This window comes from Hordeum vulgare, chromosome 5H (genome assembly GCF_904849725.1).
Source record: "Hordeum vulgare subsp. vulgare chromosome 5H, MorexV3_pseudomolecules_assembly, whole genome shotgun sequence".
Taxonomy (NCBI): domain Eukaryota; kingdom Viridiplantae; phylum Streptophyta; class Magnoliopsida; order Poales; family Poaceae; genus Hordeum; species Hordeum vulgare.
In genome coordinates this window covers 570,117,139-570,189,227 of record NC_058522.1, presented here as the reverse complement: position 1 = coordinate 570,189,227, position 72,089 = coordinate 570,117,139, and the positions used below count along the sequence as shown (strand labels likewise).

At 44.2% G+C, this 72,089-nt stretch overlaps 2 protein-coding genes across 7 annotated transcripts in view; one reads left to right on the top strand and one right to left on the bottom strand.

The window, feature by feature from the left end:
- Positions 1–1,423, bottom strand: part of LOC123399359 (desmethyl-deoxy-podophyllotoxin synthase-like) — a 2,932-nt gene extending 1,509 nt beyond the window's left edge. Inside the window, exon 1 of the mRNA XM_045093777.1 lies at positions 458–1,423. Coding sequence (XP_044949712.1) covers positions 458–1,369 — 912 coding nt within the window. The 5' untranslated portion in view covers positions 1,370–1,423. The remainder of the gene's footprint in view (positions 1–457) is intronic.
- A 65,406-nt stretch (positions 1,424–66,829) lies between these two features.
- LOC123394906 (tRNA:m(4)X modification enzyme TRM13) lies at positions 66,830–70,757 on the top strand. Of its 6 annotated transcripts, none has more exons than XM_045089782.1 (10): positions 66,830–67,059; positions 67,130–67,204; positions 67,290–67,589; positions 67,692–67,929; positions 69,011–69,068; positions 69,246–69,332; positions 69,442–69,573; positions 69,845–69,980; positions 70,159–70,162; positions 70,392–70,496. In XM_045089782.1, exons 1-10 carry the CDS (start codon positions 66,935–66,937, stop codon positions 70,407–70,409), a joined length of 1,173 nt encoding a protein of 390 aa, XP_044945717.1. In that variant the 5' UTR covers positions 66,830–66,934; the 3' UTR covers positions 70,410–70,496. The 6 variants fall into 6 exon arrangements, 5 of the variants coding, with proteins under 5 accessions (XP_044945717.1, XP_044945716.1, XP_044945715.1 ...); XM_045089781.1 differs by having other exon boundaries at positions 70,159–70,216; positions 70,392–70,482; XM_045089780.1 differs by having other exon boundaries at positions 70,159–70,216; positions 70,386–70,476.
- The last annotated feature ends 1,332 nt before the right edge of the window (positions 70,758–72,089 follow it).

Genomic DNA, 72,089 nt, shown 5'->3' with positions numbered 1-72,089 from the left:
GCTAAAAGAGTGACTGCACAAGATACAATATTTTTTTTTCAAATCATCGTGCATGACATATAATGTTCTTAATATTCAGATGTGTCACAATCTATGAGTTGGTGAAGTCAGGAACATTATTAATGCTACTAACTATGATATTGTCAGTATATAGGAGTACTAACTATGATTGTTCATGATACTATAACTACTAAATAAGATTGTTTGCTGAGTCAAGCTTATGGCGATTCAAGGCCAGGTCAGGCAGGGCACCGTGTACATTTGACATGAGGAACTTGGTTTTGGAAACATTTTTCAGACGAAAGAAACATGGATGAAGTGAACATCTTATTAGACAAGAAAAGAGAGGACGGTGTGCAACACAGCACTTACTTGCAGATCATGTAACAAGTCCATATATAACGCTAGAGAAAAGAAAAGACAGAGTTGATCTGTATATAGTAGAGAAGATACTCACAAAGATGACGGTCCCTATAGTCTCTGAGGTTAGAGGGAATGCCAACGAGTCCTCCTCCTTGAGCCGGAGCAGCACACCCAGCAGGTCTTCATCGTCGGTGCTGCTGCTGCAGGCAACGTCCGACTCACGCTCAGCCTTGCGTCCATCGATGATGTTGTCGATGATGCGCTGGATGCCGCCATAGCTCTTCCTCAGGTTGCGCTCCCCTGAGCTCAGCCACCGCACTAGCCGCGACGACGGGTAAAGGTCGGCCGGGCAGAAACCTCCGACGAGCTTAACGATTTCTCCCATTTCGCGGAGGTACTCGCTCTGCTGCGCGCACATGCCACCGAACACCGCTCGCCCGGTGATGTCGTTGGAGAGCACCGCCACCAGGTTGCTGAGGTTGACGATGCTGGAACTGGAGGCAGAGGCAGCGACGGACCGGAGGAGGTTGGCCACCTCCTGTGACCTGATGGACTCCATGCGCTTCACCTGCTTGGCGCTCAGAAGCTCCACCATGCATATCTTCCGCATCTGGCGCCAGTGCTCGCCGTACGGGGCCAACACGATTCCCTTGCCGCCGCCGCTGACGACGTCGATCGTCGCGCTGCGTGGCCGAGTCGCGAACGTGAGGTCGTGCGTCTTCATCACCAGCTCCGCCGCCTCGGCGCTGGAGACCACCACGTTTGGGACCTCTCCGAACCTGAGGAACATGAGAGGCCCGTGCAGGCGAGACAGCTCCATCATCCTACGGTGCGGGAGACCGCCCAAGAGGTGGTGGAGGCTGCCGATGATGGGAAGGGTCCATGGCCCAGGGGGCAGCCGTGGCCTCTTGGATTTGCTTTTGTCGCCAGACCAAGCCGTGAGCTTAAGAAACCAAGCCAAGATTACTGTGGCTAAGGCAACAAGACACAAGCTCAACACCTCCATGGCACATGCAGCTTAATTAGTAAGTCTACCTATGTGTTAACCGAACTGCCTGGCTTGCAGATTTAAGTTGTGTGAAATGTGATGGCATACTTATATTTATATAGCATACATGTATGAAGTTTGCATGGGAGCAGAAGTATTACAAAAGTTTGGACCCGCGCGCATCCTAGATTCCTAGTAGTATGAGAGTATATCCATGGTTACGACTTGCGACCGGCCGGCCTTGACAAACAACGACAGCTAGCGGGCACTACGGGCCAGCAGCTACCGCCGGCCAGTGCGCCAATAAGTGTCTTCAATAGCTTTAATCCTTTTGTCTTTAGTATACTATAAGTAGGAGTACCAATTAAGTACCAACTAGAGACTGGTTTTTATACAAGCTATACTCGGAGCAGATGGAATCTTACACGTAGCTGCCGGCGGCTGAGCCTTAAGAACTCATATATCAAACCATGGACAATCTTCACTTTTTCTATACAGAAAAAGGCACACAAAGGGTGTTTTATAGATAAAAAGGACGACTTGGCACAAATTCATATCTAAAAAGTATAATTACACCCAAAACCATTCAGTTGTCTCCTTCTTTCCATTGTTCATCGCTTGCTGGAGCATAAAACTTCGACCATACAAGTAGTAAGGTAAAGGGACACCTGCAAACGCTCTTATCATACACGATTTCGAAGACCGCAATAACCACTTGTAAATGAATAGATGGGTTAAGGGTATGCGCTATGCAAGGATGCATGCGTCTATGTATCGGAGAGATCAGAAATATCGGTCTAGGTGAATTTAAGAGATGTTCCTTGATATGCAAGATAGCTTTATACAAGGCAAGTATCAAGAATATTGTGACACCCTGATTTTTGCCACTTACATTTTTTCCTTCGATTTTATATGGATTTTCATTTAGAATTTGAATTTGAATCTTTCATGGAAAGGCTATTTGGACTTAAACTCAACTCTTTTTTCTTTCAACCTTTCCTAAGCGAATTCCAACCTCTCTTGACTTTCTTAAGGCATGGCCTATGCATAGCCCCACGGTGATGCCCCGCATGCCATATAAGATCGGATGTCAGGAGAAATGGGTTCGGATGATGTAGTGGGATATCCTCAGCAGGAGGCGGGTGTTTGAGAAGAAAAAGTGTGGTCCGATGTAAAAAGTTGAAAAGGTTTAAGTAAAAAATAGAGATGCCTGACATGCATGTGTACTGGAGTGTCTATATTCTTTTCTTTGATGGGGCCTACTAGTGATAGCTTGCATTGGGGAGAAAAGATCAACGTAGATGCCTCAAACTACTTTTACTCATGGGGCATTTATATCCATATGTCACTACTGTACATACCCTAGGACACCTCATTATTGCCTCAACCCTCTCATATATTTTTCTTTTTCATCTATCATTCCTTTCTCTAGAGAATAATGCTTCATGTGTAGGGTATGAAGGAAATTCCGTTTCTATTCATCTCCATGCTCCCCATTTTTTTCCCAAAGCTTCTCTTACCCTGTCAAACCACATAGGAACATGAATAAGGAATTCACATGTGTAAAATATGAGCACATGATCAAACCCTAGTTTGTGGTAGCCATGCATCCATGAACTATAACTGCCACTTGCGTTGTTCCTAATACTCTGAAAATTGGCCACTGCAGTCACCCTAGTGAATGTACTTCACCTACCCAAAACCAATCATATCTACCCAGACAAGCACAAGCAGAAACCGAACAAAAACCCCTCTAGTGACCTACCACTTACCTCACTCACTCATTTCACCTAAGATTGTTCCAATACATTGTTGCAATATGTATGTTCACTTGTGACATGGTGTGAGGACCAACGACTAGCTATAACACAAGTTCATGTGGTGATCACGCAGTCTACCGGTCATGACCCTTGCCCCCCCCCCTCCATGGTCCATCCAATAATTTGATGGTAGCCAAGGAGGCAAGGAGGGCACTTACCCCCTCCCCACCCACATGGCGAGTATGTTAACCATGTTTGTCTATTTATTCAATGTTAGGCACCAAAGATCTCTCATGTTATTATAATTACATAGGGACAAACCCCATGTCAGTGCCTAGTACACAGGCCCATGTCAGTGCACCATACACAGGCGGAGGACCCGGTAGGGCATGGTCGGCAGCCGCCTACACTAGTGCTGAAAAGCCTAGTGGTGGTGTTGCAAAATCTACCTTGATGGCGTTGACACCCAAAGCCACTAATATGGTGCTAACAAAAAAATTTAGTGGTGGTGTTGCCCTCCAACGTAAGCAGCAATGTAGGTAATAATGACGTGTCATGTGTCCCACACCAACCCTGTACTTCCTCAACTAGCGGCGTTTCATGTTATATGCATGCCACCAACATGTCTTGCAACCATTTCTTGTGGGAACACCATAGCATTTTTGCATCCCGCATGGTAGCGGCTCCTACTCCTGGAGGAGGTGTTGGATTTACCTAAAGGTGAAGGGTGATGTAGTACAACAGTAAAAAGTATTTCTCCCAGTTAAGAATTAAGGTTTATCGAACCAGTAGGAGGCTATTAGGGAACGTTGCATGGGAAACAAAAACAAAAGTTCTACGCTTCACCAAGATCACTCTAGGAGATGAACATCTATGAGAGGAGAGATTGCATCTACATACCTTTGTAGATCGCTAAGAGGAAGCGTTAAAGAACGTGGTTGATGTAGTGGAACGTCTTCGCGGTCCAATCACGATCCGTCCTGCGAACTCCCAGTCAAGCGCCGAACGGACGACACACCCGTGTTCAGCACACGTACAGCTCGATGATGCCTTCACCGCCTCGATCTAGCGAGCGATGGTGAAGTAGAGTTTGAGTACTCCGGTAGCACGACGACATGGTGGCGGCGATGGTGGTGCAATCTCAGCAGGGCTTCGCCAAGCGCTGTCGCGATCGCGATGGTGGAGAAATAATACGAGATAGAGAGAGGTATGGCGCCGCCAAGCAATTGTGTGTTGGCTGCCTCCCTCTACCTCTCTATTTATAGGAAGAAGGGGTAGGTAGGGCTCAGCCTTGGTCCCTCCTCCAAGGAGGGTGGGTCGGCCGAACCTAGGGAGGAGTCCGCCTCCCACAATGTAGGTGGACATCCTAGGGAGGACTCCTCCACGAAGGCACCTCCTATATATAAATATTTACCCCCGGACCATTCGGGAGCTCCTCGTAACGTCCGGGATCTCATACAGGACTACGAACAACCTTCGGTCACCAACACAATAACTCAACTATATCTATATCGTCACCGAACGTTAAGTGTACAGACCCTGCCACTGGTATAAAAAACCTTATAGGTAGGAGCCTAGTAGTAGCGCTGGAAAATATCACCCGCTGCTGCTACTTAGCAGTAGCGCTGGCTCTGCCATGCCCTACTGATAATGGCATTAGCAGTAGCGCTTGATATGCAAAAGGCGCTACTGCTAAACACGGCCCGACAAGGCCATCGACGGTAGCAGTAGTAGCAGCGTGTGCACGTAAAAAGCGCTACTGCTAAGTTTAATAGCAATAGCGCTCGTCTGGAAGCAGCGCTACTGCTATTGGGCCCCACTTAAAAGTAGCGTTGCTTTCTAAAAAGCGCTACTGCTACGCATGGTTGTGGGCATCTTTCACCCACACACACACCCCTCTCCCCCTTCCTCCCCCCTTTGCCCTCTCCCCTCTTTTCTCCTCTCCTCTCTCTAAGTTGCTTCTCCACCATTGTTGCCCTTCTTCTCTCTTCTTTCTACATCTCTTCTCTCCCCATTAAGGCCCCCTCCACACTAATTATCCTCCATAAATGGCCTCTTCTAACTCTACCTTCCACATTTATTTGGCTCTCCCTCCTTCCATACATATAGATCTAGGTAGCTGGGTCATCTCTCTCCCTCTCCACTAGTTAGCTAGAGTCATCTCTCCTCACAAAATGCATGCATTATTTGGCCAACCATTCTTCCTTTGCTGTGTGAACTAACAATAAGCATTGTAGTAATGTGTTGTTTATGTGAGTTTCAGATTCTTGAATCGACAGTCTGATCTTGTCGCCCAATGACCGAGAGTTCCATACTGAGGCGTGGCGCTCCTCGGGAGACATAGGTGAGCTAATGTTGGCACTGGTTTTTTCATTACGTTTTCCCTGTAGTCTTCTATGTGCAATATTGGCACTGCTAGGTTAATGTGATTTCTATTGCATTCATGTTGTAAAGAATGGCTTCAGTATCACGGGATGTGCAATAATAATAACAAAATTTCTCATCCACTTTACACAGAAAATTCAATATCTAATGTACTTAAACACACTATATATGTTCAAATTTAGGACCCAAGAATTGTCATAGAAAAGCTAGGTTGTCAATGTATTTCTTGTTTTGCTTGTTCTAGTCCTTTTTAATCACCGTATTTGTCCATTAGCTGTCCCTTCTCTTCCATGTGCTTCCTTCTTTTCTCTGGTCTTCTTTTGCAAATCTCTGAAATTACAGTAAGAACCTTATTCCTGATGCCTTAGAACAAATCTGATTGCTTAACAATGAGTGCATAATTTTTATAGTACGTCATGTGATATGCTAGGAGCTAGCAAGACTTTGGTGATGTTCTGATATAAGATATCTTACGTAACCAAAATGTTTGCAATACATCTTCAAGATCTTTGGGATCAAGGGCAACTCGCAAGTTTGAACAAAATCTCATGTCAAGGACATATGGCAGAAAGAAGGAAGTCCTTTTTGTTCATGTCGAAGTTGATGTTGGCTCGGTGATTCAAGAATTAGTCTCCTTCTTAATTTTTTGTAATAGTCAAGTGATCGAGCAATTGGACTCTTTGGAGCTTGGCCCTCATATTTTGCAGCAGGACAAGTCTTGTATGTCACCCTATGTACTTCCTTAATTATTGTACCTAATTTGAGTGAACAAACTAGTGAATCTTCAATATATGTTGAATAAATTTATTGGGCAATGGTATCTTGTGATGAATTGGAGAGTGTAATTGTTTGTGTATATTGTGTACTGGACATGAATTGTATATTATGGATGAAATTTCATTAAAAATATGGTGCATTTTCATTTTGTGTTGAAATGTAGAATGATACGTCTCAATCGTATCTACTTTTCCAAACTCTTTTGCCCTTGTTTTGGACTCTAATTTGCATGATTTGAATGAAACTAACCTGGACTAACGCTATTTTGAGCAGAATTGCCTTGGTGTTATTTTTGTGCAGAATTCAAAGTTCTCAGAACGTCCTAAAAATTTACGGGGAACATTTTTGGAAAATCTGAAAAATATCTGCGCAAAGATTCACCTGAGGGGGTGGACCAGTGGGCCACAAGCCCTATCACCGCCACCCCCCTGGTGGCGGATGGCAAGCTTGTGGGGCCCACATAGCCCTGCCGTCCCCAATCTCAGCTCTATAAGTTCACTTTCGTCCCAGAAAAAATCAAGAGAGAAGATTTCGTCGCGTTTGCGATACGGAGGCGCCGCCACAACCTGTTCTTCATCTGGAGGGCAGATCTGGAGTCCGTTTTGGGCTCCAGAGAGGGGAAATCGTCGCCATCGTCATCATCAACCTTCTTCCCTCTCCAATTCCATGAAGCTCTTCTTCGTTCGTGAGTAATCTATTCGTAGGCTCGCTGGGCGGTGATGAGTAGGATGAGATCTATCATGTAATCGAGTTAGTTTTGACGGGGATTGATCCCTAGTATCTACTATGTTCTGAGATTGATGTTGGTACTACTTTGTCATGCTTAATGCTTGTCACTAGGGCGCGAGTGCCATGATTTCAGATCTGAAATTACTATGTTGTCACCAATATATGTGTGTTTTAGATCCGATCTTGCAAGTTGTAGTTACCTACTATGTGTTATCATCCGGCAACCCCGGAGTGACAATAACCGGAACCACTCCCAGTGATGACCATAGTTTGAGGAGTTCATGTGTTCAGCAAGTGCCAATGCGTTGGTCCGGTTCTTTATTAAAAGGAGAACCTTAATATCCCCTAGTTTCCTTTTGGACCCCGCTGCCACGGGAGGGATGGACAATAGATGTCATGCAAGTTCTTTTCCCTAAGCACGTATGACGACACACGGAATGCATGCCTACATCACATTGACGAACGGGAGCTAGCCACATATCTCTCCGTGTTATAGCTATTGCATGATGAATATCATCCAAACAAATCACCGACCCATTGCCTACGAGTTTGTCCTACTGCTGCTGTTACTTGTCTTGCTCTGCTGCTGTTACTTGTCTTGCTCTGCTGCTACTTTTACTACTACTGTCGCTTGCTACTGTTGCTACTTTCTACTGCTGTCACTAATGTTGTTCCTTGCCGCTGCTATTACTCGTTACACTTCTGCTACCTGCTACAATCTTGATTCGCTGGTCTTTGACGGGAACAGACAATTTCCGTCAACGAGGCAACTTGGCGCCATTGATACAATCGTTAGGAATAGTCTGTCGTCAACACATCATTTCTGACACCGTTGTTATCATACTACTTTGCTGTTACTACTTTTCTTGCAGACACTAATCTTTCAGGTGTGGTTGAATCTGATAAATTCAACTACTAATACTCGAGAGTATCCTCTCACCTCCTGTCTGGCTAACTAACAAATTTGGGTCGAATACTCTACCCTCGAAAACTGCTGTGATCCCACGCGCTGGTGGGCCGTCAACAACATTCTTCTAGTTTCAATTGTCGGAGAGTGCTAGCAGCATTCTTCTGGTGCCGTTGCAGGGGAAGGTCTGCTGTCACGGAATCAGCATTTTTCTGGCGCCGTTGCCGGGGAGGTATTGCTATATTCTCTGAGTCACTTGGGATTTATATCTGTTGATCACTATGAAGAATCTGAAGGATCCGAAAACCAAAGTCTTGCCCTCAATTATGATGGGAGGTAAGGAATTGCCATCTAGCTCTGCACTTGATTCACCTTCAGTTATGAGTAAGTTTGCGACATCACCTCCTGCTAGAAATCTTGATATGTCTCCTGTGCTTGATGATGCTTATGATGCTACTACTAGAGATGCTATGCTTGATACTATGCCTGACACTTCTTTGCCTAATACTGCCAGAGATACTATGCTTGATACTGCTAGAGATGCTATGCTTGATACTGCTAGAGATGCTATGCCTGATGATACTATGCTTGATACTGCTAGAGATGCTATGCCTGATGATACTATGCTTGATACTGCTAGAGATACTACTTTGCCTGATGTTCCACTAGGGTATTCCTTGATGCTCATATTGCTAGAGTTACTGCCAATGCTCGTGATGCTTCTGAAACTGCCGATACTATTGAGATAGAACCTGCTTTTGCTCCTGCTAGATCTAGCTCTCCTAGATATGAATTGCCTGATATACCTGAGGGTTACGTTATGGAGGGAGAAATATCTGAGGATTTTCTTGCGTGTAAGGATGCCTATGACACTGAGAAATTACTTCTCAAGTGGAAGGAAAAATCTCTGAAAGCTAGGATGAAATACGACCCGAAGTTTGCCACTTCACCTTTCTTTATCACCGATAAGGATTATGAATTCTCTGTCGATCCTGAGATAATCTCTCTAGTCGAATCTGATACTTTTCACGGTTATGAGTCTGAGACGGTCGTAGCCCATCTTGCCAAAATACACGATATAGCCACCCTTTTTCACTAATGAGGAGAAGATCCGCCACTACTATATCCTTAAGCTGTTTCCTTTCTCTCTAAAGGATGACGCTAAAGCCTGGTTCACCTCTCTTGCTCCTGGATGTGTGAGTAGTCCCCAGGATATGGTCTATTACTTCTGTGAGAAATATTTCTCTGCCCATAAGAAGCAAGCTGCCTTGCAGGAAATATACAACTTTGCTCAACTCCAAGAAGAGAGTCTCCCACAAGCTTGGGGGAGGCTCGTCCAGCTACAAAATGCTTTGCCTGATCACCCTCTTAAGAAGAACGAGATACTTGATATCCTCTATAACGGATTTACCGATGCCTCTAGAGACCACCTAGATGGTTGTGTCGGTTGTGTTTTTAGGGAACGAACTGTAGAACAAGCTGAGACCATACTGAATAACATCTTGATCAACGATAATGCTTGGACTATTCCCAAACCACCTCCTAAGCCAACTCCTAAGAAAAGAGGTATTCTATTCCTCAGTCCCGAAGATATGCAAGAAGCCAAGAAATCTATGCAAGAGAAAGGCATTAGATCTAAAGATGTCAAAAATCTACCACCTATCGAAGAGATCCATGGTCTCGATAACCCGATACACGTAGTAGAAGTGAATTCTCTGCGTAGGTTTCAATGGTTATGTTAGCCTATGCTTTGATGGTTATGTTAGCCTATGCTTCGATAACCCAATATTACTTTTGACAAAACTGCTAGCCTATGCTTTGATGAATTTGACAACTTTGTTGCCAAACAACAGAGTTTCAATGGTTATGTTAGCAGACACTTGGAACAAAGTACTCGTATGCTTAGCCATTTAAGTGCTTGTGTAGACAAAAATGCCAATGATCTGAAGCTTCTGAGTAAACATGCCTCTATGATTACTACTCAGGTAGAACAAGTACTTAAAGCTCAGAATGACCTGCTCAATGAATTAAATGACAACTCTGTCAGAGTCATTACTAGAGGAGGCAAAATGACTCAGGAACCTTTGTATCCTGAAGGTCATCCTAAGAGAATTGATCAAGATTCTCAAGGAATCAATGCTGATACACCCAGTCATCCTAAGGAGAAGAAGAAGGATGATAGAAACCTACATGCCAGTTCACCAAATACTGTCCCACCTGAAGAACCTAATGATATTTCTGCGTCTGATGCAGAAACACAATCTGGTGATGAACATGAACCTGGTGACAATATGGACAGTGATATTCATAATAATGCTCAACCTAGCAATGATGAGGATGTGGAGATTGAACCTGTGGTTAATCCTGATAACCCACACCCTAAGAGATATGATAAGAATGACTTCACTGCTAGGAAGAATGATAAAGAAAGGAAGCCATGGGTTCAGAGATCTATGCCCTTTCCTCCTAAGCCATCCAAGAAAAAGGATGATGAGGATTTTGAGCGCTTCGTTGAGATTATAAGACCCATCTTTCTGCAGATGCGGTTAACTGATATGCTCAAGATGTCTCCGTATTCCAAGTACATGAAAGATATCATGACTAATAAACGGAAGATACCAGATCTTGAGATCTCCACCATGCTTGCCAACTACACTTTCAAAGGTGGAACTCCTAAGAAACTTGGTGATCCCAGAGTGCCCACTATACCTTGCTCCATTAAAGGAAACTACGTAAGAACTGCCTTATGTGACCTTGGAGCCGGTGTTAGTGTTATGCCGCTCTCTCTTTATCGTGGACTTGAATTGGATAAGTTGACACCCACTAAAATTTCTCTGCAAATGGCCGACAAATCAACTGCTTTCCCTATCGGCATTTTCGAGGATGTGCCTGTTGTGGTTGCTAACACCACTATCTTAACATACTTTGTTATCTTGCATATTCCAGAGGACAATGCCATGGCTGTCATCCTTGGAAGACCCTTTTTAAACACTGCAGGGGCTATTATAGATTGCAACAAAGGCAATGTCACTTTCCATGTCAACGGTAATGAGCACACAGTGCACTTTCCGAAGAAACGATATCAAGTACATTGCATCAATGCTATCGAAAAGACTTCATCGATTCTTATTGGGAGCTTTGAATGCCCTATTCCTCGTGTCAAGATGAAGTATGATTTGCTTATTGGGGAGATACATATCCCCATTGAGGTGACTTAGTGGCTATTCGGAAATTCTCCGTTCTCTCTTGCGATTCGAGAAGGTTTTGTCATGAGGACTTGATCAACCCCATTGACGGATTTCTTTCAATGACCATGAAATGGATGAATCAAAAGAGTCACCTACCTCTGTTTTGAGCTTTCATTTTCTGTTGCTTTGAAGAAAAATGATAGATTTAGCTTAGCTTTTCCTGTTTTTGATGGTCCTGAAAATTTAGTATGATTTTTTCTGGAATATTTGAAAATTACTGGGCCTGAGAGCTGGCCTGGGGGCCAGACCAGTGGACCACAAGCCCTGCCACCACCACCCTCCCCCTGGTGGCGGCCCCTCCACTCATTCCAGCTCCCAGCCTCTTCTTCCACCTCCAGAAAAAATTGTTTCGCAGCTCAAACCTGTGTTCTTGCTCATTTGGCTGTGATTATCGATCTCCTTGCTCAAAGCACCATTCTCCGAACCGTTTTGGGGAAAGTACTCCTTGGTAAGTGACTCCTCCATTGGTCCCATTAGTTTTTGCTCTCGTGCTTTATACTTCGTGTATTCTTGCTACCTTGGTGACCCTGTTCTTGAGCTAGAAATGTTGATTTTAGCTGGTCCCAAGTAGTTTTAGCGCGTGATACGGTCTCTAGGCACTAGTAGGAGTAGTTGCAACAAGTTGGGTTAATCTTTATTCACTTTTCTTTCGAAGTCTCTAAAAATTTCAGAATTTTTTAGAGCTAGAAAAAGGAAAAGGTGAGGAGGTTCTTGAGGGGCTCTTCAAGCCGTAACCCCAAGGAGGATGAGAAGAACCACCCCAAGTACGTAGTCCCTCGAGTCACAGAAGTTCGAGCGTGCGAGTGGCCAAGTGATGAATTTTTACGCACCGCAGGGCTTTATGAAGACTTTTATTACTTGGTGGAGAACGCAGGTCTTACTGCGTTCGTTGAATATAAGTGCTCACAATACCTCCTCCTCACCAATATTTTTGTTCAAAGCTTCAACTTTTATCCGAGGAAGAATCCTCCCATGGTTGAGTTCATGATATACGATGTTCCCCAGTGCATGACACTATAGGATTTTTGCAATGTATGAAAATTACCTTATGTTGGGGATATCCGTGACCCTCGTCCATGGGACTTGGAGGATTTCATTGGTACTATTGCTGTTGGAGAGGAGAGAGGAGTGTCTCGCGCTAGAATTGCTAGCATACATTTTCCTGTGCTTCGGTACTTCTCACTATTTGTGGGAAAATGTTTGATTGGCCGTGGGGAGGCTAGATCACTTAGTTCTCCAGACCTTGCGGTTTTGCGCGAAGGCCTTTATAACGATAAGGCTTATAGCCTAGGTGCTATAGTGGCCCAACGGTTGAACACCAACCGTTCCAAGGGTGTCGTCTATGGAGGTATCTATGCTACCCGTCTGGCCAGACACTTTGAGATACCCATTAGACTGGGAGAGGAAGGAGAGATGCTTCTCCCCGAGAAATATCTGGATTATGACAGCATGGTTCGCCATGATTTTCTGGATAGAGATGCTAGTAGACGGATGATTTATAACCTGGTATTTAGTCAGGGTACTCGAGAGACTATTACTTTGCCTGCTCCTTCTTTGTTCGATCTTCATGCAGGTAGGTACACTATTATGCCCTCGGACATCTACGCATATTGGGGCTTGGCCCAACCACAGGTGCCCGTGCCCGAGCCGCCAGTCGAGTACCAGACTCGAGTTTATCAGTGGGAGCCAGAGGAGCTCACATAGCAGTGGCATCCACAGTCTGCTCCGGAGTATCCCGGAGCTGGTGATTTCCCACCATGGGAGTAGACCAAGCTAGGCCAAAAGCCTAAGCTTGGGGGAGTACATGTTCTCACCGACTTTACATTCATGCTTATGCTTTCACTTTGTTAGCCGGTGTTTACACTTTGCCACTGTATTATCCATGCTAGTTTATTTTAGTTTTCTTGTTTTGTGTCCTTTTGAGAAAACCCAAAAAGATTTTAATTTCTTCTTTTTCTTGTTGGGAGCTTTCCCGTGTAAATAGTTTTCTTTTTCTTTGGGTCAAGGTAGAAGATATTGGTTACAATGTTTAGTGGTTCTTGCATGCATACTTGTTTAGCTTTCAAAAGAGCCATATTACTTTGTCTTCTCCTTTGTGTTTGCCTGCAGATTCAGCTTAGTCCAATGCACGAGCACTCTTATTATTGTTCACATCGTCCGATCGTGCAAGTGAAAGGCAATAATGATGATATATGATGAAGTGACTGAGACTGAAAAGATGGTCTGAACTCTATCTATTTTGTTTTTGTAAATATGACTAGCTTGTCGACCCAGATTCAGCTTTGTTGTGAGAGAACCATGTTTGCAATGACAACTTAGAGATCATATTTTCTGATGCCATGCTTATTTAGCTGAGAATTTATAATGGTTTGTCTTGAATGCCAACATAGATTTTGAGATGACTATGATGTAGTATGATAGGAGGGTATTCTCCTTTGAAGGATTCAAGTGGCTTGACTTGGCGCATGTTCATGCATGTAGTTGAAACAAAATAAACATAGCCTCTATGACGTTCGTGTTCATGGTGATTTATATCCTGTTCGTGCTTGCATTCAATGTTAGTCAAACTCATTGCATCTTGATGACTGTTGTCGCTCTCTAGTTGGTCGCTTCCCAGTCTTTTGCTAGCCTTCACTTGTACTAAGAGGAATACTGCTTGGGCTTCCACCTCCATAAACCCAAAAAAAATCCATGACAGTCCACCATACCTACCTATTTGCGGTATCTACCTGCCGTTCCAAGTAAATTTGCATGTGCCACTCTCTAAACCTTCAAGAAATAATCTGTTTTGCATCCCCGAACCGCTCATGTGGTGACAGGGGGCTATTGGTATCTTCCATGCTAGGACTGTTATCCTCGACATGTGTTTATTCACTGTCATTCACGAGAAAGGGGCCGGTAATTGGAATGCCCAGTTCCACGCTTAAATCGAAAACATAACTGTAAAACAAGACTCCCCCCCGGATTGATGTTAGTATGGACGGTACCCGAGGATTCGGCTAGCTGTGGAGTGTGATTGATTGGTGGTGGGGGAGTTAAAACTTTACTTTTCTGTTTGGGAACCGCCTATAGCATGAGTAGCATGGAAGATATTGAGAACTCTTGGTCATTGCGTTGACAATGAAAGCATGATGATACGTCCATTTTGCATCATGCTTTCATGTTGATTTTTATTCCTTTTGGGGCTGTTATATTACTTGTGGTACCATATTTATGTCTTTTCTCTCTTATTTTCCAAGGTTTATTTGAAGAGGGAGAATTCAGGCAGCTGGAATTCTGGACTGGAAAAGGAGCAAATCTTAGTCCACTATTCTGCACATCTCCAAATGCCCTGAAAAGTTACGTGGATTTTTTTGGGATTATATAAAAAATACTGGGCAAAAGAACTACCGGAGGGGGGTTGCATGGGAGCCACAAGCCCTGACACCGCCACCCCCCTGGTGGCGGAGTGGGGGCTTGTGAGCTCCCTGACGGCCCACTAGCCCCCCCTCTTTTTCTATATGAAGAGTCTTGGTCTAAAAAAAATCAGGAGGGAGCCTTTTCGTGGTTTCGCCGCCGCCACGAGGCGGAACTTGAGCAGATCCAATCTAGAGCTCCGGCAGGACGATCCTGCCGGGGAAACTTCCCTCCCGGAGGGGGAAATCATCGCCATCATCATCACCAACACTCCTCTCGTCGGAGGGGAGGCATCTTCATTAACATCTTCATTAGCACCATCTCCTCTCCAATCCCTAGTTCATCTCTTGTAACCAATCTCCGTCTCACGACTCCGATTGGTACTTGTAAGGTTACTAGTAGTGTTGATTACTCTTTGTAGTTGATGCTAGTTGGATTACTTAGTGGAAGAGTTTATGTTCAGATCCTTGATGCTATTCATTACACCTCTGATCATAATTACGATTATGCTTTGTGAGTAGTTACTTTTGTACCTGAGGACATGGGATAAGTCATGCTAATAATAGTCATGTGAATTTGATATTCGTTCAGTATTTTGATATGATGTATGTTGTCTTTTCCTCTAGTGGTATTATGTGAACGTCGACTACATAACACTTCACCATATTTGGGCCTAGAGGAAGGCATTGGGAAGTAGTAAGTAGATGATGGGTTGCTGGAGTGAAGAAGCTTAAACCCTAGTCTATGCGTTGCTTCGTAAGGGGCTGATTTGGATCCACTAGTTTAATGCTATGGTTAGACATTGTCTTAATTCTTCTTTTGTAGTTGCGGATGATTGCGAGAGAGGTTAATCATAAGTGGTATGCTTGTCCAAGTAAGGGCAGTACCCAAACGCCAGTTCACCCACATATCAAACTATCAAAGTAACGAACGCGAATCATATGAACATGATGAAACTAGCATGACAGAAATTCCCGTGTGTCCTCAGGAGCATTTTTCCTCCTATAAGACTTTGTTCACGCTTGTCCCTTGATACAAAAGGGATTGGGCCACTTGCTGTACCGTTGCTACTACTTGTTACTTGTTACTCTTTGCTTGCTATGTTTCACCTCACTACACAATCACTTGTTACCGCTACTTTCAGTGCTTGCAGTTATTACCTTGCTGAAATCCGTTTATCAGAGCCTTCTGCTCCTCGTTGGGTTCGACACTCTTACTTATCGAAAGGACTACGATTGATCCCCTATACTTGTGGGTCATCAAGACTCTTTTCTGGCGCCGTTGCCGGGGAGTGAAGCGCCTTTGGTAAGTGGAAATTGGTAAGGAAACATTTTTATACTGTGCTGAAATTTATTGTCACTTGTCACTATGGAAACTGTTCCATTGAGGAGTTTGTTCGGGGTATCTTCACCACGAACGGAAGCACAAGGAGTTGTTCCTCAACCTGAGGTACCTACTGAAAATATCTTTTATGAAATTCCTTCGGGTATGCTTGAGAAACTGCTGGCTAATCCTTTCACAAGAGATGGATCTTCACATCCAGACTTGCATCTAATCTATGTAGATGAAGTTTGTGGTTTATTTAAGCTTGCAGGTTTGCCCGAGGATGAGGTAAAGAAGAAAGTATTTCCTTTATCTTTGAAGGATAAGGCGTTGACATGGTATAGGCTATGTGATGATACTGGATCATGGGGCTACAATCGGTTGAAATTGGAATTTCATCAAAAGTTCTATCCTATGCATTTAGTACATCGTGATCGGAACTTTATTTATAACTTTTGTCCTCATGACAGGGAAAGCATAGCTCAAGCTTGGGGGAGGCTTAAATCAATGCTATATTCATGCCCCAATCATGAGCTCTCGAGAGAAATCATCACTCAAAACGTTTATGCTCGGCTTTCTCATGAAGATCGTACCATGCTTGACACTTCTTGTATCGGTTCTTTTATGAAGAAGGATATTGATCACAAGTGGAATTTATTGGAAAGAATCAAACACAACTCTGAAGATTGGGAGCTGGAGGAAGGTAAGGAGTCAGGTATGAATTTCCAGTTTGATTGCGTTAAATCTTTTGTTTAGACAAACACTTCTAGAGATTTTAGCGCTAAGTATGGACTTGACTCTGAGATAGTAGCTTCTCTATGTGAATATTTTGCTCCTCATGTTGATCTTCCCAAAGAGAAGTGGTTTAAATATCATCCTCCTGTAGAAAGCAACATAGCCAAAACCAATCTAGTTGAGGAGAAAGTCATTGCTTTTAGTGATCCTGTTGTTCCTTGTGCTTACACTGAGAAACCACCATACCCTGCTAGGATAAAGGATTATTCTAAAGCTCCAACTGTGATACGTAGGGGTTACATTAGACCACTTGCACCCCCTGAAGAGATTAGAGTTGAACCTAGTGTTGCTATTATCAAAGATCTCTTAGCCTAAGACATAGATGGGCATGTTATCAAATTCTGTGAGGACTCCGCTAGAATTGCTAAACCTCACGCGAAAGACAAACACGGACCTGTAGTTGGCCTGCCCGTTGTTTCTGTCAAGATAGGAGATCACTGTTACCATGGTTTATGTGATATGGGAGCTAGTATTAGTGCAATACCCCGTTCTCTATATGATGAAATCAAAGATGAGATTGCACCTGCTGAGTTAGAACCCATTTATGTCACTATTACGCTAGCTAATAGAGACACTATCTGCCCTCTGGGAATTGTGAGAGACGTAGAAGTCCTATGTGGTAAGACGAAGTATCCTATTGATTTCCTCGTCCTTGGTACTGCACAAGATAGCTTTTATCCCATCATATTTGGTAGACCCTTTCTCAACACTCTCAATGCTCACATTGATTGCATTAAGCACACTGTCACAATTAGTTTCGAGGGTGTGTCTCATGAATTTAACTTCTCCAAGTTTGGAAGACAACCCCATGAAAGAGAGTCGTCTGGTAGAGATGAAATTATTGCTCTTGCCTCTATTGCCGTACCTCCTACGGATCCTTTAGAGCAATATCTGCTTGAGCATGAAAATGATATGCATATGGAGGAGAGAGATGAGATAGATAAAATTGTCTTAGAGCAATATCCTATTCTCAAGAATAATCTGCCTGTTGAACTGCTTGGGGATCCTCCCCCACCAAAGGGTGATCCTATGTTCGAGCTTAAACAGTTGCCTGATACTCTTAAGTATGCCTATCTTGATGAGAAGGAGATATATCCTGTCATAATTATTGCTCTCCTCTCACAGCATGAAGAGAGGAAGTTACTAAGGACTCTGAGGAAGCACCGCGCTGCTATTGGATATACTCTTGATGATCTTAAGGGTATTAGTCCTACTCTATGTCAGCACAAGATTAAAACCGATCCTGACTTTAAACCAGTTGTTGATCATCAAAGGAGATTAAATCCTAAGATGAAAGAGGTCGTTAGAAAAGAAATATTAAAGCTTCTGGAAGCAGGAATCATTTATCCTGTTGCTCATAGTGATTGGGTAAGTCCAGTACATTGTGTACCTAAGAAGGGAGGTATCACCGTCGTTCCTAATGATAAGGATGAACTAATCCCACAAAAGGTTATTACGGGCTCTAGGATGGCGATAGACTTCCGGAAACTGAACAAGGCAACCAGGAAAGATCATTATCCTTTGTCGTTTATCGACCAAATGCTAGAAAGGCTATCAAAACACACACACTTCTGCTTTCTAGACGGTTATTCATGTTTCTCACATATACCTGTTGCACAATCTGATCAAGAGAAAACCACTTTCACCTGCCCTTTCGGTACCTTTGCCTATAGACGTATGCCTTTTGGCTTATGTAATGCACCTGCCACCTTCCAAAGATGTATGATGGCTATATTCTCTGACTTTTGTGAAAAGATTGTCGAGGTTTTCATGGATGACTTCTCCGTTTACGGGTCTTCCTTTGATGATTGCCTCAGCAACCTTGATCGAGTCTTACAGAGATGCGAAGATACCAATCTCGTCTTGAATTGGGAGAAGTGTCACTTTATGGTTAATGAAGGCATCGTCTTAGGACACAAAATTTCTGAAAGAGGCATTGAAGTTGATAAGTCTAAGGTTGATGTAATTGAGAAAATGCCTTGCCCCACAGATATCAGAGGTATACGAAGTTTCCTAGGTCATGTTGGTTTCTATAGAAGGTTCATTAAAGACTTCTCTAAGATTTCTAGGCCTCTTACCAACCTCTTGCAGAAGGATGTTCCTTTTGTTTTTAACGAGGATTGTGAGGAAGCCTTCGAAATACTTAAGAAGGCTTTGGTAACCGCACCTATTGTTCAACCACCTGACTGGAACTTGCCCTTTGAAATCATGTGTGATGCTAGTGATTATGCTGTTGGTGTTGTTCTAGGACAAAGAGTTGAGAAGAAGTTGAATGTTATTCACTACGCTAGTAAAACTCTAGATAGTGCCCAAAGAAACTATGCCACTACGGAGAAGGAATTTTTAGCAGTCGTGTTTGCATGTGAAAATTTCAGATCTTATATAGTTGACTCCAAAGTCACTATTCACTCTGATCATCCTGCTATTAAGTACCTTATGGAGAAGAAGGAGGCTAAGCCTAGGCTGATCAGATGGGTTCTCCTGCTACAGGAATTTGATTTGCATGTTGTTGACCGAGAGGGTGCTGATAACCCTATTGCAGATAACTTGTCTAGGCTAGAGAATGTCCTTGATGACCCACTACCTATTGATGACAGCTTTCCTGGTGAGCAATTAAATGTCATCCGCACTTCACACAGTGCACTGTGGTATGCTGATTACGCAAATTATATCGTAGCCAAATACATACCACCGAGTTTCACCTATCAGCAAAAGAAGAAATTCTTCTTTGATTTAAGACACTACTTTTGGGATGATCCTCACCTTTATAAGGAAGGAGTAGATGGTGTTATTAGACGTTGTGTGCGTGAACATGAACAGGGACAGATCTTGCAGAAGTGTCATTCCGAAGCCTACGGAGGACACCACACTGGAGAAAGAACTGCCCATAAGGTATTGCAATCAGGTTTCTATTGGCCCACTCTCTTCAAGGATGCCCGTAAGTTTGTCTTGTCCTGTGACGAATGCCAAAGAATAGGGAACATTAGTAAGCGTCAGGAGATGCCTATAAACTATTCACTTGTCATTGAACCATTTGATGTCTGGGACATTGATTATATGGGACCCTTCCCGAGTTCCAATGGGTACACTCACATCTTACTTGCTGTGGATTACGTTACTAATGTTGGAATTATGCCCTAGAGGCAATAATAAATATAGTTATTATTATAATTCCTGTAACAAGATAATCGTTTATTATCCATGCTATAATTGTATTGAATGAAGACTCATTTACATGTGTGGATGCATAGACAAAACACTGTCCCTAGCAAGCCTCTAGTTGGCTAGCCAGTTGATCAAAGATAGTCAGTGTCTTCTGATTATGAACAAGGTGTTGTTGCTTGATAACTGGATCACGTCATTAGGAGAATCACGTGATGGACTAGACCCAAACTAATAGACGTAGCATGTTGATCGTGTCATTTTGTTGCTACTGTTTTCTGCGTGTCAAGTATTTGTTCCTATGACCATGAGATCATATAACTCACTAACACCGGAGGAATACTTTGTGTGTATCAAACGTCGCAACATAACTGGGTGACTATAAAGATGCTCTACAGGTATCTCCGAAGGTGTTCGTTGAGTTAGTATGGATCAAGACTGGGATTTGTCACTCCGTGTGACGGAGAGGTATCTCGGGGCCCACTCGGTAATACAACATCACACACAAGCCTTGCAAGCAATGTGACTTAGTGTAAGTTGCGGGATCTTGTATTACGGAACGAGTAAAGAGACTTGCCGGTAAACGAGATTGAAATAGGTATACAGATACTGACGATCGAATCTCGGGCAAGTAACATACCGAAGGACAAAGGGAATGACATACGGGATTATATGAATCCTTGGCACTGAGGTTCAAACGATAAGATCTTCGTAGAATATGTAGGATCCAATATGGGCATCCAGGTCCCGCTATTGGATATTGACCGAGGAGTCTCTCGGGTCATGTCTACATAGTTCTCGAACCCGCAGGGTCTGCACACTTAAGGTTCGACGTTGTTTTATGTGTATTTGAGTTATATGGTTGGTTACCGAATGTTGTTCGGAGTCCCGGATGAGATCACGGACGTCACGAGGGTTTCCGGAATGGTCCGAAAACGAAGATTGATATATAGGATGACCTCAATTGATTACCGGAACGTTTTCGGAGTTACCGGGAATGTACCGGGAATGACGAATGGGTTCCGGGAGTTCACCGGGGGGGCAACCCACCCCGAGGGAGACCATAGGCATTGGGGGTGGCGCACCAGCCCTTAGTGGGCTGGTGGGGCAGCCCAAAAGAGCCCTATGCGCCATAAGAAGAAAAATCAAAGAGAAAAGAAAAAAAAAGAGGAGGTGGGAAAAGGGGGAAGGACTCCTCCTTCCAAACCTAGTTGGACTCGGTTTGGAAGGGGAGGGCAGCCCCCCTTAGCTCGGCCGAAACCCTTAGGGGTCCTTGGATCCCAAGGCAAGGCTCCCCCTCTTCCCCCTATATATACGGAGGTTTTAGGGCTGATTTGCATAACTTTGCCACGGCAGCCCGACCACATATCTCCACGGTTTTACCTCTAGATCGCGTTTCTGCGGAGCTCGGGCGGAGCCCTGCTGAGACGAGATCATCACCAACCTCCGGAGCGCCGTCACGCTGCCGGAAAACTCTTCTACCTCTCCGTCTCTCTTGTTGGATCAAGAAGGCCGAGATCATCGTCGAGCTGTACGTGTGCTGAACGCGCAGGTGCCGTCCGTTCGGCACTAGATCGTGGGACTGATTGAGGGACGGTTCGCGGGGCGGGTCGAGGGACGTGAGGACGTTCCACTACATCAACCGCGTTAACTAACGCTTCTGCTGTATGGTCTACAAGGGTACGTAGATCACACATCCCCTCTCGTAGATGGTATCACCATGATAGGTCTTCGTGCGCGTAGGAAAATTTTTGTTTCCCATGCGACGTTCCCCAACAGTGGCATCATGAGCTAGGTTCATGCGTAGATGTCTTCTCGAGTAGAACACAAAAGTTTTTGTGGGCGGTGATGTGCGTTTTGCTGCCCTCCTTAGTCTTTTCTTGATTCCGCGGTATTGTTGGATTGAAGCGGCTTGGACCGACATTACTCGTACGCTTACGAGAGACTGGTTTCATCGCTACGAGTAACCCCGTTGCTCAAAGATGACTGGCAAGTGTCAGTTTCTCCAACTTTAGTTGAATCGGATTTGACCGAGGAGGTCCTTGGATGAGGTTAAATAGCAACTCATATATCTCCGTTGTGGTGTTTGCGTAAGTAAGATGCGATCCTACTAGATACCCATGGTCACCACGTAAAACATGCACCAACAAAATTAGAGGACGTCTAACTTGTTTTTGCAGGGTATGCTTGTGATGTGATATGGCCAACGATGTGATGTCATATATTGGATGTATGAGATGATCATGTTGTAATAGATAATATCGACTTGCACGTCGATGGTACGGCAACCAGCAGGAGCCATAGGGTTGTCTTTATACTAACGTTTGTGCTTGCACATGCGTTTACTATTTTGCTAGGATGTAGCTTTAGTAGTAATAGCATGAGTAGCACGACAACCCCGATGGCGACACGTTGATGGAGATCATGGTGTGGCGCCGGTGACAAGAAGATCGTGCCGGTGCTTTGGTGATGGAGATCAAGGAGCACGTGATGATGGCCATATCATGTCACTTATGAATTGCATGTGATGTTAATCCTTTTATGCACCTTATTTTGCTTAGAACGACGGTAGCATTATGAGGTGATCTCTCACTAAAATTTCAAGACGAAATTGTGTTCTCCCCGACTGTGCACCGTTGCTACAGTTCGTCGTTTCGAGACACCACGTGATGATCGGGTGTGATAGACTCAACGTTCACATACAATGGGTGCAAAACAGTTGCGCACGCGGAACACTCGGGTTAAGCTTGACGAGCCTAGCGTGTGCAGACATGGCCTCGGAACACATGAGACCGAAAGGTCGATCATGAATCATATAGATGATATGATTAGCATGGGGATGCTTACCACTAAAACTATGCTCAACTCACGTGATGATCGGACTTGAGCTAGTGTAAGTGGATCATGAACCACTCAAATGACTAGAGAGATGTACTTTTTGAGTGGGAGTTTAGCGAGTAATTTGATTAAGTTGAACTCTAATTATCTTGAACATAGTCTAACTCCACTTTGAATATATTTGTGTTGTAGATCATGGCTCACGCGACAGTCACCCTGAATTTTAATACGTTCCTAGAGAAAGCTAAGTTGAAAGATGATGGAAGCAACTTTGTAGACTGGGCTCGTAATCTTAAGCTAATCTTACAAGCTGGGAAGAAGGATTATGTCCTTAATGCTGCGCTAGGAGATGAACCACCCGCTACGGCTGATCAGGATGTTAAGAACGCTTGGTTAGCACGTAAGGAGGACTACTCAGTAGTTCAATGTGCAGTCTTGTATGGCTTAGAACCGGGACTTCAACGTCGCTTTGAGCGTCATGGAGCATTTGAGATGTTCCAGGAGTTGAAGTTTATCTTTCAGAAGAACGCCCGAATCGAGAGGTATGAGACCTCCGATAAATTCTATGCTTGCAAGATGGAGGAGAACTCGTCTGTCAGTGAACATGTGCTCAAAATGTCTGGGTACTCAAACCGTCTAGCTGAGCTGGGGATTGAACTCCCGCAAGAAGCTATCACTGACAGAATCCTTCAATCACTGCCGCCAAGCTATAAAGGCTTTGCGTTGAACTACAACATGCAAGGGATGAACAAGTCTCCCGGCGAGTTGTTTGCGATGCTGAAAGTCGCAGAGTCTGAACTCCGTAAAGAGCATCAAGTGTTGATGGTGAATAAGACCACTAGTTTCAAGAGAAACGTCAAAGGCAAGAAGGGTAATGCAAAGAAGAGCGGCAAGCCTGTTGCCAATCCGACGAAGAAACCCAAAGCTGGACCTAAGCCTGAAACAAAGTGTTACTATTGCAAGGGTATGGGTCATTGGAAGCGCAATTGCCCCAAGTATCTGGCTGATAAGAAGGCGGCCAAAGAAAAATCAGGTATATTTGATATACATGTTATTGATGTGTACTTAACCGGCTCTCGTAGTAGTGCCTGGGTATTCGATACCGGTTCTGTTGCTCATATTTGCAACTCGAAACAGGAACTGCGGAATAGACGAAGGCTGGCGAAAGATGAAGTGACGATGCGCGTAGGAAATGGTTCCAAGGTTGATGCAATCGCCGTCGGCACAGTTTCACTTCAGTTACCATCAGGATTAGATATGAACTTAAATCATTGTTATTTAGTGCCTGCGTTGAGCATGAACATTATATCTGGATCTTGTTTATTGCGAGACGGTTACTCTTTTATGTCAGAGAATAATGGTTGTTCTATTTCTATGAGTAACATCTTTTATGGTCATGCACCCAATGTGAGAGGATTGTTCATATTGAATCTTGATAGTGATACACACATACATAACATTGAGACCAAAAGAGATAGAGTTAACAATGATAGCGCCATATTTTTGTGGCACTGCCGCTTAGGTCATATTGGTGTAAAGCGCATGACGAAACTCCATGCCGATGGACTTTTGGAGTCACTTGACTTTGATTCACTTGACACATGCGAACCATGCCTCATGGGCAAGATGACTAAAACTCCATTCTCCGGAACAATGGAGCGTGCAAGTGACTTGTTGGAAATCATACATACCGATATGTGTGGTCCGATGAGCGTAGAGGCACGCGGCGGATATCGTTATTTTCTTACCTTCACTGACGATTTGAGTAGATATGGTTATGTCTACTTAATGAAGCACAAGTCTGAAACATTTGAAAAGTTCCAGCAATTTCAGAGTGAAGTTGAAAATCATCGTAACAAGAAGATCAAGTTCCGACGGTCTGATCGTGGGGGTGAATATCTGAGTTTCGAGTTTGGTGCTCACTTAAGACAATGTGGAATTGTTTCACAGTTGACACCGCCTGGAACACCACAGCGTAATGGTGTGTCCGAACGTCGTAATCGTACTTTATTAGAGATGGTGCGATCTATGATGTCTCTTACCAATTTGCCGTTATCGTTTTGGGGTTATGCATTAGAAACAGCTGCATTCACTTTAAATAGGGCACCATCAAAATCCGTTGAGACGACACCATACGAACTATGGTATGGCAAAAGGCCAAAGTTGTCGTTTCTTAAAGTTTGGGGATGTGATGCTTATGTCAAAAAGCTTCAGCCTGAAAAGCTGGAACCCAAAGCGGAAAAGTGCATCTTCATAGGTTACCCAAAAGAGACAGTTGGGTACACCTTCTATCTCAAATCCGAGGGCAAAGTGTTTGTTGCTAAAAAAGGGAGCTTTTCTCGAGAAGGACTTTCTCTCGAGAGAATTGAGTGGGAGGAAGATAGAACTTGACGAGGTTGTCGAACCTCTCATCCCTCTGGATGGTGGCGCAGGGCAAGGGGAAACCTCTGTCGTTGCGATGCCGGTTGAGGAGGAAGTTAATGATGATGATCATGAAACTCCGGTTCAAGTTTCTGTCGAACCACGCAGGTCGACGAGACCATGTGTTTCTCCAGAGTGGTACGGTAATCCCGTCTTATCAATCATGTTGTTGGACAACAATGAACCTGCAAATTATGAAGAAGCAATGGTGGGCCCAGATTCCAACAAATGGCTAGAAGCCATGAAGTCCGAGATAGGATCCATGTATGAGAACAAAGTATGGACTTTGGAAGTACTGCCTGAGGGTCGCAAGGCTATTCAGAACAAATGGATCTTTAAGAGGAAGACGGACGCTGACGGCAATGTGACCGTTTATAAAGCTCGACTTGTGGCAAAGGGTTTTTCACAAGTTCAAGGAGTTGACTACGATGAGACATTCTCACCCGTAGCGATGCTTAAGTCCGTCAGAATCATGTTAGAAATAGCTGCATTTTTCGATTATGAAATCTGGCAGATGGATGTCAAAACGGCGTTCCTTAACAGTTTCCTTAAGGAAGAGTCATATATGATGCAACCCGAAGGTTTTGTCGATCCTAAGAATGCTAACAAGGTCTGCAAGCTCCAGCGATCCATTTATGGACTGGTGCAAGCATCTCGGAGTTGGAACAAACGCTTTGATGAGGTGATCAAAGCATTTGGGTTTATACAAGTGGTTGGAGAATCTTGTATTTACAAGAAAGTGAGTGGGACTCTGTGGCGTTTCTAATATTATATGTGGATGACATATTGCTGATTGGAAACAACGTAGAGTTTTTGGAGAGCATAAAGGATTACTTGAATAAAAGTTTCTCTATGAAGGACCTAGGAGAAGCTGCTTACATTCTAGGCATTAAGATCTACAGGGATAGATCAAAACGCCTGATAGGACTTTCACAAAGCACATACCTTGATAAAGTTTTGAAGAGGTTCAAAATGGAACAGTCCAAGAAAGGGTTCTTGCCAGTTTTACAAGGTACGAGATTGAGTAAGACTCAGTGCCCAGCAACTGATGAGGATAGAGAGCATCTGCGCACTGTCCCCTATGCTTCAGCCATAGGTTCATTCATGTATGCAATGCTGTGCACTAGACCGGACGTTAGCGTGGCCATAAGTATGGCAGGTAGGTTCCAGAGTAATCCAGGAGTGGATCACTGGATAGCGGTCAAGAATATCCTGAAGTACCTGAAAAGGACTAAGGAGATGTTTCTCGTGTATGGAGGTGACGAAGAGCTCGCCGTAAAAGGTTACGTCGATGGAAGCTTTGACACAGATCCGGACGACTCTAAGTCGCAAACCGGATACGTATTTATTCTTAATGGGGGTGCGGTAAGCTGGTGCAGTTCCAAGCAAAGCGTCGTAGCAGATTCTACATGTGAAGCGGAGTACATGGCTGCCTCGGAGGCGGCTAAGGAGGGTGTCTGGATGAAGCAATTCACGACGGATCTTGGAGTGGTGCCAAGCGCACTGAATCCAATAACCTTGTTCTGTGACAACACGGGTGCCATTGCCTTAGCAAAGGAACCACGGTTTCACAAGAAGTCCACACACATCAAACGACGCTTCAACCTCTTCCGCGACTACGTCGAAGGGGAGGACGTAAATATATGCAAAGTGCACACGGATCTGAATGTAGCAGACCCGCTGACTAAACCTCTTCCACGGGCAAAGCATGATCAACACCAGAACTGTATGGGTGTTAGATTTATTACAATGTAATTCACATGATGATGTGAGGGCTAGATTATTGACTCTAGTGCAAGTGGGAGACTGTTGGAATTATGCCCTAGAGGCAATAATAAATATAGTTATTATTATAATTCCTGTATCAAGATAATCGTTTATTATCCATGCTATAATTGTATTGAATGAAGACTCATTTACATGTGTGGATGCATAGACAAAACACTGTCCCTAGCAAGCCTCTAGTTGGCTAGCCAGTTGATCAAAGATAGTCAGTGTCTTCTGATTATGAACAAGGTGTTGTTGCTTGATAACTGGATCATGTCATTAGGAGAATCACGTGATGGACTAGACCCAAACTAATAGACGTAGCATGTTGATCGTGTCATTTTGTTGCTACTGTTTTCTGCGTGTCAAGTATTTGTTCCTATGACCATGAGATCATATAACTCACTAACACCGGAGGAATACTTTGTGTGTATCAAACATCGCAACGTAACTGGGTGACTATAAAGATGCTCTACAGGTATCTCCGAAGGTGTTCGTTGAGTTAGTATGGATCAAGACTAGGATTTGTCACTCCGTGTGACGGAGAGGTATCTCGGGGCCCACTCGGTAATACAACATCACACACAAGCCTTGCAAGCAATGTGACTTAGTGTAAGTTGTGGGATCTTGTATTACGGAACGAGTAAAGAGACTTGCCGGTAAACGAGATTGAAATAGGTATACGGATACTGACGATCGAATCTCGGGCAAGTAACATACCGAAGGACAAAGGGAATGACATACGGGATTATATGAATCCTTGGCACTGAGGTTCAAACGATAAGATCTTCATAGAATATGTAGGATCCAATATGGGCATCCAGGTCCCGCTATTGGATATTGACCGAGGAGTCTCTCGGGTCATGTCTACATAGTTCTCGAACCCGCAGGGTCTGCACACTTAAGGTTCGACATTGTTTTATGCGTATTTGAGTTATATGGTTGGTTACCGAATGTTGTTCGGAGTCCCGGATGAGATCACGGACGTCACGAGGGTTTCTGGAATGGTCCGGAAACTAAGATTGATATATAGGATGACCTCATTTGATTACCGGAAGGTTTTCGGAGTTACCGGGAATGTACCGGGAATGACGAATGGGTTCCGGGAGTTCACCGGGGGGGCAACCCACCCTGGGGGAGCCCATAGGCATTGTGGGTGGTGCACCAGCCCTTAGTGGGCTGGTGGGACAGCCCAAAAGAGCCCTATGCGCCATAAGAAGAAAAATCAAAGAGAAAAAAAAGAGGAGGTGGGAAAAGGGGGAAGGACTCCTCCTTCCAAACCTAGTTGGACTCGGTTTGGAAGGGGAGGGCAGCCCCCCTTGGCTCGGCCGAAACCCTTAGGGGTCCTTTGACCCCAAGGCAAGGCTCCCCCTCTTCCCCCTATATATACGGAGGTTTTAGGGGTGATTTGACATAACTTTGCCACGGCAGCCCGACCACATATCTCCACGATTTTACCTCTAGATCGCGTTTCTGTGGAGCTCAGGCGGAGCCCTGCTGAGACGAGATCATCACCAACCTCCGGAGCGCCGTCACGCTGCCGGAGAACTCTTCTACCTCTCCGTCTCTCTTGCTGGATCAAGAAGGCCGAGATCATCGTCGAGCTGTACGTGTGCTGAACGCGGAGGTGCCGTCCGTTCGGCACTAGATCGTGGGACAGATCGCGGGACGGTTCGCGGGGCGGATCGAGGGACGTGAGGACGTTCCACTACATCAACCGCGTTCACTAACGCTTCTGCTGTACGGTCTACAAGGGTACATAGATCACACATCCCCTCTCGTAGATGGACATCACCATGATAGGTCTTCGTGCGCGTAGGAATTTTTTTGTTTCCCATGCGACGTTCCTCAACAACTAAGTGGGTAGAGGCTATCCCCACTAAAAATGTTGATCACCACACCTCTATTAAGATGCTTAAAGAAGTCATATTCCCAAGATTTGGAGTCCCTAGATACTTGATGACTGATGGCGGTTCACACTTCATTCATGGTGTTTTCTGCAAGATGCTAGCTAAGTATGATGTCAACCATAGAGTTGCATCTCCTTATCATTCTCAGTCTAGTGGTCAAGTGGTGTTGAGTAATAGGGAGATCAAGTTGATCCTACAAAAGACCGTCAATAGATCTCGAAAGAACTGGTCTAGCAAACTTGACGATGCACTATGGGCTTATAGGACTGCTTATAAGAATCCCATGGGCATGTCACTGTATAAAATGGTTTACGGTAAAGCCTGTCATTTACCTCTTGAGCTGGAACACAAAGCTTATTGGGCAATCAAAGAGCTCAACTTTGATTTCAAACTTGCCGGTGAGAAGCGGTTGTTTGATATCAGCTCGTTAGATGAATGGAGAACCCAGGCATACGAGAATGCCAAGTTGTTCAAGGAAAAAGTTAAGAGATGGCACGACAAACGAATACAGAAACGAGAGTTCAATGTAGGTGATTATGTCTTGCTATACAATTCTCGTTTGAGATTCTTTGCAGGCAAGCTTCTCTCTAAATGGGAAGGTCCCTATGTTATCGAGGAATTATATCGTTCCGGTGCCATCAAAATCAATAGCACGGAAGGAAATTTTCCTAGAGTGGTAAATGGGCAAAGAATCAAGCATTACATCTCTGGAACTCCCATAAATGTTGAGACCAATATCGTCAATGTCATAACTCCACAGGAGTATATAAGGGATGTTTACCAGCCTTTTTCAGACCCTCAAAACGAAGAAGTATCTCTTTTGGTAAGAAATTGGACTTCAATGCTTTTCCAATAGGAAATTTCTTCCGTTTTGGAATTTTTGGAAAATTAGAAAAATAAAAAGCAGTCCGGAGAGCGAACGAGGCGGCCACAAGCCCTGCCACCGCCCCCTACCCCCAGGTGGCGGACGGCAAGCTTGTGGGCACCTCGTGTACCTCCCGGACTCTATTTTCTTGCAGAGGACTCCTTTTGGCCCAGAAAAAATCAATATATAGTCGCCCGAAGGTTTTGATCTCCGTATCGCGCAGTTTTTCCTCTGTTTTTGTTTCGAGCCTGTTTCTGTGACAGATCTAGATCATCATGACTTCCCTAAACGCTCCTAAGGACAAGATCTTCGAGAAGGTCATCAATCCCTACCTCAGGGAAGTGCTAAAACACCCTCAATCTATCAAGATGAGCGAGGGGATGTTGCACATCCATGATGTTGAGGGGCCTAAGAAGACCGGAAGCATGGAGACGAGGCTCGAAGCAATGGAGCAACAAGTCTTCAAGTGCCAAGGGATGGTGGAGCGTGGACTCAACACCAACCACACAATGATCACGGAGTTCACTAGCAATCACAAAATCGATGCCATTGATATTGGGAAACACCTCTCCAGGCTCTATGACAGGGTTGATCAACTTCAGGGCTAGATCTATGACCTGCAGAACCAAAACTGTGAGTATGAGTACAAATTTAAAATAATAAGGTTGGCTACAGATTTGAGGATTCCGACGACTCGTTCATCCTGCCATGATGGAGCACCTATGCCTTGGAAGACGGAGGATCAGACTACTCCAACAACTCCACCACCATCACCACCGAAGGAAGACAACTAAGCATTGGTATGGGCAATCCCCTTGGCTTCTGCCAAGCTTGGGGGAGTTGCCCTGGTATCGTATCACCTTTATATCTTTTGCGTTTACCTTTGTTTTAGTTCTTTCCTTTTCAGTTTTTATTTTCTTCTCTTAGAGGAATAAGTCTTTAGTATTTAGTTTGAGTCTTTTCCTTTTGTATCTCCCCCGATGTATTCGAGCTTACGAGCTATATAATAAAGAGTATCTTAGTCAAGGGCTTTGCTTTGTGCCATGATCAAAAGTATGAAAAGAACGATAGCATGAAAGATCATGAGACGATCTTATGGAAAGTGATAACTTCACTTATGACACGTATGACGATTGAAACTTGTTGAGAACAAATCAACATAGACCTCAGTCATTGTTGCAATTAATAAGAAGTAATAAGGAAAGAGAGGTTCACATATAAATATATCATCTTAGACACTTTTTACAATTGTGAGCACTCACCAAACTATTACATGCTTAGGAGTAGATGTTGGACAAGGAAGACAACATAATGAATTGTGTTTGCTTGGTTCCAAACAATGTTATATGATTAGAGATCCCTTAGCATGTGACGATTGCTTCCACCCCATATTAGCCAAAACTCCTGCACCAAGTAGAGATACTACTTGTGCATCCATAAACCTCCAACCCATTTTTGCCATGAGAGTCCACCATACCTACCTATGGATTGAATAAGATCCTTCAAGTAAGTTGTCATCGGTGCAAGCAATAAAAATTGCTCTCTAATATGTATGATCTATTAGTGTGTGAAAAATAAGCTTTGTACGAACCTGTGATGAGGAAGACATAAAAGCGACAGACTGCATAATAAAGTTCTTTATCACAGGAGGCAATATAAAGTGACGTTCCTCCGCACTAAGAGGACACGCATTCAAACTTCAAAAGCGCATGACAACCTCTGCTTCCCTCTGCGAAGGGCCTATCTTGTACCTTTACTTTTTGCCCTTGTAAGAGTCATGGTGATCTTCACCAATTCCCTATTTTGCCTTTGTCTTGGCTACCTTCACATGCTTGGGAAAGATCTATATTCATATATCAACTTGGAGTTGAGTACTCATGCTTTATTATTGTTGACTTTACCCTTGAGGTAAACCGTTGGGAGGCAAAACTATAAGCCCCTATCTTCCTTTGTGTCCAGCTGAAACTTTGAAACCATGAGTACCACGTGAGTTGTAACAATTGTGGAAAACAAAAGAGATGATTGAGTATGTGGGTTTGCCTTACAAGCTCTTATTTGACTCTTTCTGATGTTGTGATAAATTGCAATTGCTTCAATGACTATGGACTATTGTTGGTTACTTCTCGGTAAGGTTTTTGCTTCATGCTTTGCTTTGTGAAGGAATTGTTACTTTCCCATAAGAGTCTTTATGATGTATTGCTATCCTATATGTGATCATGATGCCCTCATGTCCGTATTATGTTTTATCAACACCTTCGTCCCTCAACATGTGGACATGTTTATGGAACTTGGTTTTCGCTTGAGGACAAGCGAGGTCTAAGCTTTGAGGAGTTGATACGTCCATTTTGCATCATGCTTTCATCTTGATTTTTATTGCTTTTTGGGCTGTTATATTACTTGTGGTGCCATATTTATGCCTTTTCTCTCTTATTTTGCAAGGTTTATTTGAAGACGGAGAATTCAGGCACCTGGAATTCTGGACTAGAAAAGGAGCAAATCTTAGTCCGCTATTCTGCACATCTCCAAATGCCTTAAAAAGTTACGTGGATTTTTTTGGGATTATATAAAAAATACTGGGTGAAAGAACTACCGGAGGGGGGTTACCAGGGAGCCACAAGCCCTGACACCGCCACCCCCTGGTGGCGGAGTGGGGGCTTGTGGGCTCCCTGACGGCCCACTAGCCCCCTCTTTTGCTATATGAAGTGTCTTGGTCCAGAAAAAATCAGGAGGGAGCTTTTTCGTGGTTTCGCCGCCGCCACGAGGCGGAACTTGAGCAGATCCAATCTAGAGCTCTCGCAGTACGATCCTACCGGGGAAACTTCCCTCCCAGAGGGTGAAATCATCGCCATCGTCAGCACCAACACTCCTCTCGTCCGAGGGGAGGCATCTTCATCAACATCTTCATCAGCACCATCTCCTCTCCAATCCCTAGTTCATCTCTTGTAACCAATCTCTGTCTCACGACTCCGATTGGTACTTTCAAGGTTACTAGTAGTGTTGATTACTCTTTGTAGTTGATGCTAGTTGGATTACTTGGTGGAAGAGTTTATGTTCAGATCCTTGATGCTATTCATTACACCTCTGATCATGATTATGACTATGCTTGGTGAGTAGTTACTTTTGTTCCGAAGGACATGGGATAAGTCATGCTGATAATAGTCATGTGAATTTGATATTCGTTCGGTATTTTGATATGGTGTATGTTGTCTTTTCCTCTAGTGGTGTTATGTGAATGTCGACTACATAACACTTCACCATATTTGGGCCTAGAGGATGGCATTGGGAAGTAGTAAGTAGATGATGGGTTGCTGGAGTGACAGAAGCTTAAACCCGAGTCTATGTGTTGCTTTGTAAGGGGCTAATTTGGATCCACTAGTTTAATGTTATGGTTAGACGTTGTCTTAATTCTTCTTTTGTAGTTGCGGATGCTTGCGAGAGAGGTTAATCATAAGTGGGATGCTTGTCCAAGTAAGGGCAGTACCCAAGCGCCGGTCCACCCACATATCAAACTATCAAAGTAACGAACGTGAATCATATGAACATGATGAAACTAGCATGACAGAAATTCCTGTGTGTCCTCGGGAGCGTTTTCCTCTTATAAGACTTTGTTCAGGCTTGTCCCTTGCTACAAAAGGGATTGGGCCATTTGCTGCACCGTTGCTACTACTTGTTACTTGTCACTCTTTGCTTGCTACATTTCACCTCACTACACAATCACTTGTTACCGCTACTTTCAGTGCTTGCAGTTATTACCTTGCTGAAATCCGTTTATCAGAGCCTTCCGCTCCTCGTTGGGTTCGACACTCTTACTTATCGAAAGGACTAAGATTGATCCCCTATACTTGTGGGTCATCAAGACTCTTTTCTGGCGCCGTTGCCGGGGAGTGAAGCGCCTTTGGTAAGTGGAAATTGGTAAGGAAACATTTTTATACTATACTGAAATTTATTGTCACTTGTCACTATGGAAACTGTTCCTTTGAGGAGTTTGTTCGGGGTATCTTCACCATGAACGGAAGCACGAGGAGTTGTTACTCAACCTGAGGTACCTACTGAAAATATCTTGTATGAAATTCCTTCGGGTATGCTTGAGAAACTGCTGGCTAATCCTTTCACAAGAGATGGATCTTCACATCCAGACTTGCATCTAATCTATGTAGATGAAGTTTGTGGTTTATTTAAGCTTGCAGGTTTGCCCGAGGATGAGGTATAGAAGAAAGTCTTTCCTTTATGTTTGAAGGATAAGGCGTTGACATGGTATAGGCTATGTGATGATACTGGATCATGGGGCTACAATCGGTTGAAATTGGAATTTCATCAAAAGTTCTATCCTATGCATTTAGTACATCGTGATCGGAACTTTATTTATAACTTTTGGCCTCATGATAGGGAAAGCATAACTCAAGCTTGGGGGAGGCTTAAATCAATGCTATATTCATGCCCCAATCATGAGCTCTCGAGAGAAATCATCACTCAAAACGTTTATGCTCGGCTTTCTCATGAAGATCGTACCATGCTTGACACTTCTTGTATCGGTTCTTTTATGAAGAAGCATATTGATCACAAGTGGAATTTATTGGAAAGAATCAAACGCAACTCTGAAGATTGGGAGCTGGAGGAAGGTAAGGAGTCAGGTATGAATTTCCAGTTTGATTGCGTTAAATCTTTTGTTGAGACAAACACTTCTAGAGATTTTAGCGCTAAGTATGGACTTGACTCTGAGATAGTAGCTTCTCTATGTGAATCTTTTGCTCCTCATGTTGATCTTCCCAAAGAGAAGTGGTTTAAATATCATCCTCCTGTAGAAAGCAACATAGCCAAAACCAATCTAGTTGAGGAGAAAGTCATTGCTTTTAGTGATCCTGTTGTTCCTTGTGCTTACACTGAGAAACCACCATACCCTGCTAGGATAAAGGATTATTCTAAAGCTCCAACTGTGATACGTAGGGGTTACATTAGACCACTTGCACCCCCTGAAGAGATTAGAGTTGAACCTAGTGTTGCTATTATCAAAGATCTCTTAGCCTAAGACATAGATGGGCATGTTATCAAATTCTATGAGGACTCCGCTAGAATTGCTAAACCTCACGCGGAAGACAAACACGGACCTGTAGTTGGCCTGCCCGTTGTTTCTGTCAAGATAGGAGATCACTGTTACCATGGTTTATGTGATATGGGAGCTAGTGTTAGTGCAATACACCGTTCTCTATATGATGAAATCAAAGATGAGATTGCACCTGCTGAGTTAGAACCCATTGATGTCACTATTACGCTAGCTAATAAAGACATTATTTGCCCTCAGGGAATTGTGAGAGACGTAGAAGTCCTGTGTGGTATGACGAAGTATCCTACTGATTTCCTCGTCCTTGGTACTGCACAATATAGCTTTTGTCCCATCATATTCGGTAGACCCTTTCTCAACACTATCAATGCTCACATTGATTGCATTAAGCAGACTGTCACAATTAGTTTCGAGGGTGTGTCTCATGAATTTAACTTCTCCAAGTTTGGAAGACAACCCCATGAAAGAGAGTCGTCTGGTAGAGATGAAATTATTGCTCTTGCCTCTATTGTCGTACCTCCTACGGATCCTTTAGAGCAATATCTGCTTGAGCATGAAAATGATATGCATATGGAGGAGAGAGATGAGATAGATAAAATTGTCTTAGAGCAATATCCTATTCTCAAGAATAATCTACGTGTTGAACTGCTTGGGGATCCTCCCCCACCAAAGGGTGATCATGTGTTCGAGCTTAAACAGTTGCCTCATACTCTTAAGTATGCCTATCTTGATGAGAAGGAGATATATCCTGTCATAATTAGTGCTCTCCTCTCAGAGCATGAAGAGAAGAAGTTACTAAGGACTCTGAGGAAGCACCGCGCTGCTATTGGATATACTCTTGATGATCTTAAGGGTATTGGTCCTACTCTATGTCAGCACAAGATTAAAACCGATCCTGACTTTAACCCAGTTGCTGATCATCAATGGAGATTAAATCCTAAGATGAAAGAGGTTGTTAGAAAAGAAATATTAAAGCTTCTGGAAGCAGGAATCATTTATCATGTTGCTCATAGTGATTGGGTAAGTCCAGTACATTGCGTACCTAAGAAGGGAGGTATCACCATCGTTCCTAATGATAAGGATGAACTAATCCCACAAAGGTTTATTACCGGCTATAGGATGGTGATAGACTTCCGGAAACTGAACAAGGCAACCATGAAAGATCATTATCCTTTGCCGTTTATCGACCCAATGCTAGAAAGGCTATCAAAACACACACACTTCTGCTTTCTAGACGGTTATTCAGGTTTCTCACAAATTCAAGTTGCACAATTTGATCAAGATAAAACACTTTCACCTGCCCTTTCGGTACCTTTGCCTATAGATGTATGCCTTTTGGCTTATGCAATGCACCTGCCACCTTCCAAAGATGTATGATGGCTATATTCTCTGACTTTTGTGAAAAGATTGTCAAGCTTTTCATGGATGACTTCTCCGTTTACGGGTCTTCCTTTGATGATTGCCTCAGCAACCTTGATCGAGTCTTACAGAGATGCGAAGATACCAATCTCGTCTTGAATTGGGAGAAGTGTCACTTTATGGTTAATGAAGGCATTGTCTTAGGACACAAAATTTCTGAAAGAGGCATTGAAGTTGATAAGGCTAAGGTTGATGCAATTGAGAAAATGCCTTGCCCCACAGATATCAGAGGTATATGAAGTTTCCTAGGTCATGCTGGTTTCTATAGAAGGTTCATTAAAGACTTCTCTAAGATTTCTAGGCCTCTTACCAACCTCTTGCAGAAGGATGTTCCTTTTGTTTTTAATGAGGATTGTGAGGAAGCCTTCGAAATACTTAAGAAGGCTTTGGTAACCGCACCTATTGTTCAACCACCTGACTGGAACTTGCCCTTTGAAATCATGTGTGATGCTAGTGATTATGCTGTTGGTGCTGTTCTAGGACAAAGAGTTGACAAGAAGTTGAATGTTATTCACTATGCTAGTAAAACTCTAGACAGTGCCCAAAGAAACTATGCCACTACGGAGAAGGAATTTTTAGCAGTCGTGTTTGCATGTAAAAAGTTCAGATCTTATATACTTGACTCCAAAGTCACTATTCACTCTGATCATGCTGCTATTAAGTACCTTATGGAGAAGAAGGACGCTAAGCCTAGGCTGATCAGATGGGTTCTCCTGCTACAGGAATTTGATTTGCATGTTGTTGAACGAAAGGGTGCTGATAACCCTGTAGCAGATAACTTGTCTAGGCTAGAGAATGTCCTTGATGACCCACTACCTATTGATGACAGCTTTCCTGATGAGCAACTAAATGTCATCCGCACTTCACATAGTGCATCGTGGTATGCTGATTACGCAAATTATATCATATCCAAATACATACCACCCAGTTTCACCTATCAGCAAAATAAGAAATTCTGATTTGAGACACTACTTTTGGGATGATCCTTACCTTTATAAGGAAGGAGTAGATGGTGTTATTAGACGTTGTGTGCGTGAACATGAACAGGGACAGATCTTGCAGAAGTGTCATTCCGAAGCCTACGGAGGACACCACGTTGGAGAAAGAACTGCCCATAAGGTATTGCAATTAGGTTTCTATTGGCCCACTCTCTTCAAGGATGCCCGTAAGTTTGTCTTGTCCTGTGACGAATGCCAAAGAATAGGGAACATGAGTAAGCGTGAGGAGATGACTATGAACTATTCACTTGTCATTGAACGATTTGATGTCTGGGGCTTTGATTATATGGGACCCTTCCCCAGTTCCAATTGGTTCACTCACATCTTAGTTGCTGTGGATTACGTTACTAAGTGGGTAGAGGCTATCGCCACTAAAAATGCTGATCACCACACCTCTATTAAGATTCTTAAAGAAGTCATATTCCCAAGATTTGGAGTCCCTAGATACTTGATGACTGATGGCGGTTCACACTTCATTCATGGTGTTTTCCGCAAGATGCTAGCTAAGTATGATGTCAACCATAGAGTTGCATCTCCTTACCATCCTCAGTCTAGTGGTCAAGTGGAGTTGAGTAATAGGGAGATCAAGTTGATCCTACAAAAGACCGTCAATAGATCTCGAAAGAACTCGTCTAGCAAACTTGACGATGCACTATGGGCTTATAGGACTGCTTATAAGAATCCCATGGGCATGTCACCGTATAAAATGGTTTACGGTAAAGCCTGTCATTTACCTCTTGAGCTGGAACACAAACCTTATTGGGCAATCAAAGAGCTCAACTTTGATTTCAAACTTGCCGGTGAGAAGCGGTTGTTTGATATCAGCTCGTTAGATGAATGGAGAACCCAGGCATACAAGAATGCCAGGTTGTTCAAGGAAAAAGTTAAGATATGGCACGACAAATGAATACAGAAACGATAGTTCGATGTAGGTGATTATGTCTTGCTATACAATTCTCGTTTGAGATTCTTTGCAGGCAAGCTTCTATGCCATGGAAGACGGAGGATCAGACTATTCCAACAACTCCACCACCATCACCACCGAAGGAAGACAACTAAGCATTGGTATGGGCAATCCCCTTGGCTTCTCCCAAGCTTGGGGGAGTTGCCCTGGTATCGTATCACCTTTATATCTTTTGCGTTTACCTTTGTTTTAGTTCTTTCCTTTTCAGTTTTTATTTTCTTCTCTTAGAGGAATAAGTCTTTAGTATTTAGTTTGAGTCTTTTGCTTTTGTCTCTCCCTCCATGTATTCGATCTTACGACCTATAAAATAAAGAGTATCTTAGTCAAGGGCTTTGCTTTGTGCCATGATCAAAAGTATGAAAAGAACGATAGCATGAAAGATCATGAGACGATCTTATGGAAAGTGATAACTTCACTTATGACACGTATGATGATTGAAACTTGTTGAGAATAAATCAACATAGACCTCGGTCATTGCTGCAATTAATAAGAAGTAATAAGGAAAGAGAGGTTCACATATAAATATATCATCTTAGACACTTTTTACAATTGTGAGCACTCACCAAACTATTACATGCTTAGGAGTAGATGTTGGACAAGGAAGACAACATAATGAATTGTGTTTGCTTGGTTCCAAACAATGTTATATGATTAGAGATCCCTTAGCATGTGACGATTGCTTCCACCTCATATTAGCCAAAACTCCCGCACCAAGTAGAGATACTACTTGTGCATCCATAAACCTCCAACCCAGTTTTGCCATGAGAGTCCACCATACCTACCTATGGATTGAATAAGATCCTTCAACTAAGTTGTCATTGGTGCAAGCAATAAAAATTGCTCTCTAATATGTATGATCTATTAGTGTGTGGAAAATAAGCTTTGTACGAACCTGTGATGAGGAAGACATAAAAGCGACAGACTGCATAATAAAGTTCTTTATCACAGGAGGCAATATAAAGTGACGTTCCTCCGCACTAAGAGGACACGCATTCAAACTTCAAAAGCGCATGACAACCTCTGCTTCCCTCTGCGAAGGGCCTATCTTGTACCTTTACTTTCTTCCCTTGCAAGAGTCATGGTGATCTTCACCAATTCCCTATTTTGCCTTTGTCTTGGCTACCGTCACATGCTCGGGAAAGATCTATATTCATATATCAACTTGGAGTTGAGTACTCATGCTTTATTATTGTTGACTTTACCCTTGAGGTAAACCGTTGGGAGGCAAAACTATAAGCCCCTATCTTCCTCCGTGTCCAGCTGAAACTTTGACACCATGAGTACCACGTGAGTTGTAACAATTTTGGAAAACAAAAGAGATGATTGAGTATGTGGGTTTGCCTTACAAGATCTTATTTGACTCTTTCTGATGTTTTGATAAATTGCAATTGCTTCAATGACTATGGACTATTGTTGGTTACTTCTCGGTAAGGTTTTTTCTTCATGCTTTGCTTTGTGAAGGAATTGTTACATTCCCATAAGAGTCTTTATGATGTATTGTTGTCCTATGTGTGATCATGATGTCCTCATGTCCGTATTATGTTTTATCGACACCTTCGTCCCTCAACATGTGGACATGTTTATGGAACTTGGTTTTCGCTTGAGGACAAGCGAGGTCTAAGCTTGGGGGAGTTGATACGTCCATTTTGCATCATGCTTTCATCTTGATTTTTATTGCTTTTTGGGCTGTTATTTTACTTGTGGTACCATATTTATGCCTTTTCTCTCTTATTTTGCAAGGTTTATTTGAAGAGGGAGAATTCAGGCAGCTGGAATTCTGGACTGGAAAAGGAGCAAATCTTAGTCCACTATTCTGCACATCTCCAAATGCCCTGAAATGTTACGTGGATTTTTTTGGGATTATATAAAAAATACTGGGCGAAAGAACTACCGGAGGGGGGTTGCCAGGGAGCCACAAGCCCTAACACCGCCACCCCCTGGTGGTGGAGTGGGGGCTTGTGGGCTCCCTGACGGCCCACTAGCCCCCCTCTTTTTCTATATGAAGCGTCTTGGTCCAGAAAAAATCAGGAGGGAGCTTTTTCGTGGTTTCGCCGCCCCCACGAGGCGGAACTTGAGCAGATCCAATCTAGAGCTCCGGCAGGACGATCCTGCCGGGGAAACTTCCCTCCCGGAGGGGGAAATCGTCGCCATCGTCATCACCAACACTCCTCTCGTCGGAGGGGAGGCATCTTCATCAACATCTTCATCAGCACCATCTCCTCTCCAATCCCTAGTTCATCCCTTGTAACCAATCTCCGTCTCACGACTCCGATTGGTACTTGTAAGGTTACTAGTAGTGTTGATTACTCTTTGTAGTTGATGCTAGTTGGATTACTTGGTGGAAGAGTTTATGTTCAGATCCTTGATGCTATTCATTACACCTCTGATCATGATTATGATTATGCTTTGTGAGTAGTTACTTTTGTTCCTGAGGACATGGGATAAGTCATGCTGATAATAGTCATGTGAATTTGATATTCGTTCGGTATTTTGATATGATGTATGTTGTCTTTTCCTCTAGTGGTGTTATGTGAACGTCGACTACATAACACTTCACCATATTTGGGCCTAGAGGAAGGCATTGGGAAGTAGTAAGTAGATGATGTGTTGCTGGAGTGACACAAGCTTAAACCCCAGTCTATGCGTTGCTTCGTAAGGGGCTGATTTGGATCCACTAGTTTAATGCTATGGTTAGACGTTGTCTTAATTCTTCTTTTGTAGTTGCGGATGCTTGCGAGAGAGGTTAATCATAAGTGGGATGCTTGTCCAAGTAAGGGCAGTACCCAAGTGCCGGTCCACCCACATATCAAACTATCAAAGTAACGAACGCGAATCATATGAACATGATAAAACTAACATGACAGAAATTCCCGTGTGTCCTCGGGAGCGTTTTTCCTCCTATAAGACTTTGTTCTGGCTTGTCCCTTGCTACAAAAGGGATTGGGCCACTTGCTGCACCGTTGCTACTACTTGTTACTTGTTACTCTTTGCTTGCTACGTTTCACCTCACTACACAATCACTTGTTACCGCTACTTTCAGTGCTTGCAGTTATTACCTTGCTGAAATCCGTTTGTCAGAGCCTTCTGCTCCTCGTTGGGTTCGACACTCTTACTTATCGAAAGGACTACGATTGATCCCCTATACTTGTGGGTCATCACATGCCACCCAAAATTATTACCTCTGTTTTCAAAGCTTGAGCTCTGGCACCTCTGCAAATCAATGCTTCCCTCTGCGAAGGGCCTGTCTATTTATTTTCCTGTCGAGTCATCCTCCTCTTATATAAGCACCAATTAGAGAGCACCTCTGTCATTTGTATGCTTTGTTTTTGATTGATATTGAGTATGACTATGACTGGATCTTCGTTGCTATGAATTACAATGTTTAGTCAGCCCTTGATCTTTGAAAGTGCTCTACATTTATGTTTTGCGGTCTCACAAAGAGCTAGCGAGGTACCACCTATTCATATTGCTTCATGCTTGTTTTGATTGAAGAGTTGGTATTTGAAACTCATTATTATTTGCTCGTTAGCTGATTATGCCATTGATATTATTTTACCGTGAGACCTTTGTGTCGCTTGCTTATGTGGTTAACTTGTGATCTTGCTGAAATTCTGGTTATGAGTTAGACATAGTTGCAACAACAAGATCAAAGAGAGTTTGTCAAAGTTTTTCTTTCTCTCTTAGTTTGTCAACTGAGTTGCTTGAGGACAAGCAAGGTTTTAAGCTTGGGGGAGTTGATACGTCTCCATCGTATCTACTTTTCCAAAGTCTTTTGCCCTTGTTTTGGACTCTAATTTGCATGATTTGAATGGAACTAACCTGGACTGATGTTGTTTTCAGCAGAATTGCCTTGGTGTTATTTTTGTGTAGAAATCAAAGTTCTCAGAACATCCTGAAAATTTACGGGGAACATTTTTGGAAAATATGAAAAATACCTGCGCAAAGATCCACCTGAGGGGGTGGGCCAGTGGGCCACAAGCCCTGCCACCGCTACCCCCACTGGTGGCGGATGGCAAGCTTGTGGGGCCCACATATCCTTGTCGCCCCCAATCTCAGCTCTATAAGTTCACTTTCGTCCCAGAAAAAATCAAGAGAGAAGATTTCGTCGCGTTTGCGATACGGAGGCGCCGCCACAACCTGTTCTTCATCTGGAGGGCAGATCTGGAGTCCGTTTTGGGCTCCGGAGAGGGGAAATCGTCGCCATCGTCATCATCAACCTTCTTCCCTCTCCAATTCCATGAAGCTCTTCGTCGTTCATGAGTAATCTATCCGTACGCTCGCTGGGCGGTGATGAGTAGGATGAGATCTATCATGTAATCGAGTTAGTTTTGACGGGGATTGATCCCTAGTATCCACTATGTTCTGAGATTGATGTTGCTACTACTTTGCCATGCTTAATGCTTGTCACTAGGGCCCGAGTGCCATGATTTCAGATCTGAAATTATTATGTTGTCACCAATATATGTGTGTTTTAGATCCGATCTTGCAAGTTGTAGTTACCTACTATGTGTTATGATCCGGCAACCCCGGAGTGACAATAACCGAAACCACTCCCAGTGATGACCATAGTTTGAGGAGTTCATGTGTTCACCAAGTGCTAATGCGTTGGTCCGGTTCTTTATTAAAAGGAGAACCTTAATATCTCGTAGTTTCCTTTTGGACCCGCTTCCACGGGAGGGATGAACAATAGATGTCATACAAGTTCTTTTCCCTAAGCACGTATGACAACACACGGAATGCATGCCTACATCACATTGACGAACGGGAGCTAGACACATATCTCTCCGTGTTATAGCTGTTGCATGATGAATATCATCCAAACAAATCACCGACCCATTGCCTACGAGTTTGTCCTACTGCTGCTGTTACTTGTCTTGCTCTGCTGCTGTTACTTGTCTTGCTCTGCTGCTACTGTTACTACTATTGTCGCTTGCTACTGTTGCTACTTGCTACTGCTGTCACTACTGTTGTTCCTTGCCGCTGCTATTACTTGTTACACTGCTGCTACCTGCTACAATCTTGATTCGCTGGTCGTTGACGGGAACAGACAATTTCCGTCAACGAGGCAACTTAGCGCCATTGATACAATCGTTAGGAATAGTCTGTCGTCAACAGATCGTTTCTCACACCGTTGTTATCATACTACTTTGTTCTTACTACTTTTCTTGCAGACACTAATCTTTCAGGTGTGGTTGAATCTGATAAATTCAACTGCTAATACTCGAGAGTATCCTCTCACCTCCTGTCTGGCTAACCAACAAATTTGGGTCGAATACTCCACCCTCGAAAACTGCTGCGATCCCACGCGCTGGTGGGCCGTCAACAACATTCTTCTAGTTTCGATTGCCGGAGAGTGCTAGCAGCATTCTTCTGGTGCCGTTGCAGGGGAAGGTCTACTGTCACGGAATCATAGAACCATGGCAGTAAAAGTGTCGCATAAGTAATTGACGTCGCACTATCTGTCGGCTTAGCACACTGACATATAAACTGTCAGCGTAGCAATGGACGTCACATTATGTGGCGGCATAGCACACTGTCAGATGATCTGTCGGCATATCATAGTCCGTCGGTATAGAAATGTCTGTCGCCATAGGTCTCACCAACCCCATCAAACAGTCTATCGCCATAGATTTATCTGTCCAGAAAGACCTTTCCCGGCTGGACTATAGGCGACAACTCCTAGCTGTCGGCAAAGGTTTTTACCGACACTAAATGTGTTGCCTTATGTGACATATGCCGACAAATTGTTTGACGTTGCTTTGAGTGTCATGGTGTAGTGCGCCCGTGTTCTTTGACGTCATGGTGCATCCGTGTGTCCACATCATGGACGACATCATCGACCTCGGGCAGACATTCCTTCACAACATGATGCCGTTCCAGAGGATGAATGGGGTCATCAAAGGATTCGCTCGTAACATGTCCCGTCCCAAGGGAAGCATCTCTTGGAATTATGCCCTAGAGGCAATAATAAATATAGTTATTATTATAATTCCTGTATCAAGATAATCGTTTATTATCCATGCTATAATTGTATTGAATGAAGACTCATTTACATGTGTGGATACATAGACAAAACACCGTCCCTAGCAAGCCTCTGGTTGGCTAGCCAGTTGATCAAAGATAGTCAGTGTCTTCTGATTATGAACAAGGTGTTGTTGCTTGATAACTGGATCACGTCATTAGGAGAATCACGTGATGGACTAGACCCAAACTAATAGACGTAGCATGTTGATCGTGTCATTTTGTTGCTACTGTTTTCTGCGTGTCAAGTATTTATTCCTATGACCATGAGATCATATAACTCACTGACACCGGAGGAATGCTTTGTGTGTATCAAACGTCGCAACGTAACTGGGTGACTATAAAGATGCTCTACAGGTATCTCCGAAGGTGTTAGTTGAGTTAGTACGGATCAAGACTGGGATTTGTCACTCCGTGTGAACGGAGAGGTATCTCGGGGCCCACTCGGTAATACAACATCACACACAAGCCTTGCAAGCAATGTGACTTAGTGTAAGTTGCGGGATCTTGTATTACAGAACGAGTAAAGAGACTTGCCGGTAAACGAGATTGAAATAGGTATGCGGATACTGACGATCGAATCTCGGGCAAGTAACATACCGAAGGACAAAGGGAATGACATACGGGATTATATGAATCCTTGGCACTGAGGTTCAAACGATAAGATCTTCGTAGAATATGTAGGATCCAATATGGGCATCCAGGTCCCGCTATTGGATATTGACCGAGGAGTCTCTCGGGTCATGTCTACATAGTTCTCGAACCCGCAGGGTCTACACACTTAAGGTTCGACGTTGTTTTATGCGTATTTGAGTTATATGGTTGGTTACCGAATGTTGTTCGGAGTATCGGATGAGATCACGGACGTCACGAGGGTTTCTGGAATAGTCCGGAAACGAAGATTGATATATAGGATGACCTCATTTGATTACCGGAAGGTTTTCGGAGTTACCGGGAATGTACCGGGAATGACGAATCGGTTCCGGGAGTTCACCGGGGAGGGGAAACCCACCCCGGGGAAGCCCATAGGCCTTGAGGGTGGCACACCAGCCCTTAGTGGGCTGGTGGGACAGCCCAAAAGGGCTCTATGCGCTAAGAAGAGAAAATCAAGAGAAAAGAAAAAAAAAGGAGGAGGTGGGAAGGAAGGGGGACTCCCTCCCACCAAACCAAGTCCAACTCGGTTTGGGGGGGGGAGTCCTCCCCCCTTGGACTCGGCCGACCCCCTTGGGGCTCCTTGAGCCCCAAGGCAAGGTCCCCTCCCTCCCACCTATATATACGGAGGTTTTAGGGCTGATTTGAGACGACTTTTCCACGGCAGCCCGACCACATACCTCCACGGTTTTTCCTCTAGATCGCGTTTCTGCGGAGCTCGGGCGGAGCCCTGCTGAGACAAGGTCATCACCAACCTCCGGAGCGCCGTCACGCTGCCGGAGAACTCTTCTACCTCTCCGTCTCTCTTGCTGGATGAAGAAGGCCGAGATCATCGTCGAGCTGTACGTGTGCTGAACGCGGAGGTGTCGTCCGTTCGGTACTAGATCGTGGGATTGATCGCGGGATTGTTCGCGGGGCGGATCGAGGGACGTGAGGACGTTCCACTACATCAACCGCGTTCACTAACGCTTCTGCTGTACGATCTACAAGGGTACGTAGATCACTCATCCCCTCTCGTAGATGGACATTTTTTGTTTCCCATGCGACGTTCTCCAACAGTGGCATCATGAGCTAGGTTCATGCGTAGATGTCTTCTCGAGTAGAACACAAAAGTTTTTGTGGGCGGTGATGTGCGTTTTGCTACCCTCCTTAGTCTTTTCTTGATTCCGCGGTATTGTTGGATTGAAGCGGCTTGGACCGACATTACTCGTACGCTTACGAGAGACTGGTTTCATCGTTACGAGTAACTCCGTTGCTCAAAGATGACTGGCAAGTGTCGGTTTCTCCAACTTTAGTTGAATCGGATTTGACCGAGGAGGTCCTTGGATGAGGTTAAATAGCAACTCATATATCTCCGTTGTGGTGTTTGCGTAAGTAAGATGCGATCCTACTAGATACCCATGGTCACCACGTAAAACATGCAACAACAAAATTAGAGGACGTCTAACTTGTTTTTGCAGGGTATGCTTGTGATGTGATATGGCCAATGATGTGATGTGATATATTGGATGTATGAGATGATCATGTTGTAATAGAAATATCGACTTGCACGTCGATGGTACGGCAACCGGCAGGAGCCATAGGGTTGTCTTTATACTAACGTGTGTGCTTGCAGATGCGTTTACTATTTTGCTAGGAAGTAGCTTTAGTAGTAATAGCGTGAGTAGCACGACAACCCCGATGGCAACACGTTGATGTAGATCATGGTGTGGCGCCGGTGACAAGAAGATCGTGCCGGTGCTTTGGTGATGGAGATCAAGAAGCACGTGATGATGGCCATATCATGTCACTTATGAATTGCATGTGATGTTAATCCTTTTATGCACCTTATTTTGCTTAGAACGACGGTAGCATTATGAGGTGATCTCTCACTAAAATTTCAAGACGAAATTGTATTCTCCCCGACTGTGCACCGTTGCTACAGTTCGTCGTTTCGAGACACCACGTGATGATCGGGTGTGATAGACTCAACGTTCACATACAACGGGTGAAAAACAGTTGCGCACGCGGAACACTCGGGTTAAGCTTGACGAGCCTAGCATGTGCAGACATGGCCTCGGAACACATGAGACCGAAAGATCGATCATGAATCATATAGATGATATGATTAGCATAGGGATTCTTACCACTGAAACTATACTCAACTCACGTGATGATCGGACTTGAGCTAGTGTAAGTGGATCATGAACAACTCAAATGACTAGAGAGATGTACTTTTTGAGTGGGAGTTTAGCGAATAATTTGATTAAGTTAAACTCTAATTATCTTGAACATAGTCTAAGTCCACTTTGAATATATTTGTGTTGTAGATCATGGCTCACACGACAGTCATCCTGAATTTTAATACGTTCCTAGAGAAAGCTAAGTTGAAAGATGATGGAAGCAACTTTGTAGACTGGGCTCGTAATCTTAAGCTAATCTTACAAGCTGGGAAGAAGGATTGTGTCCTTAATGCTGCGTTAGGATATGAACCACCCGCTACGGCTGATCAGGATGTTAAGATCGTTTGGTTAGCACGTAAGGAGGACTACTCAATAGTTCAATGTGCAGTCTTGTATGGCTTAGAACCGGGACTTCAACGTCGCTTTGAGCGTCATGGAGCATTTGAGATGTTCCAGGAGTTGGAGTTTATCTTTCAGAAGAACGCCCGGATCGAGAGGTATGAGACCTCCGATAAATTCTATGCTTGCAAGATGGAGGAAAACTCATCTGTGAGTGAACATGTGCTCAAAATGTCTGGGTACTCAAACCGTCTGGCTGAGCTGGGGATTGAACTCCCACAAGAAGCTATCACTGACAGAATTCTTCAATCACTGCCGCCAAGCTATAAAGGCTTTGTGTTGAACTACAACATGCAAGGGATGAACAAGTCTCCCGGCGAGTTGTTTGCGATGCTGAAAGTCGCAGAGTCTGAACTCCGTAAAGAGCATCAAGTGTTGATGGTGAATAAGACCACTAGTTTCGAGAGAAACGGCAAAGGCAAGAAGGGCAATTCGAAGAAGAGCGGCAAGCCTGTTGCCAATCCGACGAAGAAACCCAAAGCTGGACCTAAGCCGGAAACAGAGTGTTACTATTGCAAGGGTATGGGTCACTGGAAGCGCAATTGCCCCAAGTATCTGGCAGATAAGAAGACGGCCAAAGAAAAATCAGGTATATTTGATATACATGTTATTGATGTGTACTTAACCGGCTCTCGTAGTAGTGCCTGGGTATTCGATACCGGTTCTGTTGCTCATATTTGCAACTCGAAAAGGGAACTGCAGAATAGGCGAAGGCTGGTGAAAGATGAAGTGACGATGCGCGTAGGAAATGGTTCCAAGGTTGATGCAATCGCCGTCGGCACAGTGTCACTTCAGTTACCGTCAGGATTAGTGTGAACTTAAATCATTGTTATTTAGTGCCTGCGTTGAGCATGAACATTATATCTGGATCTTGTTTATTGCGAGACGGTTACTCTTTTAAGTCAGAGAATAATGGTTGTTCTATTTCTATGAGTAACATCTTTTATGGTCATGCACCGAATGTGAGAGGATTGTTCATATTGAATCTTGATAGCAATACGCATATACATAACATTGAGACCAAAAGAGTTAGAGTTAACAATGATAGCGCCATATTTTTGTGGCACTGCCGCTTAGGTCATATTGGTGTAAAGCGCATGAAGAAACTCCATGCTGATGGACTTTTGGAGTCACTTGACTTTCATTCACTTGACACATGCGAACCAAGCCTCATGGGCAAGATGACTAAGACTCCGTTCTCAGGAACAATGGAGCGTGCAAGTGACTTGTTGGAAATCATAAATACCGATGTGTGTGGTCCGATGAGCGTGGAGGCACGCGGCGGATATCGTTATTTTCTCACCTTCACTGACGATTTAAGTAGATATGGTTATGTCTACTTGATGAAGCACAAGTCTGAAACATTTGAAAAGTTCAAGCAATTTCAGAGTGAAGTGGAAAATCATCGTAACAATAAGATCAAGCTCCTGCGGTCTGATCGTGGGGGTGAATATCTGAGTTTCGAGTTTGGTGCTCACTTAAGACAATGTGGAATTGTTTCACAGTTAACACCGCCTGGAACACCACAGCGTAATGGTGTGTCCGAACGTCGTAATCGTACTCTATTAGAGATGGTGCGATCTATGATGTCTCTTACTGATTTGCCGTTATCATTTTGGGGCTATGCATTAGAAACAGCTACATTCACTTTAAATAGGGCACCATCAAAATCCGTTGAGACGACACCATACGAACTGTGGTATGGCAAAAGGCCAAAGTTGTCATTTCTTAAAGTTTGGGGATGTGATGCTTATGTCAAAAAGCTTCAGCCTGAAAAGCTGGAACCCAAAGCGGAAAAGTGCGTCTTCATAGGTTACCCAAAAGAGACAGTTGGGTACACCTTCTATCTCAAATCCGAGGGCAAAGTGTTTGTTGCTAAAAACAGAGCTTTTCTCGAGAAGGAGTTTCTCTCGAGAGAATTGAGTGGGAGGAAGATAGAACTTGACGAGGTTGTCGAACCTCTCATCCCTCTGGATGGTGGCGCAGGGCAAGGGGAAATCTCTGTCATTGCGACGCCGGTTGAGGAGGAAGTTAATGATGATGATCATGAAACTCCAGTTCAAGTTTCTGTCGAACCACGCAGGTCGACGAGACCACGTGCTGCTCCAGAGTGGTACGGTAATCCCGTCTTATCAATCATGTTGTTAGACAACAATGAACCTGCGAATTATGAAGAAGCAATGGTGGGCCCAGATTCCAACAAATGGCTGGAAGCCATGAAGTCCGAGATAGGATCCATGTATGAGAACAAAGTATGGACTTTGGAGGTACTGCCTGAGGGCCGCAAGGCCATTCAGAACAAATGGATCTTTAAGAGGAAGACGAACGCTGACGGTAATGTGACCGTTTATAAAGCTCGACTTGTGGCAAAGGGTTTTTCACAAGTTCAAGGAGTTGACTACGATGAGACTTTCTCACCCGTAGCGATGCTTAAGTCCGTCAGAATCATGTTAGCAATAGCTGCATTTTTCGATTATGAAATCTGGCAGATGGATGTCAAAACGGCGTTCCTTAACGGTTTCCTTTAAGGAAGAATTGTATATGATACAACCCGAAGGTTTTGTCGATCCTAAGAATGCTAACAAGGTGTGCAAGCTCCAGCGATCCATTGATGGACTGGTGCAAGCATCTCGGAGTTGGAACAAACGCTTTGATGAGGTGATCAAAGCATTTGGGTTTATACAAGTGGTTGGAGAATCTTGTATTTACAAGAAAGTGAGTGGGAGCTCTGTGGCGTTTCTAATATTATATGTGGATGACATATTCCTGATTGGAAACAACGTAGAGTTTTTAGAGAGCATAAAGGATTACTTGAATAAAAGTTTCTCTATGAAGGACCTAGGAGAAGCTGCTTACATTCTAGGCATTAAGATCTATAGGGATAGATCAAAACGCCTGATAGGACTTTCACAAAGCACATACCTTGATAAAGTTTTGAAGAGGTTCAAAATGGAACAGTCCAAGAAAGGGTTCTTGCCAGTTCTACAAGGTACGAGATTGAGTAAGACTCAGTGCCCAGCAACTGATGAAGATAGAGAGCATATGCGCTCCGTCCCCTATGCTTCAGCCATAGGTTCTATCATGTATGCGATGCTGTGCACTAGACCGGATGTTAGCCTGGCCATAAGTATGGCAGGTAGGTTCCAGAGTAATCCAGGAGTGGATCACTGGACAGCGGTCAAGAATATCCTGAAGTACCTAAAAAGGACTAAGGAGATGTTTCTCGTGTATGGAGGTGACGAAGAGCTCGCCGTAAAAGGTTACGTCGATGCAAGCTTTGACACAAATCCGGACGACTCTAAGTCGCAAACCGGATACGTATTTATTCTTAATGGGGGTGCAGTAAGCTGGTGCAGTTCCAAGCAAAGCGTCGTAGCAGATTCTACATGTGAAACGGAGTACATGGCTGCCTCGGAGGCGGCTAAGAAGGGTGTCTGGATGAAGCAGTTCATAACGGATATTGGAGTGGTGCCGAGCGCACTGAATCCAATAACACTGGTGCCATTGCCTTAGCAAAGGAACCACGGTTTCACAAGAAGACCAGACACATCAAACGCCGCTTCAACCTCATCCGCGACTACGTTGAGGGAGAGGACGTGAATATATGCAAAGTGCACACGGATCTGAATGTAGCGGACCCGCTGACTAAACCTCTTCCACGGCCAAAACATGATCAACACCAGAACTGTATGGGTGTTAGATTTATTACAATGTAATTCACATGGTGATGTGAGGGCTAGGTTATTGACTCTAGTGCAAGTGGGAGACTGTTGGAATTATGCCCTAGAGGCAATAATAAATATAGTTATTATTATAATTCCTGTATCAAGATAATCGTTTATTATCCATGCTATAATTGTATTGAATGAAGACTCATTTACATGTGTGGATACATAGACAAAACACCGTCCCTAGCAAGCCTCTAGTTGGCTAGCCAGTTGATCAAAGATAGTCAGTGTCTTCTGATTATGAACAAGGTGTTGTTGCTTGATAACTGGATCACGTCATTAGGAGAATCACGTGATGGACTAGACCCAAACTAATAGACGTAGCATGTTGATCGTGTCATTTTGTTGCTACTGTTTTCTGCGTGTCAAGTATTTATTCCTATGACCATGAGATCATATAACTCACTGACACCGGAGGAATGCTTTGTGTGTATCAAACGTCGCAACGTAACTGGGTGACTATAAAGATGCTCTACAGGTATCTCCGAAGGTGTTAGTTGAGTTAGTATGGATCAAGACTGGGATTTGTCACTCCGTGTGAACGAAGAGGTATCTCGGGGCCCACTCGGTAATACAACATCACACAGAAGCCTTGCAAGCAATGTGACTTAGTGTAAGTTGCGGGATCTTGTATTACGCTATGAGTAAAGAGACTTGCCGGTAAACGAGATTGAAATAGGTATGCGGATACTGACGATCGAATCTCGGGCAAGTAACATACCGAAGGACAAAGGGAATGACATACGAGATTATATGAATCCTTGGCACTGAGGTTCAAACGATAAGATCTTCGTAGAATATGTAGGATCCAATATGGGCATCCAGGTCCCGCTATTGGATATTGACCGAGGAGTCTCTCGGGTCATGTCTACATAGTTCTCGAACCCGCAGGGTCTGCACACTTAAGGTTCGACGTCGTTTTATGCGTATTTGAGTTATATGGTTGGTTACCGAATGTTGTTCGGAGTCCCGGATGAGATCACGGACGTCACGAGGGTTTCCGGAATAGTCTGGAAACGAAGATTGATATATAGGATGACCTCATTTGATTACCGGAAGGTTTCCGGAGTTACCGGGAATGTACCGGGAATGACGAATGGGTTCCGGGAGTTCACCGGGGGGCAACCCACCCCGGGGAAGCCCATAGGCCTTGAGGGTGGCACACCAGCCCTTAGTGGGCTGGTGGGACAGCCCAAAAGGGCTCTATGCGCCAAGAAGAGAAAATCAAGAGAGAAGAAAAAAAAAAGGAGGAGGTGGGAAGGAAGGGGGACTCCCTCCCACCAAACCAAGTCCAACTCGGTTTGGGGGGGAGTCCTCCCCCCTTGGACTCGGCCGACCCCCTTGGGGCTCCTTGAGCCCCAAGGCAAGGTCCCCTCCCTCCCACCTATATATACGGAGGTTTTAGGGCTGATTTGAGACGACTTTTCCACGGCAGCCCGACCACATACCTCCACGGTTTTTCCTCTAGATCGCGTTTCTGCGGAGCTCGGGCGGAGCCCTGCTGAGACAAGGTCATCACCAACCTCCGGAGCGCCGTCACGCTGCCGGAGAACTCTTCTACCTCTCCGTCTCTCTTGCTGGATCAAGAAGGCCGAGATCATCGTCGAGATGTACGTGTGTTGAACGCGGAGGTGCCGTCCGTTCGGTACTAGATTGTGGGACTGATCGCGGGATTGTTCGCGGGGCGGATCGAGGGACGTGAGGACGTTCCACTACATCAACCGCGTTCACTAACGCTTCTGTTGTACGATCTACAAGGGTACGTAGATCACTCATCCCCTCTCGTAGGTGGACATCACCATGATAGGTCTTCGTGCGCGTAGGAAAATTTTTGTTTCCCATGCGACGTTCCCCAACAGCATCGTCCAGGGGTATCTGATTCAAGAGTGCATCTCCTTTTGCGAGAATTATATAGGCAAAGAAGACCATGTTGTTGGTTTTCCCGTCAACAAGCACCATGGGAGGCTCGGAGGAGAAGGTCACAACAACGTCGAGAGGGAATTTCACTATGACTACTCGGATCGACGGGACGACTTTGACAGGGCTAACTTAGTAGTGCTACAACACCTAGATGTGGCAGAAGATTATGTGACACTGCACAAAGAAATCATCGCAAAGAAGTACTGTGATCAGGGGATGCGCAAGACGGATGACGAAGTTACTGTAGAGCACAAGGCCACTTTCTTGTGTTGGTTCAAAGAGCAGGTTCGTGCTAATCCCCCGGAAGAGGGCAGCACGGACGGGTTTCTCATACATGTCTTAGCACATGGCCCCGCACCCAAACTCGTGTCCTATGAGACATACGATATCAAGGGGTACGCGTTCGACAAGGAGGCCAAAGACATGGACAGTGATTACCAGAACTCAGGGGTGATGATTGAATGCTTGACCGACTCCAATGGCACAACTGAAAGATTCTACAGAAGGGTCGAAGAAATCTGGGAGCTTAACTATGCTAGAAGGCACAAGGCGACGATGTTCCATGTCAGGTGAGCTAAGGCCGTCGTAAGAGAAAACAAGTATTTCACTACCATGTATATATCTGACGCAAAGAGCGCTACCGTGAACGTTAACGTCATCGCCAAAACCGAGCCATGGATACACGCTAAGCACGTGACACAATGCTTCTTCATAACCGATCCGACCAACCCCAGTCGTGTTGTCATGAGGAGAGGCAAAAGGAACATCGTCGAAATGGATGGAGTCGCCAACGAGGAAGACTACGACCAATACGGCAACCCGATGAGGGAAGATGACGATGACGACGAAGCATAAGTGAAAAGAAGAATCAAGACTACATTACTTAAGAAAGATCGTTCTCCATGATGCCGGAAAAGAAGAATCAACACAATGAACAAGAAAGGAAAGAAGCTCAATGTGAAACGTCTTCGGCGCAGCTGAGAAAACAATCATTTATATATATGTATGTATTTTGTGTACGAAACAACACATGGTTCCAATAATATTCGCGCAGTGTGGGAGTGAGACATACGTTCTCGTCGTCGACTCCGTGCGAGAGGCCGTCGGGATAAAAACTAAAAATAAAAAACAAAAACAAAAGGGAGAAAGCAATATAAAATAATAGTAAATAGAAAAGGAAAGGAAAATAATAAAAAAATAAAGTAAAAAATAAAAATAATAGATAATAAATAAAAAGAAAAAATAATAAATAAAATAATGTTAGCAGTAGCGCTCGATTGGTAAAAGCGCTATTGCTAACTTAGTGGTAGCGCTTGAACCAATCCAGCGCTATGCTATTTGTCCTAGCCCATTTAGCAGTAGCGCTGGATTAGAACCAGCGCTACTGCTAAGTTAGCAGTAGCGTTGGAACCAATCTAGCGCTACTACTACTTTTACTAACCCGGCTCCGAAATTTTCCTAACTCCCCTCTCCCTCCACTCCCTCCTCCCCCCCCCCCCCCTCTTCTCTACACGATGTGTCGCCGCCATCGCCCGCGGGAGCCCTCCCCGCCCGTCCCTGCGCGCGCCCTCGACCACCCCCCCCCCCCCCTCATCGACCTCACGCCACCCCCTCCAGGCGCCGCCGCCCCCTCCAAGCGCCACCGGGCCCCCTCCAGGCGTCGTCGACGTTCGACCCCCCTCCCCTCCAGCTCTGGTAAGCCCCCCGCCCCTCCTCCCTACCGTAGTTGTTCTCCTCCATGCATCTTATGCTGGGAAAACGAAAGGTGCCACGAAGGAAGTGTTCCAACCACTTGGACATTTAATCAGAAAGAAGAGTAAAACGAAAAGCGGGGGTGTTGAATGTTTAACATGTTTTGTTGCTTGTAAAATTGCCCATAAAGCTAGAGAGGTACGCTCTCGGAATCAGGTTGAAGTAGTCTGTGACTCTGTGTGGTGGGCAACAAAATAATCGGTGTTAGTATGCTATATGGTGTCACAAAGGACATTTCAAGAATTTGTTCCCTTCAATAAGTGGGGGTGATGAATGATGAAAGGTAGACTGGGACAACCACATAGGACATTTCAAGAATTTGTTCCCTTCAATAATTGGTGTCACTCGTTGGCATATTCCTCGGGGCCTTAGTATGCTATATGTACTGATGACCTTATACCATACTCAGTAGCAATTACTATGTGCATTTCATATCAGCTCGAGCCTTAACTGAAAGGAGTTACATTTGCTAACGATCTAGTTGTTGGAGGAACTATTTCTCTAGACTAAAAAAAAGTCACTTTTATTCCCTATGTAAATAAAGGGAAGGGACTTTTTCTGAAGGGACTTTTTTCTTTGATCCCTGAGACTAAAAAATGTCTAGTCCCTTGGAAAGAAACACCCCCTGAGTACCTCGTCTCGCAGGCCCAAAGGGCTTTTCTCAACTCAAGATGCATTCATGATGGATACCTCTATGTGCGGGCGATTCCTATTCATGATGGATAACGATCTATATCTGGTGCATTGGTGCTCGCGGTGCCACCGGTGCACCGGATGCCCGTATCGCATTTAACCAATGTTCAGAATTTTTATTTTTTTTGAAAAGCAAAATAGCTCACACAATATCGGTCAACGTTGTCACAAAATTTAAATCAAATTTTGAAATATTGCTCCACGTACAAAAATAACAAATTTGACACTTAATAGTATTTGCTACATCCGAAATTAGCTGTCCCTGGAATGAATGTATTTGAGTGACAAAATATATTAGTTGAGCTAGATTAGTACTAAATACATTCATTTGAGCAACAATTAGTTCCGCACGGAGGGAACATAACATTAATTGGACATTAGATTTGGCCTATAATCACACTAACGTCAAAATTTTCATTTTTCAATCGTGCAATGTTTTAAACTTTTATAGTATGATTTTTTACAACATTCTTAATGTTCTGTAAAAGTATTGCATTTTTTGAATTTTAAAATGTGCTACGCGTCCAGTGCACGGGTAGCATCGCAAGCATTTTTTTCCCTTTTTCATTTGTATTGTTTCTTTTATGTTTCTCTTTTTATTTATGTTTTTACTTTTTATTTTCATTTTCTTCTCTTTTCTCAAATATGCGATTTTTTGTCTTTTCTCAAATATGTGATTTTTTTCTCTTTTGAAAAATCATAATATTTTTTGGAAATCACATGCAATTTTTTAAATTTGTGTACTTTTTTTAAATATGGAAATAATTTGCGAATTCATGAAATTTAAAAAAGACAGTTTTTTACATTAACTAACATTTTAAAAAAAATTGCAGTATTTTTTGAATTCATGAACTTTATTAGATTTTTTTTTTAATTTTTTATTAATCAGAGAACCATTTTTAAAATTTGTGAATATTTTGAAGTCGATTTTTTGTGTGGACATGTTTAATTTGGATTACTGTTTCAAATTCGTGATCATGTTTTAAATTAGTGAACATTTATGAACTAATTTTTGGAATATTTTGAAATGTGATACATTTTTTATTTCAGGAGCATGTTTTGGTTTCGCGAACATTCTTTGAATGTGGTAACATATTTTGATATGTAGAATCATTTTTCTATTTTTGTATAAACTTAAATAGTAAAAAAGGGATAATGGAAAACAAATGATAAAATAAATGTAAAAAATGGCGCCACCGTCCTGTACTGGGTCGGCTAGATCGTGTGGATTAGGAGGTCTCTTATGTGTGTAACCCTGAAAGAAACTCTATGTCTGGAACAAGGTCCGGTCTTGCTCAAAAGCAAACGTCTCCTTAACCTTGTTTGAGCTACCTCCTGATGGAGTTTGTGGATATTAAGGAATGATTTTTATTGTAAGGGGCACACTTGGACAAACATTCACTGCGTCTATGTTCGTGTATGCGTAGGAGTCAATTTGGATGTCCTGGTCCGCTATTGACTTTTGACATGAAGGAGTTCCGGTTCATCGTATGCACATTACCTAATTTATGGGATTACACGCTTATTGTCATCAATTTGTGAGTACTAAAAGTATTAGGAGGACGAAAGAAATGGGGAAAAAAAATCTATGAGACCAGGTCTCACAAGCCATCGCGTGAGACCCGACCGGATGGATGACACGTGGCGATGCCAATCTCAAAGCTTGTAATCCCACTTTGCATAATTACTCACTAGCAAAAGAGCCCGTGCGTTGCAACGGAAGAGAAAATAACACACGCTCTGGACGCAATATATTTTCACATGGTATCACATTTGTGTTGCCAACGATGGCCTTAGTGCTCACACAACAAAAACGCGTTTGAATGTACAGTCACTCGTAATAAGATGAGAAATATGTTGTTTCTCCTCATAAGGTTTTCCAAAGGTGTGCATGTGTGGTTAACGATGTTTTTCTTTCCTCTCAATTTGGTTTTAATTTAATGGATGTTTATTGCAATTCGTATCGTCGTCAGAAATAAAGAAAAAAAGGACCGTCGCTACATATTAAGTTTGCACCAAAAAAATATTTAAGAAGTATTCAACAGCTAAAAATAACATCCTATTTAGATTCTACATATTTTTTTAATCAAATTTCATATATAACATGTTAAAATCGGAGTACGATTTAAAAGATATGGATAATTTTATTTTAGATAAAATGTGGATTGATTAACTGAAAAGTCAGGTTTTTTTTGTTAAAACGAAAAAGCCGTTTCGGCTGACTTAAGTCCGGACTGCGGGTTGATTACCTGAAACATCAGGGGGTTTTCTAAAAAATACAAAAAAACAATTCATTTTCTGACTTAAATCTGGACTGCTGGTTGATTACCTGAAACATCACGGGGTTTTCTGAAAAAATGTAAAAAAAGATTCGTTTTCTAACTTAAATCCGAACTGCGGGTTGATTTCAGGAAACGTAAGGGGATTTTTTATAAAAGTGGCACAACGGACGACAGAATCGGTCGGCGCTTTATTATTAGGGAGAGATGTATGTATTTTGTGTACGAAACAACACATGGTTCCAATATTATTCGCGCACTGTGGGAGTGAGACATACATTCTCGTCGTCGACTCCATGCGAGAGGCTGTTGGGACAAAAACTAAAAATAAAAAACAAAAACAAAAGGGAGAAAGCAATATAAAATAATAGAAAATAGAAAAGGAAAGAAAGATAATAAAAAAAATAAAGTAAAAAAATAAAAAATAATAGATAATAAATAAATAAAAAGGAAAAATAATAAATAAAATAATGTTAGCAGTAGCGCTGGATTGGTACAAGCGCTACTGCTAACTTAGCGGTAGCGCTCGAACCAATCCAGCGCTATGCTATTTGTCCTAGCGCATTTAGGAGTAGCACTGGATTAAAACCAGCGCTACTGCTAAGTTAACAGTAGCGTTGGAACCAATCTAGCGCTACTCCTACTTTTACTTAACCCGGCTCCGAAATTTCCCTAACTCCCCTCTCCCTCCACTCCCTCCACTCCCTCCTCCCCCCTCTTCTCTGCACGATGTGTCGCCGCCATCGCCCGCGGGAGCCCTCCCCGCCCGTCCCTGAGCGCGCCCTCGACCACCCCCCCCCCCTCATCGATCTCACGCCACCCCCTCCAGGTGCTGCCGCCCCCTCCAAGCGCCACCGGCCCCCCTTCAGGCATCGTCAACGTTCGACCCCCCTCCCCTCCCGCTCTGGTAAGCCCCCCGCCCCTCCTCCCTACCGTAGTTGTTCTCCTCCATGCATCTTATGCTGGGAAAACGAAAGGTGCCACGAAGGAAGTGTGCCAGCCACTTGGACATTTAATAAGAAAGAAGAGTAAAACGGAAAGCGGGGGTGATGAATGTTTAATATGTTTTGTTGCTTGTAAAATTGCGCATAAAGCTAGAGAGGTACGCTCTCGGAATCAGGTGTTAGTATGCTATATGGTGTCACAAAGGACATTTCAAGAATTTGTTCCCTTCAATAAGTGGGGGTGATGAATGATGAAAGGAAGACTGGGACCACCACATAGGACATTTCAAGAATTAGTTCCCTTCAATAATTGGTGTCACTCGTTGACATATTCCTCCGGGCCTTAGTATGCTATATGTACTAATGACCTTATATCATACTCAGAATCAATTACTATGTGCATTTCATATCAGCTCGAGCCTTAACTGAAAGGAGTTATATTTGCTAACGATCTAGTTGTTGGAGGAACTATTTCTCTAGTTCGTCCTTTTTTCTAGTAGGATCACCTAATCTTTTACCATGGTCAGATTTTTTTATAACCCAACCCCTTATTCCATACTACCAGAAAAAACCTTTCATTTCACAAAACAAATAAGGGAGCTGGAGTTGAATGGTTGTCTTGAAAAAGTATCTTTATTTTGTGAGTAGCACATACCTAGCTTACTCAATTGAGATCATTATTAAGCCTGCTGGTTATGAAAGCTCGTGGCAAATTCACATTACTCTCAACAAAGAAACACAAGTTCATACTTCAGATATAGTACATGGTGTAGCATTAAGGCTTATGTAAGGTGAAACACTAAGACTACCATTACCGGCTTACTATTAAAGGCAAGTTTGTTGTTCTTTTGTTTTCATACATTTTGGACTTGTGTTATTGCACTTGATTCCTCTTCGACTGCTTTCAGTTCAACGTACAAGCTTTGTTATGTCAATCTTGTCAATTATCATTGACGTAATGCATTAACTGTAAGTTTGGGTATAGTGGCTCCTCTAATGGATTGTATCTTGTTGTTCTATCTAAAAGAGTTATGATTAAATGATTATTAAGTTTTGCCGGAATGTCCGAGTGGCCTATGTTTTGCCGGGATGTTGATTCATTTCCGTTACCGCAAATTACAGGCGCTCCAAATGTCCATTTTTTAGCAAAGGTCATGCCCAAAAAAATTCGTGAATTTCGGCATGACTTGTGATAGAAACTAGGACATATTGAGTGCCCAGGAATTGCCATAAAGGGGAATGAATCAACATTCCGACCAAATATAGTCCCCCTTTTATTATTCATGTTATTCAGCCTAAAATTTAACTGTTATACTTAAATACTCGTAGAAAATTAATATGTCTAGCCACGACAAAGTTGGGGGTTTTGGTCGCCACGAAGAAGACCATTTTGAGGAAGCAAATCATTTTTTTGATTACCTGGACCAACGGCAGATGCGGATGCAGGGTGGCAATGACACCAACCCCGACACTACCACCGATAGTGATAGTGGCACCGGCACCAAGACCAGCGATGATGTTGATGTACCCGGTGAAGGACCGAAGCCGAAGAGGGCAAGAAAACCAAACGATCTCGTCATCGGACAAATTGTGGTCACGGCGATGCACCCCACGAAATTAGAGCCAACGACACTGGAGTCAGCTGGCAAGTGCTATGGCAATCAACTAGGATGCATCCTTAGGGAAACCGCCAACATCAACGACGAAAAGTTAAACAAGATACCACATATGGAGCACACGCTCCTAACGAAGTTGCACAATAGGTTCTTGTTCCCCGGGCGGACTGAAAAAAAACATCCGTGGAATGATGAACCCATGACAAAGATAAACAACAAGGCAATGGTGACGTTCACCAACGCCTTGTCTACCTAGAAAGTAAGGGGGAAATTGATTCTGAAGAATGAACCGTGGTCCAAGATTCATGCTGAGAATCTGTCACTAGCGGAAGAGGACTTCGAAAAATTCAAGGAGACTTGCACTACAGAAGAAGCGCAGAAAAAGTCGGAGAAAATGAAGGAGCTACATGCCAGGAACACGCGTGCCCACCGCCTCGGAAGCCGTGGTTACAAGGGGAAGAGGCATGTATGGGCCAAGAAGGACGCCGAACGTGAAAGTCACGGAATCCCAGACCCCTTGACGGAGTTCATCGACCTGCAGGAGCGTGATTGGATCAGGGCCCAACACCAGTGGGACCCCCGTCAATAAGGTCTTTTACACGGACCCGAACACGAGGGAGTTCATGAGACTACTGGTAATTGTTCTATTACCACCTTATATTACTTCCAATCAATTCGACAACAAGTTTTGTCACATTTATAAACCATCCACGTTCCTTTTGCAGAAAGAGCAGCACCAAAAGGCAGCCGAAAGCGACGAGTCGTCTCAGTCGTCGGCGAGGCCCAAGTTGGACAACCCGTTCAACCGGGCCCTAAACATGCTTAAAAATGTCTCGGTGGACAAACCTCCGTCTTATGGACGTGTGCATGACGTCGGAGATGGAGCCTCGTGGATGAAGTGCTACCACGAGAAGCTAGAGGGGAAAAAAGCAGAGACGACGGCTTTCTCAACAGACCATCGACGAGAAGGTCGTGCAAGCGGTCGATAAGGGCAAAGTTGAGACCAAAGAAGAGCTAGCCAAGGTAATCGACGATAAGGTCAATGTAGTTGTGGCAGCTTCATTGGGCCAATTGGTTCCGGCAGTTTGTGAGTTTGTGAGGAGGAATCCAGAAAAAGGGCCAGAGGACTTTCCCCTTCTCAGCTTTGTCGGGAGCAATTCGGCGAACATCGCACCACCAGCACCTGCTCTCGCAATCGCAGATGCTCCCTTACCTGGTCTCGCTCCGGTTCATAGCAGCTTGTCCTCCGTCTTTGGTGTGCTCGACGGTGCTTCGTCTTTGGCTGAGCTCGACGCCATCACGGTAATTACGCGTCATCTTCACTAGCATGTCTATATAGTCTTCAGTTTCAGTTGCCTTTCGGATGTCCGACGTCGTAGTCATGTCTTTGCAGGCCGACGGAACCCCGTGCACCCTACTGTACAATGTCAACAACCAGAAGGTGGACGTGAGAAAGGCAACGATCATGAAGCCGAAAAACCTCATGCTCCACAACCGACAGATGCCTCATGGCATCTTCAAAGTTTGTGTGGCCAGTGTGAAAGCGGGCTTCAAGGATTTGCCTCTTCCGACACCAGTTGATGATGACGAGACCCTAAACAGATTGGCGCATGCAAGAGCTGGATCTTGCCTTGGCTGAAGACTCGCCTTCATGTCGAGGCGCCCGGTAGCACACCAACAACAACTCCTCAACAAGGTATGAACACCAACCCACCTAACCAATTACCTGCACCTGTCGCAGCGGGTGATAGGGGTCGACGCAGCGAGGGAGAGCCTCCATTAGTGCCAGCTAACGTCGCCCCCGTCGAAGAAGCAAATGCCGATGATGTCATGGAGGAGAATGTTGATGACCCTCACCAGTATATCAATACCGGCTATGACAATGCTTGGGAGTATGACTGAGGCTATGAGCATGGAGATGACTTAATGATGCATGAATTGTCGGAGCCGCAACGTCCTATGGGTGATTGCAAAAAGTCTCTCTTCATGCAATCCTCGCAGGAGACGCCTCCATATGTCGTCTCTATCCAGCAAGAACAACACTGGGGCCATCCGCTGGTAATTAGCCCGATGACGCTGGGGGTGGTGGTTAGGGAAGGTATGGCGGACTCACTACCGTCACCCGCCAAGAAGCGAAGGAGGAGACCGGAGAAGAAAGGATCTAAAGGCGCCAAAGCTGCTTCAAGCAACCAGCCACCTCTAAAGCCCCAGGAGGTAGACATAATACCTCTCATAGGTGCGGATTTTTTCCATGTCGCCGACAACCCAATCCTACCTCAGAAAGCGCTAGAGAACATACAAAACAATGATGTAAGGAGACTTGATGATGATGTGCTGGCCGTAGAAAGAAGACTTCTCAGCATGGAAAAACCAGGATGCTACCCGCTTTACCCGGCTCAGGTTCCTGGTACGATGTCAAACGTCGACAGATGGCCCGCGGACAAGTTCATCCTACGATTTGACTACATCTACGACATGTTCCACATGACCAAGATGGATTTTCAGTTCATCCTCCTATATGCGTTGTATCTCAACTACATCATCAGGCGCGAGAGCATAGAATATATCTGCGTCGCGGACCCGTACTATATGCACGAGAGCTTCTTGGCAGTCTGCAAAGAGAGCACCGCGATTATGCGAGCAAGTACATCAACGATTTCATGATCGCTAATAAGGACAAGGAAACGATTCTCCTGCCTTATCATCCCACGTAAGTCATCTGCGGATATCCTTTCGTAAGTTTTGATCATTCCTTTGCTAGCATTGAGGCTAATTTTAGGTGTACATGTTTTGCGCAGCAGGGGGCGCCGTCCTCATTTGTGTGTACCCACAATACTCCTATGCTATGTACTTGGACTCGTCGAAGAACATCGAGAAAAAGGATTACACACACATAAAGAGTGTTCTCGATAGTGCCTTGATAACCTTCAACCTTACTGGTGGATATATCAAGGTGAAAAGGTACATGAATCAAGCACCGCCTTTCGGCCATAAGACCGACTTCTGGTGCATCCAACAACCAAACACTAGAAATGTTAGGGGTTCTACCTCATGCATCACATGATCGAGTACAGAAGGAATAATCAACGCCTTCGCATGTCAGCTAATTCCGGCGATGCCGAGATTGTCAACTGGGCCACAAGCATAAGAACGACACCGGATCATCGAATCCGAGCTGAGTTTTATCACATATAGTGTGAACTTGCCCAAGTGATCAGGTCGTCGAACAAGGAGGGATGTTCTTCCATGGGCCAATGAGGCGGGAGAATGTCCGAGAACTGCTACGCGCTCAGCGTCTGGACCTAAAGCCTTTCAACCAGCTCGGGTCATTCATCCCTGACTATGAAGATTGGGGCACCGACATGGAGGAGTGATTGACGATGATAATGTGTGTTTGTAATTAGTACTACTGGTTTTCTATGAACTAGCGTATACATCGCTCTAGTTAATTAGTTTGTGTATGAGGAACTTCGTTATTTATGTTTACTGTTTGTAATCTGCTAACTATGTCTCTTTGTGTTTCTCAAGTACATTATGTTGCATATTATATATCGTTGTTAGTCAACTTACGATGCAGGTACATAGATCGGAGATGGCGAAGGACTGCTACGCCGTATTCATTGGGAGGGTTCCAGGAGTGTACGACCACTCGCCAGACGCTCAGGCCCAGGTGGACAGGTACCCGGGCGCTAGACAAAGAGGGTTCAAAAGTAAAGCCGAAGCAGAAATTAGTTACTTCAGGTGCATGCTATGGCAAGAGACAAAGCGAAACCGATGCCTCAAGAAGTACTGCATAATCGCGCTCTTGCTCATGCTGATCGCTCTTCTCTTCTACATGATGGATTAGATAGGGATGATGAAATTTGTGGGTGTGCCATGACTTGTGTGTATCGCTATTTTCGAGATTAGATGATATTTGTGTTGGATAACGATATATGTGTTGGATAATGATGATGATGGTATAAATGACGAGACTAATTTATGTTTATGATATGATGAGAATGCATGTTTATTATGATACGATGATACTACTGTTTAGAGCATGCACAAATACGTAGAGGGGGCATAAATACGACGGGAATTAAATATTGAAAGAAGGAATATTAGTAGTAGCACTGGAATATTAACAGTAGCGCTTTATATATTCCAGCGCTACTGCTAACGTAGATACCAGTAGCGCTTTAAATCCAGCGCTACTGCTAACAGGTTAGCTGTAGCGCGTTAGCAGTAGCGCTGCCCCCAGCGCTACTGGTAAGGGAAAAACCAACGCTATTGGTAGGCTTTCTCCTAGTAGTGTGTGGGTTCGAGAACTATGCAGACATGACCGAGACACCTCTACGGTTAATAACCAATAGCAGGACCTAGATACCCATGTTAAGTGCCCTTCCCACATAACCTCATACTTGAATGAGCGAGTCCATTGGGGTTGTTGCTCATCTCTGTCCAGATTCGCCAGGATAGAGATGTGATCTGACGTGACCGCCACTAGATGTGTAAGGTCCACCGCAGGAAACAATCAATGCCACTCGGATGAGGCCATAACATGATCGATCGAGTTGCGCCTTGGTATACGTGCCTCATGTGACTTTCTTTTCAAAGGTCCAAAAATTTCCAATATTCCCTATGTCAATCAACATACAAACATCCACTGCCTCTCTAAAAGCTTGTATTTGGGCATTGCTATGCTGTCCAACCCCCTTGTGCTCGTTTGGGCGTAAAACTTCATTGAAATCCCCCAAACAAAGCTAGGGGAGGCTACTGGATGTGCTTATGTCTTTCATCACCCCCAGGTATTGTGTTTGAGATGCGTTTGTGCCTCTCCGTACACCACAGTCAGTCTCCATGGATCAAACCCAGGTTCAAGGACAAAACAATCAAAGTGGTACACTAAGTAACCCAAAATGTCAACTTTTATTTCTTTATTCCAAAAGATACCAATGCCACCACTTCTACCCTGACTATCTACTGCAAAACCATTATCATAACCGAGTGTTCCTGCTAAAGCTTCTACCCTCGAGCCTTTAAGCTGAGTTTCCATGATACAAAGGAGGGTAGGGGCAAGTTTCCTCGCAAAATCGCGAAGTTCTTGGACTATCGCGACCTTGCTCGCACCACGATAGTTCCAACAGAAGACACTCATTGGGCTCGGCGGCGCCCATTGATCGGGCCCGCCAACTTTAGATCACCCTTGGCCATTACTCCAGGTTTTGTTGCCTAAATCTTGTCTTCGTCAGAATGGACTCTTACACTCTTCACTTCCCGCGATGCACTCGTGCATGGGGGTATCACAGGTGTAGCAAGCGCCAGCTCCTTTCCCTGTTCCGTGACTGCATTCTGGTGTGTCGGGCCCGAAGATCCCCTCTTCTTGTTGCTATCTGCATCCAACATATTTGCATCCAGTTCACTATCAATGTTCTCCTCCTCATCTCGGTGCGATCGTAAGAAATCACCCCTTCCACCTTCGTCTGTTCGGCCTCCTCTACGACCTCTACCTCCTCCCGGTCCGCTTCCCGTGCGCATGACCCATGATGCCCTAAGATCTTTAAAAACCAGCGCCGAAGGTGGATGGATGCCGGTGCTAGGCTCGTTGAAAAGGTGACCCATCATACTGCAGACCACACACCAATCTGACAACTTTTCATATTGGACCTTGTAGTTTGACGCCCCCCCGGATCATGGAAACTGCATTCTTGAGTGGTTTATTGACATTGATCCTTGTCCAAACACGATGGAAGTTTCCGGTGAAATCTTGAGACTGGGTCTCCGTGAACAACACCTCTCCCAGCCTTGACACCAGGGACGGGACCGAATGACCATAAAGCTCAAGGACATAATGGATCCGAATCCATGTGTCAATTGTGTGCAGTTTGATGGTGGACGGCTTCGTGGTTCCATCATATTCCTTAATGATCACATCATCACCCCGGAAGTGCCACGACCCCTCTTGCATGACCCTCTCCCAATCCCCAAGACATGAGATTTGGATGGTGTAGAGGTTGTCCTCGAGGGGTTTGAACTTCACCTCCTGCGCTAAATCCCAAATTGATCTCATGTTCCGAAAAAACAAGTACTGACTGTAGGTTTTCACTAAGTTAACCCTAGCGGGAGCAATCCATCGGGCCTCCGGCGGAGCCTTTTCTTCATTGAAGACCACGTCATCGAGGTCCTCCTCCTTCAGGCCCAACTCCCATATCATCTTCTCGGCGTCGCTCACCTGTGTCGATCTTGGCGTCGATTCTGAAGCCATGAAGATCACTAACCCAAAGATTAGATCGCGTTGTTTGTGGGAAACCCTAGACTCCTTGTCCTCCTATGATCCCCGCACGACCCCTGCATTGACTGTGGTGTCCGAGAGGATCGGGAGGGGTAGAACCACGAAGAAGAACACGGACAGGGAAGATCAAATCTCGACGGCGGCGAGACACACCTCGAGAAACCATAACCCTAACGAGAGGGAATCACCCCCCCCCCCCCCCCCCCCCCTCGCGTGGTGAGACGGGCAGGGAAGTTAGCTGCTAAAAAAAGTGAAGCTCAAGCCCACAACCTGCGCACCTATATTCACGGCCTGTCCGAATAAACCGGGCTTACTGGGCTGCGTACACGTGCGGCGTGCCGATCCTTCAGCTAGGCCCTCCTGCGCTCGCAGGTTGGATTTCTCTTCTCCCACTCCGGCTCCGCCACCGCCGCCGCCACCGATGGACCTCCCTCCGGCGAACGGCGTACCGACGCCGGAGCTGCCGCCCCCTCCTCCGGGCCGTTGCCACTTCTGGCTCCCCAACAAGCGCCGCCACTGCGCCAACACCCCCATCCCCTCTTCCCAGTAAGCAACTCCAGCTAACCTCCCACATATCCCCCCCTTGACCTCCACTCACCACCACCCTACTGCTCAGGTACTGCGGGAACCACTCGCCGGCGTCCTCCTCTGACTCGCGCCGCCGCGTCCCCTGCCCCGTCGACCCCTCCCAGTAAGGCCCCTGCACCACTCCCCCAGGTAGCTCCAGCACCACCGCTCTCCTCTGACTCGCTCTGATTTCACTTTCCCCTGTGCAGCACGGTGTTCGAGGAGAACCTGGAGGCCCACGTCGGCAAGTGCCCCTTTAGGAAGCAGGCCGACGCGCTCGCCGCACAGCCGTACTACTCCAAGGGCATCAACTCCGGCGGGGGAGAGGCCGGTGGCGCCGTCGTCACCTCCGCCGCCAAGCGCGCCTCCGTGCACAAGCTCTCAGAGGAGGAGTTCTGGGGCTTGGTTGTGAAGATCCGTTCGGCGCATACTGCGGCAGCCGTCGAAATGCGTGAGTCCTACATCGCCCCGGATGCCTGCGACAAGTGGATGAAGGGGCAGGTTGATAGGTGGGTGCTTTAGCAATGGCAGCATGAGGAAGCTGGGATAATTTTGTAACGATTTGGATTCTGCGAGCCTTCAGGAGTGATTTATGTTGGTCCTTTGGATAGGAAGGTGCCGTACCAGGAGAAGCACGTTGTGCAGCAGGTGTCGATCGTCGGGAACATGGAGACATTTGGTTTGCTGCCGAGGGGAGGCGCTGAGGATGCAACGGACGAGATCGCGGTGAAGAATCCTCCGGCAGCTGTTGAATTTGGTGCTGGGAGGGGTTACTTGACTCAGATGTTGGCAGACTGTTATGGCATCAAGAATATCTTCTTGGTCGAGAGACGAGCTTACAAGCTCAAGGTCAGTTTATGTGCACGGACTACCTTGTTTTGGAGATTAGTTCATCTGTATATTATGGTCATGAATGATCCCTCGTTAGTTACACGTTTGCTGAATACTCCCTCCGGTCCTTTTTACTCCGCATATTAGATTTGGGTCAAGTCAAACTTTACAAAGTTTGACCAAATATATATTGAAAAATATCAACATCTACAATACCAAATATACATATCATGAAACTACCTTTCGTAATGAATCTAACAATATTAATTTGTTTATGTATTTCTTCTCCATGTGCTTCCTGCTATTTTAATACAAGCCGGCAATCGCCGGATCTTTAAAAAAAAAAACAATATTAATTTGGCATTGTGAATACATATTTCTATAAATTTGGTCAAAGTAGAGATACTTTGACTTCGGACAAAGCTAATATGCAGACTAAAAAGGACCGGAGGGAGTACAGTTTAATTTTGATTTTGAACTTGGAACCACAGAGCTTGATTTCTGTGCCCTAGTTAGCTCCTCAAGATCCAGTATGTAGCAGACTTTGCCATTATCAACTTAAAGGCGCTCAAACTTGAGTGTAGTAGCTGTCTCTTGTACCATAACTGTACGATAACCTCTCTAATTACAGTCAAAAAAGAAAACCTCTCTAAATTCAGGGACATGAATTGTCACTGTTTACAATATGTTGGCAAATTGTTATGTTCAGCAATAATCATTAACTGAATCAGGAATTAATAGCTAAAACACCGGCTTGTGCACCAAACTATATAAGAAAACTAATGATGCATGTAATCGTATATAGTTTGTTTATAGTTATTACTGACTATGTTTCAAAGCACTATGCTTTCTGAATATAAGACCATCTCAGTTTGATTGGCGCTAATTTTAAAGCATTGCTGGCATGCTGCTAGGTGTTGTAAATATGATATTTACAGAACAAATTTTTATTTTTTGTTCTGGCAGCTAATCAACTTTGTTATGTTAAATCTAATTTGATGAGCATTATTCCTGTTTCTTTTGGAGCAATTCAGGACTAGTTCTTTTACTTTCTCTTTAACTGCTGTTGTTGTCTCTTTCTTTTCTCTGTAATTTGTAGGCTGATCGAAGTTTAAGGCAAAATGAGGGTGTTAAATTGGAGCGTTTGAGAATAGATAGTAAGATTTATTTCCTTTCTTATTGCACAGTTGAAAGGGGTATTTGGGTAGCTTGCGAGCACCTTTTAGCGCTTATTATTTTATCTGCGTGTTTGCTCATGTATTTGCATGCTACACTTATGCATTTACAAACCAAAATTGTCATAACTAATATTTTATACTTTGATATAAATGCAGTTGAGGATTTGAACCTGCATGGAGTGCAAGCGTTGAATGGGGGTCAGTATCTAGCAATTGGAAAACATCTATGTGGGCCTGCAACAGGTGATTCCTGTATTTGAAAATTATGCAATATTTCATGTATGGTAATACTGATACAGAAATGCATGAGGCTAGCTGAATGTATCTAAGAAACCTCTTATTTTCTCCACAGATATGACCATAATGTGCTGTCTTCATGAACAACACAATCATACAGAAGAGAAAGGCCACGACAAGCACCATCTCCGGGGCCTTGCTTTAGCAACCTGCTGCCACCATCTCTGCCAATGGAAGCATTATGCAAGTAATTACAGCTTGCCAAGCCTTGCTGCAAATTCTGTTTGGAATATATAATGCACGTACTGCTTAGTTCATACTCCCTCTGTCCCAAAATAAGTGTCGTTGATCTAGTACAAAATTTGTACCAATTTAGTACTACTAAATTCGCGTCGCTTATTTCGGGACAGAGGGAGTATATAATACTCACAGAGTCTGTCATATACTCGTATTCTGGATTTTTCATCAAATCTGTTTGAATTGATTTGAAGGGAATATATTTATATCTGCCATTGCAGATAAATCTTTCTTCTCCGGACTAGGGATTGCGGAGGAAGAGTTCCATGCCATGACATGGTTTAGCAGTTGGGCTGTGGATGGTGACCACAGCTCCCAGGACTCTTTGGAGGCTGAAGACTTATCTTCCGAAGGCAGGTAGGCATCATTTTACAACCGTCAGCCAGGCCTTCAATCTGCTCTATTTCAATAGTTGTAGAAGACATTGTATTAGATTTTTGTTGGTTCTTTGCTATCACCCTCGCATTATGGCTGGCTAATGAAAATTTTGATCTCGAGCAACATTGTGAAAACTCCTCATCATTCATTTCTGAAGTCAGGTAAGGAATCATGAAACAAGGGCCAACTGAACCTTAACTCTGCTCTACAGTTAGGTAATTGTAAAAAAAACTCACGTTACAATCTTGGTAAGATCTTTATTATCACCCTTGCACCACGAAAGTTTAAAGTTGTTCAACAGTACAAAATTCTGCATCATTCTGGAAGACTGGAACCTTGAGACAAAGCTTGCTATGTTTCTAACACCATGTTTTGTTGGACAAGGAATAGAGAAACCGAGAAGCCTGATCCGGAGATTATTGGAGTCGAGAGAATAATCCGCAGTATACCTGGCGTCGAGAGGAGCGCCCTCGGGTTCATGTGCAAAGATATCATTGACACCGGGAGGCTGCTGTGGCTTAGGTCCAAGTGTCTAGATGCAGACCTTGTAAGATATGTTCCATCAGATATTTCGCCAGAGAACCATTTGCTCATCGCCAAGTGTAGGTCTTGACTTCTGAAAAAAAAATGTAGCCCTTGATTGGGATGCTCAATTTTTATCTCGACTAGGAGAAACATGACACAGTTTTGTTGTAAAAGCTTTGTGTCTACAAATTGAGATTTAGTCACTGAGACATCAAGATTTTGGACTCGGAACCGAAGGTGATTTCACGAGAAAAACACCGCCATGGCCATCCAGATTCTGGACGATGGAGCTCAAGAGTGCCTCTCATAATCTTATATTTGTGAGTTTATGCATGGAGTTCATGCTTTACTGAAGTGCATAAGGATGTATGACTGAATTGATTGTACCGAGTAGCTGCACCATCGGACGCAACACGGCAACAGCAAGTCACGCAACATGTATCACATAAAACAGTGGAGTAGCATCCGGACCGAGACAGCATGCTGTTGTTCAGAGCTGTACAATGCGCAAAATTAGTTGGTACTCAGTGAAATGAATTTCGTAGGTAATATAGTAAATTCAATTGGATTTTAGATGATTCAATCATCAGGGGGAATGACGAGGCTTTCCACTTTGTTAGGAGAAGACGGCACAATAGCCGCATTGGTCGCAAAAGCCTGAAGTTCTGACCGTACATCCATCCATCGTGAAGAAGCAAATGCATTTCCCAGATGAGAAGCTCAGACCAGTAAACTGTCCTACATCAGCTTCAACGCACAACTCCCCGCCTTTTTGATCGCTGAACTATTAGCATGATGATCGCCGACCTGTGGTGGTGATCGTCGATTTGTGGCAATGATGATCGCCGAACACGCGTCGTTTTTTGATAGCAAAAAAGAGAACTTTAAATTTTATGTGCACCTCGTGGAGAAACTCGGGAATGCGACTGGAAATGTGAACCCGTCCAAACCGAAAAAACTGCCGGCTGAAACGCCTTAATGCCTACACCGGGTACGCTAGGGGGTAAGCGAGTGGAGATGCTCTTACCCTTCGTCATATCCCCCTTGAGATGTTGTTTGATGCATAGAAGGGGCTCGATATAGCCATGAGGAAGATAAGAACTTGAACTAGGTATCGGGTAAACGGGTGGAGATGCTCTTACCCTTCGTCATATCTCCCTTGAGATGTTGTTTGATGCATAGAAGGGGCTCGATGTAGCCATGAGGAAGATAAGAACTTGAACTAGGTATCTGCGTTCGTCGTACTTCTCCCTTTGCAACGTGTCAAAGTAGTGAAACTCTTCATTTTTTTCCCGAGTGAACCACTCATCCGCGTCCATGGTTTTAAAAACCGGATTAGATCGGACCGGCATGGAAAATGCGAACTGAGATCTCATCCAGTTTCTTGCAGTCTGTCAGACTTCAACAAAACAAAACCCGGCTAAGGTACAGGATAAAAAGTATCCTGAAATCTTAAAAGCGTGGCGAGAGCGAGAGGCCGACACTAACGATAAAACTACATGCGAACCACACACGGACACTGCACGAGATTGCACAGATATGGGACAGCGCAGGTGCATTTAT

What these genes read in the sequence shown, in the direction of transcription:
- LOC123394906 (XM_045089778.1), top strand. Translation starts at nt 66,935, where the DNA reads ATGGACCTCCCTCCGGCGAACGGCGTACCGACGCCGGAGCTGCCGCCC. An exon ending in ATGAAGGGGCAGGTTGATAG is followed by an intron (nt 67,590 to 67,691) that starts GTGGGTGCTTTA and finishes TCCTTTGGATAG; the next exon opens with GAAGGTGCCGTACCAGGAGA. An exon ending in GACTTATCTTCCGAAGGCAG is followed by an intron (nt 69,981 to 70,385) that starts GTAGGCATCATT and finishes TTGTTGGACAAG; the next exon opens with GAATAGAGAAACCGAGAAGC.